This window comes from Musca autumnalis, unplaced genomic scaffold (genome assembly GCF_047663935.1).
Source record: "Musca autumnalis isolate F117 unplaced genomic scaffold, ASM4766393v1 scaffold_2, whole genome shotgun sequence".
NCBI classification, from domain to species: domain Eukaryota; kingdom Metazoa; phylum Arthropoda; class Insecta; order Diptera; family Muscidae; genus Musca; species Musca autumnalis.
The window spans coordinates 131,758,164-131,830,252 of NW_027411755.1; positions in this window are offsets into that span (position 1 = coordinate 131,758,164).

Sequence of the window (72,089 nt, forward strand, 5' to 3'; positions counted from 1 at the left end):
ACTACCTGCAGACAAAAATTCTACCACTTTATAAGGTGGAAATGACTCTTACGAAAGTATTTCCCAGACAATTCCCTCGTAAAGGACTCAAAGAAGTGGGGTAAAAACCAATTTATGGGTAAATAAGCGCCGATTATGGAACGACAATCACAGGGTATCGTTCAGAGAGTCCTCGAGGGAATGAGAGGAAGCCAAAACTGTCGCTTTAGATCCGAAAAATAAAATAAATTCGGCAAATTATGGGCAATTTTTGGAAAACGTTAGGTATGCCCTAATTATCAAACTTAGACTCAATAATATGTACCATTGAAGGACATTTGATACCAGAGATGGACCAAAGTAACCGATTTCTAAAATACATAACGATATATTCACATATTGTGCATGAAAATTACCTTTAGGCAACCTTTACTTATATCGTTCTTAATTATGTGGCCAGGTCGATTTATAACTATTTTAATAAATCGTGGTTTCTTTCGTATAAACGGGGGGGAATTAAAACATGTTTTGGCTTTATTTGAAAGTGCTTACCGTGTACTTTATTTACAAATTTTGTTCTATATAAATATTCAAATATTTGGAATATAGCAAGGCAAATATTATTCAATACGATGTCGTTCTTAATTATATGGCCGCCACTGTTTTTTCAGGTACCTCCTCCGTAACATTTGTGATCAATAATAAAATACATATTTTGTTAACAAGTTCATACGTCCGAAAATGGCTACACAATTCTGAAAATCGCGTTATACATAGCTTTGTGTTAAAGAATTTTGGTTGTGTAGCCGCTTTTCGATCCATGTCCATTGATGAAAGTTTCAGTTCACACAGGCTCAGGGTATATTCCTGTCCGCAAGTCGACTGATACTTGTTGAGATTTTGACGAATCCGTTTCCGATCAGTTTTTTTTTATTTCGTTTGTCGTCGCAAAGACCTTAGACGAAGAAGGAAAAAGGAACATTTCTAGAAATGTGCATCCATTTAAAGTACCTCCCAAATTACAAAGAGTAATCGACATAAAAATCCCTGAAGATAAAATTCAATGTAATTTCGAAATATTGGAAATAATAATCTTGATTTTATTAACATTCGAAAGGTCGAACAAAACATAAAAATACGACAGAAAAATCCTTTTTTGTACAATAGATATTTACTAATTTGTAGCAAACAAACAAATATTTCCCACTGTTTTACCACTTTATGGCATTTATAAAATGCAGGTACTAATGTATGTGTTTAAATGTATTCATAAAATAGGACATCATACAATAAACTTTTTCGTGAACCAAAACATGTTTAACACCAGAAATAACACAAACCTAAATGTTGCCCGGTGTAGATTTGAGCTTACCAAACAAAAGATTGTATACGTTGGAAGTTACGAATTTAATAATTTACCGCATGTGTTGAAGAATATTAGTAGAATTTCTGAATTTAAGAATAATCTGAAAATTTATATACATGATCACTTAGATCAAATATTAAGCTGATTATATAGTTTCTTTATATTATTTATTTTTTCTAAATAGAGAGGAATACTTAATGCACTATAGATACTAATGTTGATAGTTTTTTTGCCAACTTGCCTCTACAATGCCTTAAGGCGCTGAGGCATCAAAAAGTAATGTGTAATATATAGTATTACTTATTATATTCTTGATATATATTCCTATGTGTATATTTCAAAATGTATTACTTGAATTAAAATCCGAATAAAAAAAAATAATAATAATAATAATCTCAGCGGACGACACTGCGGTGGAACAGACATTATATCATAAAAAAGGGTTGATATAGTTTTTTTTGCAAATTTCAAACATAATAAAGAATTTTTAGCTGTTATGACGTTCAAAATAGTTTATGCAAAAACGTGTTAGAGACTATATACGAAAATTTAAAACCACAAAGATTAAACAACGATTTTATCTTTTATTGTGGAATTGATCTAATCAAAAATTTCAAAAACAAAAGATCGCAAGAATGTTTTTTCTAGATGTTGTTTATTATTGGAATTGGAATTGGAAAATTGCGCAAAAAGCCTAACGTGTTCATTATTTTTATACTTTCAAATATGTTGGACAATAAGTATACCAATGTAGTTAAATAATTCTATCTCTCCTCCAAATACTTTACTCAAAAATAAAAAAAAAATGTGTAAGATAAACAAATTTCCTATGGGAACGAAGAAAATCATTTCATGGTGATATTTCTAAAACTCGACGAGTTGCAGTTCATTCACTACGAGTTTTGACTCAAGCAGTTCTTTTAGTTTTTGTGTAATAATTTTTTTAATTTGGGAAGTCAAATTTCAATCACCAACTTAAAACGGGTTTTCTCGAAACTGGATTTTTTTAAAAAAGTCACTCTTTGGCTAAATGAGCGATATGAATCATCGTGTACACATAGATATGTGAGACGTATTTTTTGTTTCTTCGGGGATGCTGTGGGAACATATGCATGTATGTATAAAAACACTTGAAATGGGAGATACCGTTAAATGGGGGACATACCAAAAATTTTTCGACCACTGGGTTCGGTTGGAAATTTAAGCGAAAATCCTAAAAATCCCGAAAATCTGGAGGTTCCTTTATATGGGGGGGTTATACCAAAACATGTACCTATGTTGACAATTTTTAGTGAAGAAGTATAGAGACTGCTAGGATCCTTAAATGGCAAATTGCAACATGTTTGGTAAAAAAAATTTAGCTAAAATCCTCAAAATACCAAAAATCATGAAGTACTGTTTTGTCGGAGCTATACCAAAACATGGTCCTAGGTTGACAATTTGATGGAGAAATTTTGCTTACTAGGAACCAGGAGGCTATAAAAAGAGCAAAGTTAAATTGAAATTTAATTGAAACGATAACATCCAAAATGTGTAATAAGTGCACATAGCTTGCAAGACTGCAAATCTATGTTGACTCGCTCAGTTTTGCCTCACATTCCTCTATGTTGCCAAAATGGAAAATGTTATCTCATTTTTGCTTTATTTAAATGCCAACCTAAGTGTTATAGCGTCATTGGGCTTACAAAATACAGCTATTGAGCTCACCCACTCACTTCGCTCCCTTCTTGGGGATATTAATCCATTTAACATACTTCTTCTTGTAAACTGGTTTACGTTTAAATGGATTTCTACGGAGTGGTTACACCACTGGCTCAGCACAATCTCTAAGTTTCAATTACATTAATTTTGCAAAACACCAAGATCAGGGCCGTATTCTTGGGGGGGGGGGGGGCCTCAGAAAATGTCGCCAACATTATTGACGCTTTGAAAAATTTATGTTGCTGGCGAGGAAATGTTTGTGCAAAAATTATATATTTCATACATTTCTAATACATTTTCTAAAATTGAAAAAATGACATTCTTAAGCCCCTTCTGCTACATCATTAAATTTTCTTTAAATATAAGGTTCCTTCCTTTTTGGAAAACAAATATTTCCTGTTACAATGACACTCCTCTAATTTATTGAACACTACAAATGCTATACGATGGGCACTAAAAAACCTTCTGGCCTAGGCTACACGCAGTGTCCCCAAGCGTCATTTGACATTTTTTTTTGGAAAGTTTGACAGTTTTTAGCCTAAGCGTACTCAGGACAGTTTGACATACGAGAATGTGTTGGGTTCTTTACAGTGACTTAAAAAATCACTTTGCATCCTATATCACTATGAAAAACTGGTTTAATGAATTCCATCGTGGCCGGCACTCGCCAAAGAACGAAGGTCGTGAGGGTCGCCCAAAATCGACCGTTGTGCCAGAAAAAAATTAAGCCGTACGTGAACGGATAATGCAGGATCGCCATGTTATATATCGTGAGAAAGAGGCATCTTTGGGCATTTCTTCCACTAACTAACATTTGATATTACATGAACACCGGGCCGCAAAAATGGATTTTTCTCGCTAGATCCAGCAAAATTGACCAATCGCTCAAAAAAAGGCTCTTGTGGATCGGTGCAAGAAATCGCGGTGCTTCAAACGACATTTATAAGATCGTCACAGACGACGAATCTTGGATCTATGCTTAGGAGCTCGAAAAAAGACAGGAATCAACGGTTTGGGTTTTCGAAAGCGAGCCAAATCCAACGAAAGCTGTTCATGGAAGATGACCTTCGAAGCAAATGGTCGCCTGTTTCTTCGACAAAGCTGACCGTGTGGCGGCTATACGGCTTGGGAAATGTAGGACGGTTAATTCTGAGTGTTACACTACAATTTGTTTGCCTGAAGTCTCCTGAGGAATTCGAAAAACGAACAATAGCATACGAATCGTTCTACATCATGACAATGCGAGCTCTCACACATCGAATCAAACCATCGCCTGTTTGGCCTGACAAAACGAGGAATTGATGGGTCATGCGGCGTACAGCCCAGAATGGGTATCCAATGACTTCATCTGTCTCCAGCACATCAAGAAAAAAGGCGTGGTCGACGATTTTCGTCGCCAGTGGTCGTATATCAAACTGTCCTGAGTACGCTTAGGCTAAAGACTGTCAAACTTTCCAAAAAATGTCAAATGACTCCTGGCGACACTGCGTGTTGCCAGAAGGTTTTTAGTGCCCCTCGTATAAAAATTGTTAAAGGGAAAATTGTGAAACTATTGAAGATCTATCGTCCAAAAATTGTTGATATCATTGTGATATAATGAGTGAAAGACTAAAATAAAAACAAGTAAGAAAGTATCAGTCAGCAGAGCCGTCAGAGATATACCCTCAGCCATGTACCCGAAGAAAAAAAGTTAACACAATACTTCTGTAGGTTGTTTAGCTGTTGGGAAAATTGTCCAGGATGGAAAGGGCCGCAAAAAACTACATGTTGCAACAAAATTCAGAATGATCCAAGACGAGTGCATTTTTTCCAAACTTTGGGTAGGGTGTACCCGTAGGAGTGATCCGATGTAGTACATATTCGGACCAAATACAAATCTGTAGGAAATAATTTTTTTTCTTTATTAGTCTATGGATATTTCCTTACAGACTATATAATTAAAAATGTTGTACTTAATTTTCTGAATTTAAATATACACCAAGACCTCGCTTTGCGTCGTAGATACGTTCCAAAAACACGACTCAAAGCGAAACGACGCAAAGTGAAATAAGATATTGTATGGAAAGCCATGTAAAGTTCGCAGATAGGTTCCAGGGTAAAAATACTATTTTTTCTTATGCCCACTATTTTAGGTGGAGAAATTCGTGAATACTAGAAACCATAAATGCCAAGTTATAGCAATTTTAGTTTCATTCGTCCAGCAAATTTTGTTATAACAGTAAAAATATCTGAAGTAGTGGTGTACCGTTATATGAGGTCTATAAAAATACGTGGACCCATGTTCATAATTTTGGTGGGGATGTTTTTACATCACTGGGAATACTAAACGTCAAATTATTGCTAATACGGTCCGAAAATGTGGCTAAAAAGGTAAATATATCGTTATATGCGTCCTATACTAAAACGTGGATCGATGTAACCCATCTTCGAACATGATCTATGTTCATACCAAATACTCATGTCTACAAAACGTCAATCAATCAATCATTTTTTCTTTGAATACTCTTTTTTTAAGAGAAACTTCTGAATTACTTCTTTATGCCATGTCAGTGTTTTGGAATTCTGTAATGAATATAAAGGCCTTTAGGCTTTAAACTCATTCTGTATTTAAAAATATTACAAGTTCAGTATTGTGCGGATTAGAAGTACGTGAAAGGAAATGTCTATTGGACAAAATATATGACATATCAAAATTTTGTACTCCTATTTTATATCAAATTGTTGCTATATGATAAGAGAAAATAATGTAGAAAAATTTATTGTTGTGCATCTTAAAAAAGGCTATAAATAGCATACTAATCTGAATTTTTCCTTATCAGTAACAAATTTGTAGCTAAAAACATCCAAAAACGATCGGTCAACTCCTTTGCGCACTTCCCCCACAAGACTTCAAAATGTTTCCCTAAAATCATGCGCACAATATCTATCGAAACTCCAAATCGATTTTTCGAGACACAGATTAGGCTCGAATATTGATTATTTCAATTACCTGATTTGACCGGAACTTTGAATATCCTAAAATTACTTCCAGACGTACATATATCAAGTACCAAGAGGGTATATTTGGGCCAACATCTTCGGATACATCCCTCACAAATGTTCAACATAAGTTTTTAAGGACTGTTCCAGGAGCCATTGCACATATTGACCAATGGTACTCCTTGCAGTCTTGTTTACAGTGATATTCTATTTCTCGTGTGTAAGTCCACGGTTATGTCAGGAATGGTCCAAAAACTCTAAATCTTACGGTGACCGACTAAAATTATGGCTCGCCACCATAACTATAAAAAGTAATGTCTTCAAAAATGGACTATATCGGTCGCTTTTTTAAGGTATCTTCTGTACAAAGTGCAAAACTTTTGCGCATTTATCGAAGTCAAATTTATGAGCTCAACATAAGCATATTCGCCCATATACGCCCACAATCGTGAAGTTGTATACCCTAAACGTTTTAATATTTTGGTCGGAAAGTATATTCGTCCAAAAAGGACAACGCAATTCTGAAACTCCCTTACCACAATTTTTACGAAAAAGATTTTTTTATGTGCCCCGTATTCGTCTGATACTTTTTTACTTATTTTCCAGAAATCAGAAGTGATTGATCTTTGGGCATAGTCCTTGGAAAATGCTTAATGTCATCGAGCAAATAAATATATACTCGTACAATTAAGATAGAAATGAGGGGGAACAACAACGACAACAGGACTCAGCTACAATATTGCCGAGCTTTTTTAGAGATATTTTTCGACCATGTTTTTGCGTAGTCTCAAACAGTATTGCGATACAATACAAAATCTTTCGAAATCAATTCTCTGGGAGATTTAGAACACAAAATGCCAAATACGAGGGAAGTTCGGAAACTTTTTAGCCTAGCACAAAAAGCGCGGTATAAACAGAAAAAAGTTAAGTGTTTTGGAAACTTCCATCTCTGTTATGAACACATGTTATATTTTGTTTCGATCTGGCAACTCCTAGGCTAAGAAGTTTCCGAACCGCCCTCGTAAGAGCTACTGTGGTTGAAAATTCTAGGATATACCAAAACGTAAACCTATATTTGTAATATTCACTTGAAAGATTTTTAGTTATTGTTTTACTTCTGTTGGGGAATTTGGTTAACAAATTTTGTATGGGGACTATACCGAACGTGGTCTGATATGGTTCATTTTCAGTTCTAAACATTTAACTCTGTTCCAAATTTCAATCTGTATCAATATTGCATATACACAAAAATCAACTGAAAACATTTAAAATAGCTTTACGTAATGATACACAACGTTTTTAACTTTTATGATTTGTGGTCAAGTTGCCCCCCCCCCCCAAAAAATAAAATCCTGCGTACGTCCCTGATCGGAAGGAGTGTACCGATATGGCCTATCTTCGAACTTAAACTAAGTTTGGACAAAATATTGAAAGACCCAAAATTTGAACCAAATATGTTGATCCGTTCTAGAGCTATCGTGCGCTCCAACTACGACATATGGGTTGTTTGCAGTTTTTGTGCTGATTTCTGAGGAAGTATGGACTTGCTCCTGAAACAAAATTATATCGTCGTAATGGGGGTAGTGAATACAAGTGGCTGCAACAAAAACCAAAGCGATTCGAGAGCAGGCCTTAAACTGCACTTAAGCAAAATTTTGTGTGGGAGGTACCCGAAAGAGTGGACCAACCGTGGTCTGGTAGAAATGTCACGATGTGCAAAGTATGGACTAATTCGGTTACTCCCTTCAGGAGTTATCGTGTGGACAATTTTTCCGAACATTTTTGAACTTTTGTGGGGGAGGTACCTGAAGGAGTGGACCGATATGGCCCATCTTCGAACTTAAATCAAATCTGGACAAAATATTTCGATACCCAAAATTTGAACCGAATCGATTGATCCGTTCGAGAGTTATCGTGCGCACCAGCCAGCCAGACAGACAGTCGGACGGACATTGCTAGATCTACTCAAAATTGCCTGAAACGGATATCGTACAAACATACTCGTATATGTGTACTTTATAGGGTCGCAAATGATTATTTCAAAGCGTTACAAACGGAAAAACAAACTTAATATACCCTCCATACTATGGTGGTCCGGTTCGCGGGAGTGAGATACCCGTGAGAGCTGAGCTGCAAGCTACCGGACGGGTCACAGGTTGTGGATAGTGCACAGCCCCTAGTTGGGGCCAGTTGTGAATATATTGAATAAACAACCCCGAACAAGCAGCGGATGAGGAATAGGGTATGGAAGCTTCATAGCCCGAACACCTCATTGTCAGGACGAGTAGATGCCGTCCTTAAAATTAGCATCCAAACAACAATATCTCATCTGCCAATGAGCCAACTCGAAATAGTCGGGGAATAGGGTCAGGCAGATAATTGCATAATTATGGTCGGATTGTGTAAAAGGGATGGTAGCGGAAGAACAGATGACTGTCAACGGTAGCGCCCACAAGCTTCCAGGAAGCCTACACCCGTGCTTAGTCGTTCAAGAGTGTCGGGCTCAACTAAGCTCTTCTTTGTCCTTACAAGCATTGGAGAAACTCTGACAAAATGTCAAAGTAACATGAATACAACACGAAGGAATATCACACATCTCCCAGGGGGTCACAGGCAAATGTCAAATCCCCCCGTTTCGACGGCAAGCTCCACAGGTCTGGGAGGGAGCAATTCATGTTTAGACAGTATAAAAGAAACCTCTATAAAGACTAAATCAACATCAACATTCGCATTTAAAAGACGCACCAAAATTGCGTGCTGGAATGTTAGAACTCTCTACGAATGTGGAAAATTATCGCAACTGGCAAAGGAACGTGAAAAAATGGGTATTGACATCTTGGGTGTAAGTGAATGCAGATGGAACGGCTCGGGACTACATCGACTACAATCAGGTGAAACTCTAATCTATTCTGGCCGGGATGAAAAGGATATACATAGCGACGGTGTTGCATTACTCCTAAGCAGAAGCGCATCTACATCCCTTATCAACTGGAATCCAGTAAACGAACGCATATTGACAGCCAGATTCCACTCCAGAATACGTAATATCACCATTGTCCAAGTATATGCCCCGACAGAGACTTCAGTCTCAGACATTAAGACGAAATTCTATAGTGAATTAGATAAAGTACTCTCCAAAACACCTAAGGGAGATATACTGATATGTATGGGAGACTTTAATTCTAAAGTAGGAAAAGACAATACAACCTACAAACACTGTATGGGTAAGCACGGAATAGGAGTACGAAACGAGAACGGAGAACTTCTATTAGAAACGTGTAGCAGACATGGCCTCATAGTAGGTGGTACTTGTTTCAAGCACAAACGTAGTCACAAAACGACATGGATATCTCCAGATAGGAGAACTGAAAACCAGATTGACCACTTTTGCATTAGTCGTAAATGGAAACATAATCTTTGTGATGTACGGGTAAAACGTAGTGCTGACATTAGCTCTGACCACCACCTACTTCTCGCGATAGTGCAAATGAAAGTAAGCGCCATCAAAAATACACATCAAAAATTTACGTCATCGAAGTTTGACGTAGAAAAATTAAAATACCCTCGTTATCAGGAAGCCGTAGAAAACGATTTAAATATGATGTTAGAACAGGAGAATGTCCCAAACGAAGGCATAGAAGAACGCTGGGAACACATTAAAAATAATCTTTTACAAACGTGCGAAAATGTACTTGGACACTATGCCCCCGGAAAAAAGGAATGGATGAGCCCATCAACTTGGAGCTTAATAGAAGATAGAAGAAATCTTAAAAAATTTCAAAGAACAATGAAAAATCGTCGCATAAAAAAATTGAATTGGAAAAGTTATACACAACAAAAAACAAGGAAGTAAGAACTGCTTGTAGAAGAGACAAAAGAGCATACACTGATGAACTTGCGATGCAAGCAAACGAAGCGGCAAATAGGAACGACACTAAAGCGGTCTATGATATAACAAAACGGCTAGCAGGGAGACATAAACCACATGACCGCCCCATCAAATCAAAGGATGGGACTGTTCTAACAAACATTGATGAACAAATTTCTCGCTGCCGCACGCACTTTATGGAAACATTAGATAACACTCCGAACTCTCCTTCAAACTTTAATACCATGTCCGACGTACCCATACCTACGTCTAATCAACTTAGCACCGAACCACCATCCCTCATTGAAATAGAGAATGCTATTAAAAGGCTCAAAAACAACAAAGCTCCAGGATACGACCGTATTCCCCCAGAAATAATAAAATGCTGTCCTACAAAAATATCACGACTTTTTTACCCACTATTTCAAGATATTTGGAGAGAAGAAAAGCTACCCAACGACTGGTTACAAGGCATTCTACTAAAACTGCCGAAAAAGGGAGACCTTTCCCAATGTAAAAACTATAGAGGGATTTCTCTTCTTTCCATACCTTCCAAAATACTCACAAGAATTCTTCTTAATAGAATCAACTACACGGTAGAAACAAATCTTCGGAAAGAACAAGCTGGGTTCCGCGCAAATATGTCATGTGTAGACCATATAAATACGCTCCGAATAATCGCTGAGCAAACAATAGAAATGCAAAGTAATATATATATGACGTTCGTGGACTACACAACTGCTTTTGATAGCGTATTCCGGTCCAAAATATGGGAGCTACTACAAACAACAGGTATCCCATCGAAGCTCATAAGCCTTATTAAAGCTCAGTATGACGGATTCCATTGCCGGGTCCTACACAATGGCCGTTTATCGGAACCATTTCGTCCAAAATCAGGTGTGAGGCAGGGTTGCCTACTGTCGCCGCTACTATTTCTTCTGGTAATTGATAATGTGATGAAGGAAACAATCGCAGGTAGCCGTCGTGGTATCCAATGGACTATAAGCAGCCATCTTGAGGATCTAGACTACGCAGACGACATTTGCCTACTATCCACCAAGCACTCAGATATGCAGTCTAAACTCGATGACTTAGTTGCCCACTCAGCGAAAGTCGGATTAAGAATTAACACCGCAAAGACAAAGGCTTTAGCAATAAAAGCATCAAACAACAATCATTTTGTCATTGGACAGGAACAAATTGAGTTCGTAAACAAATTCTGCTATCTGGGAAGCATGATCTCAACCGAAAGCAGTGCACAGGCTGACATTGAATTCAGAATTGGTAAAGCCAACAGCGCCTTCTTTCAATTAAGAAACATCTGGAACTCAAGGGTTATACTAACGAAGTCAAAAATCAACATATTCAAATCAAACGTTCTGTCAGTACTATTGTATAGTTGCGAATCATGGTTAACAACAACAACCCTTAACAACAAATTGCAAAGCTTCACAAACAGATGCTTGCGATCTATTTTAAAAATCTGGTGGCCAAATGTAATAAGCAATGAAAATCTGTACAAAAAATGTGATATAGAACCTATTCCCGTTATAATAAAAAGAAGGAAGTGGCAATGGATTGGTCACACATTGCGAAAAGAACAAGATGAGATATGTCGCCAAGCCCTAGACTGGAACCCCCAAGGGCACAGAAGGAAGGGTCGGCCAAAGACCACTTGGAGAAGAAGCCTGATGAAGGAAGTGGAGAGCAGCGGCAGTAGCTGGAATGAAATTAAACGTATTGCGAATGATAGAATAGTTTGGAAAAACTTTGTAAAGGCCCTATGCTCCCCAAGGAGTTAAGTGGAAATAAAGATACTATGGTGGAGGGTATAAAAAAGTAAAGCGGAAGGGAATTTCCCGGTAATTTTTTGAAATTCCAGGGAATATGGGTATTTCTATTTTCATATATGACGGTGCGCCTTAACTAGATTTAAATGGAAGGTGCTTACACCTGGGAAGTTTTTGCAGATTCTGAAACTACAGTGCTCATAGATGAGAAATATCAAGAAACCAAAAAAATCGCCGGAGGGATTTTCAAATAAATCGCGATTTAAGTTCACATTTTTAGGGGTTCTTTAGGTTTTCACGATTTTGCTTGGAAACCGCGAGTCCTATGTAAATGGGACTAAAGAAAATGTTGTAGCTGTGAATTTTCCACAAGAGTGACCTTTATCATATTTTCGTAGGTTTTACTGTTTTTGAGATATAGAAGTTCAAATTGAGACAATGCACTGACTGTATCGCCTCCTTATAAAACAATGTCATTACTGCAATTTCCCAAATTAAACTTATATATCTTGAATATAGTACAACCTAGGAAAAAATAAACAACAACAAACTATCGTAACCGTGCTGTGTGTCTATTTTTAGATTCACTTAGGCAGTTTTGTTGAGATGTGTATTATTTTATTGTTGTAAAATAATTTCAGTTTAATCTCGGGTTTTGTTGTATTTAAATTTTAAAAATAACAAGTTTTATTTAACGTGGGATGTAGTTAAAATTGTTTTTAAAATTTAAAAACAAGTAAGCCAAGGATATAGTCGGACGGGGCCGACCATGTGATACCCTACACCTTAACCCCTGGGAATTAGCTTTTCATAAATCAAAATCGGCTATTTTGCCGATATATGTCCTCAAAGAATTATAATATCGACCAAAACAAAAATTTGTATATTTTTCATACAAAAGTAATGGTCCATTTCACCCGCTAAATAATATCAGATTATCATTCAAAATTGTAGGCATTTTCTTTGACCTAAACTCTTACCCGGTGAAAATTTCTGTGACTATTGGGGTAAAATTGCGACCTCTAACGAGTTTATGATTACACTATATACGAATAACTGAAAATATTGGGATGCAACTCTGTTATCTGATCATGCACACCAACACAACTGGCATCAATTGAAAGGTCAAGCGTTCCATTTCCAAGGGTAGCTTACTTGTCCGGAATGTATCTTCCAGAAATAAAGATATAAGTTGTATATTAAAAATTTTCACAATTTTCACACAAAAGTTGTGGTCCATTTAACCCTCTAAATATTACCTGATCGCCATCTCAAATTGCAAGCTTCTTCTCTGTCATATACTCTTACCTTATATACAATTTCGCGTTGATCGGACTATTATTGCAACCTACAGAGCCGCTAGAAAATTGAATAAATATTATGTTTTTGGTCCATTTCACCCGCTAAATATTTCTCGATCATCACCAATAAGAATAGGGATCTATTCTGGCCTGAACCCGACCTCCATACAACATTTCGTGACGATCGGCCCATAATTGCGGCCTGGAGCGTGCTTACAATTTATATTGGACAGACGGACGGACACACATCTCAAATTCGCTTTATCTCGTCGAGATATGCAGATTGAATATTTCGCGGTGTTACATGAACTTTTACCAAAACAAACTTATAATACCCTTTCCACATTGTGGTGTAGGGTATAACAACAAGATTAAGCTAAAATTATTTTACAACAATAAAATAATACACATCTCAACAAAACTGCCAAAGTGAATCTAAAAGTAACAGAATATTAATATGTCAAGATATAAAATAAAAGCTGTAATCGATTCGAATTGTTGTTTTCACTAAAATTATTGTATGTAGTATTAAAAACTGTATATGTAAGTGTCAAATCGCGTATATTAGGATTGGAAGTCAGCAATAATTATGTTATGTATGTTCATATAAATAAATCTCTATATTCTTTGTGTGATTTTGGCGGAAAATCGTTTAAGATATTCTAATATATGTACATATATTGCTATTTTAGTCATAATATGGTTCCGAAGATATAGCTAATAATACAACTATATATAGAAAAAGTAGGTTTTTTATTTTGATTTGCTCTTTGTCACGTCCATGTTCACGAATTTGATTTCTCATAGTCCCGGGCATTCCGGGGTTCCCGGGAATGAGAAATTTTCATTAATTCATATTTATAAAAAATCCAATTGGGCAATTAATACGCTATGGCTCCACGTAATAATGCAAAAACTGGACTTTCTCTGCCATGATAAGTACAATTTGTAGCATGGGAGGAATATGTGGTTCTCTACACAAAACCAATTATATATTAGGCAGCAGGCCCGTTATGTAGCAGACATATTATTGCAATTTGCATCAGGGAAAAGTCGGTAGTTCTTTTTCCATATGTAGGCTACATTGGCGGCATATGCCCTCCAAGAATTCAAATATAGACGAAAAATAAAATTTTATATTTTCATACGAAAGTAATGGTCCATTTCATCCGCTAAATAATATCATATCATCATCCAATATTGTAGGCATCTTCTTCGATTTAAACTCTTACATCGTGCAAAATTTCGTTACAATTGCGACCTCTACACCTTTTTCAGATGTAATTCGAAACATTTTAGTTGTAATTCGTAACATTTCATTTGTAATTCGAATTATTCTATTTGTAATTCGAATTATTCCATTTGTAATTCGAATTATTCCATGAAATGTTGCGAATTACAAATAAAATTCTCGAATTACAATTAAAATAATTCGAATTACATCTGAAAAAGGTGTAGCGTGTTTATGATTACACAACAAACATATAACTGGATACCCTGTAGGAAATGTCAATAGTGCATCTATACTGACTTACTACTGACATTGTCAACAGTACTACTGACAAACTGTAGACAACTCATGTAATTTCCTATAGACATTTTGTATGAACGTGTCATTCGAATATCAGTAGTTGCTTAGGGACCATTGTTGACATTGGAGGTAGTGAGTCAATAGGTTGTAAAGGGTCATATGGAGACATCTGTACCAGATTTTCACTACTAAGTTTTTTGGCCTATTTAGAACTTTTAATAGATTAAAAAGCGTACTATGTTTAATATGAGGACGAATATCGTCACCTGAAATGCCCAAAGACGTAACCCTCAACGCAACCCTTTGAGGGTTACGTCTTTGGGCATTTCAGACGACGATATACACTTTTGTTTAAATATTACATATATTTTATTAAAGAAAACAAAGATATAATATTGAAAATTTTAAAAAAAGTACAAATTCGATATTACAGTTTTTTGTTTTTATAAAGGCCTAAGCCCAAGAGGGCTGACTAAACATTTTAACATTTAAATACTAACAAAATAGTTTTCATTGTTAGAAACAACGTCGTCTTTTTTATTTTCTTGGCCAACAGACTTGGTGTGACTTGTTTGCTTAAAATATTTTTTCTTCGGCACTTAACGTTTTATCAGGCGATTCGTGGAATGTCGATGTAACATCTAGGAATAAAAAATAATAAACATGTAAAATATAAATGAATAAAAGAAATTAAATACAAATAAACAAAATGCCCTTAAATTTTCTTACCTATTGCATCTGTATAAACATTGGATTTTTGCCAAATAATCCTTCAACATTATAACTCATTATTATGTCATGTCCAAATAATGATGTAAGTTGCGTTCAGCATATGCAGCGAGACGGGACAATATATTCGTCAGGCTCCGCAATCTTCTCTAAAGGTTCCACAAAACGTCTAATTGTCAAAATTTCACCACAAATGTTGTCGGCCACATCAGAATTTGCATTACGATATAGAATTGTCTGTTTTTCACTTGTCTTTTATAATTTCTTTCGCTCATATAAAATGAATAAAAGAACTTAAATACAAATAAACAAAATGTCCTTAAATTTTCTTACCTATTGCAGCTGTATAAACATTGGATTTTTGCCAAATAATCCTTCAAGCATACGCAGCGAGACGGGACAATATATTCGTCAGGCTCCGCAATCTTCTCTAAAGGTTCCACAAAACGTCTAATTGTCAAAATTTCACCACAAATGTTGTCGGCCACATCGGAATTTGCATTACGATATAGAATTGCCTGTTTTTCACTTGTCGCTTAAAATTTCTTTTGCTCATATAAAATGAATAAAAGAATTTAAATACAAATAAACAAAATGTCCTTAAATTTTCTTACCTATTGCAGCTGTATAAACATTGGATTTTTGCCAACTAAACCTTCAAGCATATGCACCGAGACGGGACAATATATTCGTCAGGCTCCGCAATCTTCTCTAAAGGTTCCACAAAACGTCTAATTGTCAAAATTTCACCACAAATGTTGTCGGCCACATCAGAATTTGTATTACGATATAGAATTGTCTGTTTTTCACTTGTCTTTTATAATCCCTTTTGCTCATACTTCTTGTTATTAAAATTATGTACCTTAGGGTTAATCACTCGTTAAATTCAACATATTTAATTGATTTTTCAAGAACCGTCAAAATTATTTTACACCAAACAATTAAGAAAATCAAGGAAAAATAAGAAGATGCTTAGTTGGGCCATCAGCTGTAAATATAAACAATGCTTCTTCTTATTAAAGTAAAAGTATCAATTGTTGACAACATGTAGACAAAGTGTTGACTTTGTCACTATAATAGTAGATAAAGTGGTGACATGTCGACACATGACCCCTTGCTTCCTACAGGGTATATTAGGCTGTAACCCTGTTATCTGACCATGTACACCAACACAATTGACATCAATAGAAAGTCAAGAGTTTCTTTTCCCAGTATAGTTTACTTACCCGGAATGTGTCTTCCAGAAATAAAAATTGGATGAATATTTACTTAGGTTAAAAATGGTAATATTTCGCTGTTTAAATTATGTTTTTTAGGTATTGAATTCTTTCTTAAACTACAGATAAACGGGTCAGATGATATCAAAATTCGATGGACCAAGTCTTCGTTTGTGGCCTTTCTGGAAATCGTTTGCGTTAAGTTCTGGAGGTATTTCCGTGTATCCTTATGTCGTGACTTTTGTGCCTCCTCCAATAGTTACCCAATAGGAAGTATACATGCTTCTATTATATCTTTCCCATGAAATAACACCTTATGAACAGTGGCTGACATATTATACCAACTATAATTGTCTAAATAAATCTTACACGTTTCTTGTGCGTATTTATCAAATTTGTTTGAATGTATTGATTTACCAGACAGCAGACATCCCAAAATAACTCGAAATCTCGTTGTTAATTCCATTCTGTGTTTATTTTGTTAAATATTCCCAAATTATATTTGCTAATATTAAACAATATATAATTCGGTCGGAAAATGTATCTTTGAACTCCAAAATGCATAAAATTGGGGGTACCGTTATATGAAAGTTCTATCAAAAAGTGGACCTATGCCCACAATTTTTTGTGTGCAAGTTTTTTGACCGCTAGGAACCCTAAATGCAAAATTGTAGCAACTTCGTTCCGAAAATGTATTTAAAAATTCTAAAATACCTGAAATCGGCAGTACCGTTATGGAACCCTAAATGCAAAATTGTAGCAACTTCGTTCCGAAAATGTATTTAAAAACTCTGAAATACTTGAAATCGGCAGTACCGTTATACGGGGGCTACATCAAAACGTGGACCTATATATACAATTTTTGGTCAGGAGATAGTTTACTCGTAGTAAACGTTATATTTCAATTTTTAACTAGATAGGTTGATTATAATAATAATTATTATATTATATAATAATTATTGTAGGTAAAATCCTAAAAATACATAATATCGTGTGGTACCGTTAAAGGGGGCCTATTTCCCGGCTTCGCACTTGGTCGCAATTAATCTATTGAGAAATTGATAGTTCGAGAGCTCCTCTACATTTGAGTACCATTACAACAGTGGAACCCCGTGGAACTTTTTAGTTATATTCTATTAAAAAAGAACAAATTAAAAATATACACGTAAAAAAATGTTCAACACAAAACACGGTGTGCCTTAACCAAATTTAAATGGAAAGTGCTTACACCTGGGAAGTTTTTGCTGATTCTGAAACTACAATGCTCATAGATGAGAAATATCAAGAAACAAAAAATCGCCGGAGGGATTTTCAAAGTTCACATTTTTAGGGGCTCTTTAGGTTTTCACGATTTTGCTTGGAAACCGCGAGTCCTATCTAAATGAGATTAGAGAAAATATTGTAGCTGTGAAAATTCTCTACAAGATTAACCTTAATGATATTTTCGTAGGTTTTACCGTTTTTGAGATATATAAGTTCAAATTGAGACAATGCACTGACTGTATCCCCTCCTTATAAAAAAATATCATGCTCAGTGCGCCTAAACTAACTTTTGATGAAAACCGCTTACACAGGGGAAGATTTCGCGGATTCTGAAACAGCAATGTTCATAGATAAGAAAAATACAAAAAACAGAAAAAATCGTCGGAGGGATTTTTAATTAAATCGCGATCAAAATTCACAATTTTAGGGTTTTTTTAGGGTTTCACGATTTTGCTTTTAAACCGCAAGTCGTATCGAAATGAGTCTAAAGAAAATGTTGTAGCTGTGAAAATTCTTTACAAGACTAACCTTTAGGTTTTTTCGTAGGTTTTACCATTTTTGAGATATAAAGGTTCAGTTCAAATTTTTAGGTTTTTATCTAAACTCTTCAAGATTTTGCTTGGAAACCGCAAGGCATATCAAAATGGGACTAAAGAAAATGTTGAAGCTGTGAAAATTCTCTACAAGATTTGATGATTTTGTTTTTCCTAGGTTGTTCCATTTTCAAGATATATAAGTTTAATTTGGGAAATTGCAGTAATGACATTGTTTTTTAAGGGGCGATACAGTCAGTGCGTTGTCTCAATTTGAACTTCTATATCTCAATAACGGTAAAACCTACGAAAATATCATAAAGGTCAATCTTGTGAAGAATTTTTACAGCTACGACATTTTCTTTAGGCCCATTTACATAGGACTCGCGGTTTCCAAGCAAAATCGTGAAAACCTAAAGAACCTCTAGAAATGTGAACTTAAATCGCTATTTATTTGAATATCCCTCCGGCGATTTTTTTGTTTCTTGATATTTCTCATCTATGAGCATTGTAGTTTCAGAATCTGCAAAAACTTCCCAGGTGTAAGCACCTTCCATTTAAAATAAGTTAAGGCGCACCGTGAAAACAGGGTACGCAAATACATTTACTTCTAAGCACAGTTTAATACGTCCGGTTTTGTTTTATCGGATAGCAATTAAACAAGTAAAAAAGTATCAGTCGGCTTTGCCGACAGAGTTATACCCTCAGCCTGTGTATATTCAAACATTTTTTTCCGAAAAAACGCATGTATTTAGGGGGCTTTAAAAATTTTGGGCGTTTGAAGCGACAAAAATGTTGATTAGGATTAAAGATCAAAAGTTTTGCGCGTGGATATAGTAAAAAGAATGGATCTCCTGCCACAACATATGGTACCAAGGGGTTTTTACACCCTTCAGGCTGTTTGCTCAAGAAGTATGGACTTGCTGTGTAAAAACTTTTATCATCGCAATTGAGGCAGATAATGCAAGTTGCTTCAACAAAAATCAAAGTGATTCCATATCAGGTCTTAAAGTGAACTTATCCGAATGAACTATACCGGATGGAGTGGACAAATATATTCCATATTTGAACCTGATCTATATCTGGTAGATATTTTAGGATGTGTAAAGTATGGACCAATTCGGCCAATCGCTTCAAGAGTTACCGCGCGAACAATTTACCGAACAATTTTGAACTTTTGTCGGGAACGAGTGGGCCGATATGGCTTAGCTTCGAACTTAAACTATGTTTGGACTAAATATTACTAAGCCCAAATTTTGGACCGAATCGGCAGACCCGTTTGAGAGTTAACTTGCGCTCCAACCACCACACACGGTGTCATAGGGTTTTTTTTGCAACTTTCAGGCTATTTTCTCAGGAAGTATGGAATTGCCCCTGATGAAACTTATACCGTCGTATGGGGGGGCAGTGAATACACGTTGCTAAAGCAAAAATCAAAGTGATTCAAGCGATGGCCCTAAACTGAACTATTCCGAAATTTTGTGTGGGAGGTACCGGAAGGAGTGGACCGATATAGCCCATCTTCGAACTTTAACTAAGTTTGGGCAAAATATTACGAAAGCCAAAATTTGAACCGAATCGGTTCATCCGTTCGTGAGTTATCGTGCGCACCAGCCAGCACGCTCTCCACGGAACTTCTTTTCAATGATTGTGAAAATTTAATTATCAAATATTAGAGACGTAATGTATAATACTTATGACCAACACCAAAAAGTTATCTAGCATGACAAAGACATTTTTGTAGCAGGAAAGGAACATTTAGTTCACACAAACTAAAATGTAATGAAACCCACTTATGTAGTACTACTACTTCCGTTGTTTAACCGCTACGTTATTGAAATTTTTACCAATTTCACACAAAAGTTTCAGTCCATTTAACCCACTAGTATTCTCTGATCTTCACGTTGGTTTGTACGCTTCTTCTTCATCATAAACTCAAACTTTGTTTAAAATTTTGCGGTTTTTATTATGACCTACAGAGCCGTTACAAGTTGGTTAAAATTTTGTTTTTGGTCCATTTCATTCCCTGAACATTTCACGATCATCACAAAAAATTAATCATTTCTATTCCGGCCCGATTCCAACCTCCTTAAAAAATTCGTTACAATGGGTCCATAATTGCGGCCTTAAGCTTGTTTACAATTTCTAAATGACGGACACACATCGCTAAATCGCTTTATCTCGTCGAGGAATGAATTTTGGCATACCAAATAAGGGGTCTAGGATGAATATTTCGTGGTGTTACATAAACTTTTGGAGAGACAATATGTAGCATGGGATAAAAATGTGGTTCTCTACACAGAACCCATTATATATTAGGCAGTAGGCCCGTTATCTAGCAAACACTTGTTTGCAATTTACATCAGAGGAAATGTCAGTAGTTTTTATTACAGTGTTTTATTTAACTAGCTTTGGTGTGTGTTTAGTTCAAATCTGGTAACTCATTTTTAACACGGTTGCAGTTGACCAATCGAACTTAAAATTTGCACACATTTCAGATTTGGATGACAATACATGAATATGAAATCAAAAGCAGTATTGGTCCATTTTTACACTGTTTTACAGTTTTTTATCTAATTTGCTTTTCAAATCTGGTAACTCATTTTTCATACATGAGTTTGTCCGGAGGAGATTTTTCGGAAGTTTGGATGAGGTTGTTCGGAAGATCGGCGGAGGTTGTTCGAAGGGATGGTGTTATGAAGGTGGATGTTAGGAACTTCCACCTTCCTCCGAACTTCCAAACAACCTTCTCCGAACTTCCCCTTCTCAACTTGCCTTTTCCACATTCAGTCTAACCTGTTCACTACTACACACATCCACACACACACAAGCACACAAACGGTCAAAAAATAAATACTTTTTTTTAAATCTGAACCATGTACACAATTTTGGTGGGGAAGTTTCTGTACAACTGGGAACTCGAAATGCCAAGTTACTGCCACTTTGGACTAAAAATTAAGACAAAATCCTCAAAACAACTTATTTATTATTTATTTTTATTTTCGAAATATTTATTACAATTAAAAATCATAATAAAAAATTATAAAAAAGCACTAGCAACTAGGGCTATCGGCCTTATTTAGAACTAAATTACGATTAAGATAAATAAGAGTACATACATAAGTAAAATTATATTTTATGATGACGATTTAATATTTTGAGAAAATTAAATATATTTGTGATATTTTCATGAGAGGGACTTTGCATTAAATCCAATACATTGTTAGATGAAAAACATTTTGATCGCAGGTTTTGGAGTGATGGGCATTCGAGGATCAAATGATATGTCGATAAATTTGTTCTTCTACAGTAATCGCATACTGGTGCTGGTTCTCTTTTAAATAAATGTGTATGGGTTAACTTGCAGTGTGTTAGTCAAAACAACTTAAATCGTGTGGTACCGCTAAATGGGCACCATCATTAAATATCATTTATAATCTCAAGTATATACAAATAAAATTGAAAATCTTAAAAATGTATTTACAAAAAAATTAAAAATAATTATAAAATTAATAAGTTTCAGTGTTCTATTTTTAAATGCACTAAAAACTAGAAAATAAGTATATAATTAAAAAAATTAAGTAACAGTGTTTTATTTATAAATGCACTTAAAAGTAGAAATAAATTTTTCATGATGGAATCTCTCAAATAAAACGCCTGCCGTTCAATATTGTCACTATTTTTAATTCAAATGCAAGCGTTTTATTTGAGAGATTCCATCATGAAAAATTATTTTCTACTTTTAAGTGCATTTATAAATAAAACACTGTTACTTAATTTTTTTAATTATATACTTATTTTCCATATGTAGGCTACTTTGCGAAATATATATGTCCTCAAGGAATTAAAATATCGACAAAAAATAAAATTTTTATATTTTTCATACAAAAGTAATGGTCCATTTCACCCGCTAAAGAATATCAGATCATCATTCAAAATTTTAGGCATCTTTTTGCACCTATACTCTTATCCGGTGCAAAATTTCGTGACTATTGATGTATAGGGTGTTTTTTTAAGCCCGATAGAACTTGAAATTGTAAAAAATAACACAAAAAATTAAATTGTAATCAAAAATTTTTTTTATTCGAAAGATCAATACGTGACATTAACATTTGAAAATGATTTCGGGTATATGGGCACCGCGGCTGTTCTTGACGAAGTGCATTCTGGACGTACAATTTTTGGCCACTTTTTCGAGCACTGCTGGCCGTATGTCACGAATAACACGAACAATGCTGGCCTCCAAGGCATCAATTGTTGCTGGTTTATCAGCATAAAGCAGTGACTTCACGTAGCCCCACAGGAAATAATCGAGAGGTGTCAAATCGCACGACCTTGGAGGCCAATTGACAGGTCCACTTCTCGAAATCAACTTATCGCCAAATTTTGATTTCAATAAGTCGATGGTTGCGTTCGCCGTATGGCACGTAGCGCCATCCTGTTGAAACCACATCTCCTCCGGATCAATGTCATCCATATTTTCAAACAAAAAAACATTGATCATGGTGCGGTAACGATCTCCATTGACCGTAACGCCAGCTCCGGCCTCATTTTTGAAGAAATAAGGTCCGATGATGCCACCAGCGTGAAAACCGCACCATACGGTGCATTTTTCTGGAGGTAATGGAGTCTGTAGGGTCTCTTGTGGATTGGTCTCACTCCATATGCGGCAATTTTGCTTATTAACAAACCCGTTAAGCCAAAAATGCGCCTCATCGCTGAACACAATTTTGCGATAAAACAAATGACGAAGTCGTCTATAAGTTGCGCTAATCGACGGCTGATTTTCAAAGTAAATTTGGATAATTTCGTAGCGTTGTTCAAGCGTGAGTCTATTCATGATGATTTGTCAAAGTATACTGAAACAAATAAAAAAAAGTTTCATCAAAATTTAATTTTTTGTGTTACTTTTTACAATTTAAAGTTCTATCTAGCTTAAAAAACACCCTTTATAATTGCGACTTCTAGCGTGTTTATTCTTTCACTACAAACAAATAACGGAATATATTACGCTGTAACTCTGTTATCTGATCATGCACACTAACATAATTGGCATCAATTGAAAGGTCAAGCGTTCCACTTTCAAGTATATCTCACTTGTCCGGAATGTCACTTCCAGGAATTAAGATATAAGCTGTATATTAAAAATTTTCACACAAAAGTTTTGGTCCATTTAACCCTCTAAATATTATCCGATCGCCATCTCAAATTGCAAGCCTCTCTTTTGTGATATACTCTTACCTTATTTAAAATTACGCGTTGATCGGACTATTATTGAGACCTACAGAGCCGCTTGAAAATTGGATAAATATTATGGTTTTGGTCCATTTCACCCGCTAAATATTTCACGATCATCACCAATAAGAATAGGGATCTATTCTGATCTGAACCCGACCTCCATACAAAATTTCGTGACGATCGGTCCATAATTGCGGCCTGGAGCGTGTTTACAATTTATAATGGACAGACGGACGGACACACATCTCAAAATCGCTTTATCTCGTCGAGATATGAAGATTGGTATACCACATTGGGGGTCTCCGACGAATATTTCGCGGTGTTACATGAATTTTTACCAAAACAAACTTATAATTCCCTTTTCCACATTGTGATATAGGGTATAAAAATTGGGAAGGTCGGTCCACGTTTTGAGATAGTCCCCATGCAACGGTACTTCTTAATATTTCGGTATTTTGAATATTTTAGCTAAACTTATCAACGAAATTGGTTGAATTTTGAGATGCGGGGTTTTCACTTTACGAAAAACTTTTCCGGTAAAAATTTTGGACATAAGTCCACGTTTTGATATAGACCTCATATAACGGTACCTCCCAATTTTCGGAATTTTGAAGATTTTACATATGTTTCACGCCCAAATACGCCGAAATTTTGCATTGAGGGTTCGCAATGGACCAAAAAACTTTTCTGATAAAAATTATGTACATAGGTCCACGTTTTGATATAGCTCCAATAGAACGGTATCGCCCGATTTTCGGTATTTTCAAGGTTTTAGCCACATTAAACAACCAATGTAGCTGATATTTGGTATTTAGTCTTCGCCAGGTCTTGCGAAATATTTTTATAGAGAATTGTTGGTATTGGTTCACGTTTTGATATAACCCCCGTGGAACGGTACCGCCCACTTTTCGGGTTTTTATACCCTCAGCATTTATGCTGACGAGGGTATATACATTTTCATACGGGCAAAATGTGCCTCACGAAATAATGTTTTAGACCCCAAGTATGTTTGGACGAAATGTGCTTCAGACAATTTGGAGTCGATTGAGCTATGTCCGTCCGCCTGTCTGTCTGGCTGGCTGGCTGGAGCGCACGATAACTCTCGAACGGATAAACCGATTCGGGTCAAGTTTTGACTTTCGTAATATTTTATCCAAACTTAGTTTAAGTTCGAAAAGGGCTATATCAGTCCACTCCTTCCGGTACCTCCCCCACAAAAGTTCGATAATGTTCGGAAAATTTGTGCGTACGATAACTCTTGAAGAAAGTAACCGATTTGGTCCATACTTTGTCCATCGTGAAAGGTATACCAGACATAGATAAGGTTTCAATATGGACTCAATCGGCCCACTCCTTCGGGTACCTCCCACACCAAATTTCAGAAAAGTTCAGTTTAGGGCCATCTCTCGAATCGCTTTGATTTTTGTTTTAGCAACTTGAATTCACTGCCCTCCATACGAACGAAATATAGGTCACGAAAATAAGGTCATGTTATAGGTACCGTTACTTCAATTATAACGGTACAACCAAATATATTTTTGTTTTTCTGTCTTAGCTAGCATTTTTTCTACACCTTCATGTAAAATTATTGGGAATTTTCGGCAATTTGTTTTTTGCATTTTTGGCACAAAATTTTGAATTTGGACACACTGTGTGGTGGTGTAATAGAGTACCAGCACTTGAAAGGTCTGTAGTTCAAAACCTGACCAGAACATCAAACAATTCCGACGGTAACAAATCCCCTCAGCGTAATGTAAACTAAAAATTCTGAGAGAAGTCTCCCTTGTCCCTTCGGGGATGTTGCGGGAACATATGTACGTATCTTTAGTTTACAGCCGTGCCACTGCCACTGTATATTTTTAGTGTTCCCCATTATCTAAACCAGGGTTTCGGAGTCGAGCCATTTTTCCTTCGACTCCGACTCCGACTCCAGGCCAGTTTTTTTTCACGACTCCGACTCCGGAGTCGACTCCGAGGGTAATTTCCTATACCACTAAAAATTAATAAAATTTGCTAAATTTTTCAACTTTTCCTATACTAGGACCCTATATGCTTATCTGTTCTTTTCTCTAAGACAATTTGTAATGCAATGCGATGTAAAATTGATGTATCTTATATCAAAAAGAACAAAAACAACAGAAAGAATTTAGAAAGTTTCAGTAGATTTTTCCGAAATATATGTACGAGTATACCCTCAGATTATCAATTTAAAACAAAAACAAGTAGAACTGACGAGTTTGATTAAAATTTTTTTGTACGGACGGGTCACATATCTTTTTAGTTTTATTTTGTCGAAATATGAAGATGGGTATGCCAACAGTAATTTGTTACTTACAGATTTTACGAAAGCGATAATTTTTTGCTGACTCATTTTACATGTAGAATAGAATATGTCGAACGGATAAAAATTAGCTGAGATATGAGCGTTAGAAAGAGAAAATTCATTGTGATTTGTATGTAACATCCAAGTTTGAAACACGGTTTTCTTGAAATAGCATTTGGCATTATTATACGTATAAAAAGATTGTACTTAAGCAAGAGACTTTTTAAAAAAAAATTTTGACGGATTTATGGCGAAAAAACTCTCAACTATTTTAGGTAAAATTGAAATTTTTACTTCTACAGTTCACATTTTTTTTAAATGCATATTTTTTAATTCGTTTCGCTTAAGTACACGATTATTATGTTCTTAATGATCCCACAAAAACATATGCTGATCGGTTTATTCGTTTTCGAGCTACTGTGGTCACCGCAAACTGCTTTAGTAAAAACAGTGTTTCGTAGGTGGCCATTTGTCAGAAAACTGTGCAATATTTTTCAACAAAAAAAAAAAAATCTGAAAGTAGCTCAAGGTATTATAAATCAGATGAAAACAATATCTTTTGGAAAAAATTCGTAGATTACTTGTAAAAATTCATGAAAAATTTCATTTTTCGTGCACAATAAGTGACCATAACCCCTTAATTGTGGACAAAATAAACTTATACATAATACTTTTTCCACATTATATTTTGAAGTATAAATATGTGAGATCTAAAACTAGTATTCCAGAGTGTATATGAAGAAAAGACAAAATTTTTTAGTTTTCCATAAAAAAAAAAAATTAAAATTTTTTTTTAAACTACATGAAAGATTTTTGGTACATAGATTGGGAAAAAAATCCCATTCTTAAATCTGTTCGAGATACTAATTTTGGTTGTTGCCCGCAAAAGTTATGGCGGTTTCAATTCTGATAAAAAGAAAAAAATCTTTAAAGGACTCTAATCATTATATTGAGAAACTCTCTTAATTAGGGGCTCCCTACATACTATATGTTTACTGAGGTCCCATAACTTTAGTGAAAAAGTTGTAAATTTTCGCGGAAATTAGGAAAGCATTCAAAACAATTGGTAGTTTACAACTTGTTCTAATAAAATTCAAGCTGTTTATGCATCTGAAAAATATATAAAAAATATGTACGTAATCTAAACATCTCGAAGATTCAAATGAAACCAAAACTATACAAATCCGTTTAGCGGTTTGCATATTATAGCAAAAAACAAAAAATATATTGAGGAAATTTATAAAATTTTTGTAAGAGAAAATATTTATTAAAATTTATTTTGTGAGTTTGTTGAACAAAATGTAAGAAAAATAGGTCGGAGTTTTTCTTCTATTTTAGTTAAATTTCACGCAATAAATCACATTTTTTATTCTAATCACTTCTCGAAAACACGCTAACATCTTGCAGCAGATATGAATATATCTTTCAAATAAATGTTGGGTTCCTTTAAATGGGGTATAATCTTGAAATAAAACTGTATCGGGTAATGTTCATTTTGAAATGCGTGTAAATCGCGAAATCCTCAAAATCACTTGATGCGCATGCAGTTTACCAATACAGCGAATTCTTCTCTTTTAACATTTGCCAGGATTTACTTTGGCGGCTAAGATGTAGCATCGTCTGCAGTTTAGTGTGCAACAAACTGTATAACGCTTATATTTTGCACTAAGTGCATACACTTTTTATGCGCATCCGATTTCACTACCAACCGTGAAAAAATACATCGATCTAAACATATTTCAATAAAATCCATCAAGAACCGTGGATGTAGCATCACACAGTATTTTTTGGATAAATCGGATACAGCTCCCATGCCACTAATTTTTTAAAACCGCTGTTTTCGCACAAACGCGAGTGATGATTCACTTTCTTCATTGAAATGGAAACGATCCACATAAAGCGCGAATTAGTCAGCGATATTTTGAAAAACATTTTTCGCAAATTCTCAATTTTTACAGTAGCCATTTCCGCCGTTCTAGAAGATGGATTTTTACGATTTGTGATTCATATGATCCGGATCGTCGAAAAACTAAAATATCGCGGGGTACCAGCACACTCAAAACGATATTGTAAATACTGTACCCAAAAAATAGGTTTTTTAGAAAAAATATCGCACTAAATTTTGGCCTTTGGCAGTAGATTACTCTGCTGCTGTGTGGGCTACATACTCAATATACTCAATATAATCTGATATTATGCGAAATCGCGAGTTCTTTAATCCTATAATTGGTTTTTCGAAATATCCGAATGCGCGTCCCAGTTACATAAAAAATACAAAAAACACCTGAAATCCGGCTTCAAAATGTCAGCATCCATAAAAGGTGGATGCAGTGGAAATTTTGGAAAGTGATACATTAGAAGTGTAATCTTCATTTTGTATTCTCCTACTTTTGCTTTGGACGTAACTACCACGTAAATTAAATTTTTTTGCTAAATTTTTGAGCTTTGTACAAAAACATCTAAATTAATCCAGCAAAAGTCATAGTTACTGGTTAACTACAATAGTTCGCGTATTATAATAGTGCAAACCTTGGCTTCATGGAAACTAAAAAATTTTGACTTTTCCTCATATACGTTTTGTCATAAATGTGATGGTATATTAAGAAATCGATTCATATTGAAATATGCAATTATAATTCTATTGTCATGGAACATTACTAAATATAATAAATCCTTTACTTACAAGTTTACTCATAGATTTCCTATAAAATGAATAAACGATTTATCAAAATTTTAATAAAGTTAATCTCTCTATCATAAAAAAATAAAAACTCTTTTGATAAATGTAGAAAAAAACATGTTGCCCGGAGTCGGAGTCGAGCTTTTTTTCACGACTCCAGACTCCGACTCCGACTCCAGCAAAATTTGCTAGACTCCGACTCCAGACTCCGACTCCGACTCCGACTCCGAAGCCCTGATCTAAACACAAATCGAAATATTGATGATAATTTTTAGCCTCATCTGCAGCATGCACTTGCTGCTTACATGTCAGGAATCTGTGCCGCTCCATTACAGTAATCGGCCTTGGCCCCAACATTCGCTTTAAAATAATTAAAATTATTCTATTTAGTTATAGCGTGATGGCATTTAATAGTTGTAGGGAGTGTTGTTTTTACCGTAACACATATTCTTTTTCTGTTTGTGCCAAGGAAATTATATCCATTTAGTTCTTCTTGCGATATCTTTTCGTTTAATTGCCGTAAAAACCAATTTCTTCTTAATTGCCAATTAAATACCTTTAAATTTACACAAAGTTGCCAAACCAAATTTTCCTTATTATTGACATGACATGACACTTTGACAATTATTTTCATACAGATGCTTAATGTGGTTTCTTTGACACCAAAGAACATAAAATGTCAATTTAATTATTCTTAAGGTTGTTTAAATGACAAAACATACTAATGTAGCATCGTGTTTGTTAGTCATTTATAAATTCATTTCAATAGTGCGATAAAACTAAAACACATAAAAATTTTTGAAGAAGCCACATGAAATAAAGGTTAATTAAAAATGTATGTTCAAGAATAGCAAAGGGTTATAAAGCTTGTAGCTTTTGTTCTAATTTTAGTGATATGTCTTCTCACTTGTTCTTTATCGCGAACAAATATCCCTAACTTCCGAATTTTCTTCAGATTTGAACAATTTGTTATTAACGATCACCTGGTCCGTAAGCTAACATTTGTCAATTGTTTATGAATTTAAGCTTAAAATATTCTTAATGGAAAGTTCGTACCTTCTAGAATTTTGTTTATTATACCCTACACCACTATGTCGAATGTGTATTATAAGTTTGTTTTGGCAAAAGTTCATGTAACACCGCGAAATATCGGTCCAATCTTCATATTTCGATGAGATATAATGATTTTGAGATGTGTGTCTTCCGTCCATTATAAATTGTAATCAAATTCCAGGCCGCAATTATTGACCGATTTTGCCCGATTCTTATCCGATTTTAAAGCTGCTCTGTAGGTCGCAATAATAGTCCGATCGCCTCGAAAGAAAGAAGAAAGAAGAAGCTTGCAATTTGAGATAGTGATCAGATAATATTTAGAGGGTTAAATGGACCACAACTTTTGTGTGAAAATTTTTAATAAACAGCTTATATATGTATTCCAGGAAGATACATTCCGCCCACGTAAATAACATTTGGAAGGCTATTTCTTGACCTTTCCATTGATTCCAATTATGTTGATTTACGTGGTCAGATAACAGAGTTACAGCCTAATATATCAAGTTATTTGTTTGTAGTGTAATCAGAAGCACGCTAGAGGTCGATCAATAGTCACTAGATTTTGCACGATGTAAGAGTATAGGTGGAATTTTGGATGATGATCTCATATTATCTAGTGGGTTAAATGGACCATTACTTTTGTATGAAAAATATAAAATTTAAAATTTGGTCCATATTTTACTTCCTGCAGGGCATATACCAGCAAAGCAGCCTACATATGGAAAAAAACTACTGACCTTTCCCCTGATACAAATTGCAAAAATGTATCTCCTGGGTATCTAACGGGCCTACTGCCTAATATATAATAGGTTTTGTGTAGAATACAACATTTTCCTCCCATGCTACAATTTGTCTCTATCATGATAGAGAAATTCCCAGCATTATTGAAAATTACGTGAAGCCTTGGCATAATAATTGTCCAATTGAATTTTTATACCCTATACCACAATGTGGAAAAGGGTATTATAAGTTTGTTTTGGTAAAAATTCATGTAACACCGCGAAATATTCGTGGGAGACCCCCAATGTGGTATACCAATCTTCATATCTCGACGAGATAAAGCGATTTTGAGATGTGTGTCCGTCCTTCCGTCTGTCCATTATAAATTGTAAACACGCTCCAGGCCGCAATTATGGACCGATCGCCATGAAATTTTGTATGGAGGTCGGGTTCAGATGAGAATAGATCCCTATTGGTGATGATCGCGAAATATTTAGCTGGTGAAATGGACCAAAAACATAATATTTATCCAATTTTCTAGAGGCTCTGTAGGTCTCAATAATAGTCCGATCAACGCGTAATTTTAATTAAGGTAAGAGTATATTACAAAGGAGAAACTTGCAATTTGAGATGGCGATCGGATAATATTTAGAGGGTTAAATGGACCAAAACTTTTGTGTGAAAATTTTTAATATACAGCTTATATCTTAATTCCTGGAAGTGACATTCCGGACAAGTGATATATACTTGAAAGTGGAACGCTTGACCTTTCAATTGATGCCAAGTATGTTGGTGTGCATGATCAGATAACAGAGTTACAGCCTAATATATCCCGTTATTTGTTTGTAGTGTAATAATAAACTCGCTAGAAGTCGCAATTATACATCAATAGTCACGAAATTTTGCACCGGGTAAGAGTATAGGTCGAAAAAGATGCCTACAATTTTGAATGACGATCTGATATTCTTTAGCGGGTGAAATGGACCGTTACTTTTGTATGAAAAATATAAAATTTTATTTATGGTCGATATTTTAATTCCTTGAGGACATATATATTTCGCAAAGTAGCCTACATATAGGAAAAAACTACTGACCTTTCCTCTGATGTAAATTGCAATAAAGTGCTAGATAACGGGCCTACTGCCTAATATATAATGGGTTCCGTGTAGAGAACCACATTTTTATCCCATGCTACATATTGTCTCTCCAAAAGTTTGTGTAACACCACGAAATATTTGTCCTAGGCCTCTTATTTGGTATGCCAAAATTCATATCTCGACGAGATAAAGCGATTTAGCGATGTGTGTCCGTCCATTAAAAATTGTAAACAAGCTTAAGGCCGCAGGACCGATTGTAACGAATTTTGTAAGGAGGTTGGGTTCTGGCCAGAATAGAAATGATTAGGTTTGCTGATGATCGTGAAATGTTCAGGGAATGAAATGGACCAAAAACAAAATTTTAACCAATTTTGTAGCGGCTCTATAGGTCAAAATAATAACCCGCAAAATTTTAAACAAAGTTTGAGTTTATGATGAAGAAGAAGCGTACAAACCAACGTGAAGATCAGATAATACTTAGCGGGTTAAATGGACTGAAACTTTTTGTGAAATTGGTAAAAACTTCACTAACGTAGCGGTTAAACAACGGAAGTAGTAGTACTACATAAGTGGGTTTCATTACATTTTAGTTTGTGTGAACTAAATTTTCCTTTCCTGCTACAAAAATGTCTTTGTCATGCTAGATAACTTTTTGGTTTTGGTCATAAGTATTATACATTACATCTCTGATATTTGATAATTAAATTTTCACAATCATTGAAAAGACGTTCCGTGGAGAGCGATTGTCCAGGGATAGTGGTATAGGGTATCCCATGGTCGGCTCCGTCCGACTATAGACTTTTCTTACTTGTTTATACATATGTATGTATATTGCAGCATGGGGTCGCCTCGTCACCTTTTTTCAAAATGCACTCGGTGTCGCTACCGTTAAAGTTTTTTTGAAATATTAATTTTAGTGAAGTCACCCACCCCCTCCTGGCGTATTATTACATATGAATACTTTTGGGAGTCATAAATGTGTTTGCATGCAAATTCTTTGAATTTCTACTCATTATTACTTGTTTTTTTACCGGGTAAAATATATTTTTGATATCACAATATATATCCACAATGAACTATTTTCGAAATACCCTAAAAAGCACAAAATCGCGTGCATTTCCAAGCATATGTATGGTACAAGTGCACTTTTTTTGTACGATAGATCTTCACTAAGCTCACAATGTTCCCTTTGAAAATTTGTATATAACATTTGTAGTGTTCAATAAAATTGGAGCAGTGTCCGTCTGTCGAAATGTATAATGATATACAAAATTGTTCCAGAAACATCTCAGTAGGGACAAGGGAGGCTTCTCTCATATGAATGAGTGCACCCCGATTCATACTAGCTCAATGATAAGGGACCTACTGTTTATCGCCGAGTCCGAAAGACGTGTCCTAAGACACGGCATGTAGAGAAGTTTTTCATGGCTGAAATACTCAGAACATGTCACCATCATTACTGAGGGGTATTTTGCCACCGTTGACAATTTCATGTGACCTGGCCTAGGGACCGAACCCGGGCATTTGGCGTGAAAGGCGGGTGTACTTACCATTGCACCACGGTGGCACCCTATTAGATATGTCAAAATATGGAAATGTTACATTTTTTGAAGACATTCAATATGCTCTTCGTTTCTAATATTATTCCGTAGAGTGGAGCTATATTGCAACTTCACATTCACCTTGTACGTAGAATGTCGTGGGTTCGATTCCCCGGCGAAGTAACATTAAATTTTCAACGGTGGCAAAATACACCTCAGTAATTTTGGCGACATTTTATGATTATTTCAGCCACATAAAACTTCTGTAAAAGTGGTGTGTTAGGACACGCCGTTCGGGCTCGGCAATAAACTGTAGGTCCCAAGCTTAATGTGATAAGGTGGCAGAATTGACGAAGTTTTTCTTACAATAAACTTATTTGTTCCATAAAGGAATTTTGATTTGCTGAAAGCTAATTCCCTGGGGCAGTGGTGTAGGGTATGACATGGTAGACCCCATCCGACTATAACCTTTGCTTACTTGATGAGATCTAAGAAACTTTTTTGTAGTTAACTTTTTCTTTGAGTTTTGAACGAAGTTTTATGGGATGCATATTAATTTTGTTTTTCCGTTTGTAATGCATTGAAATAATTATTTGAGACCCTATAAAGTTTATATATTCTACTCGTAGATCTGGGTAAAATTATCGATCTAACCATGTCCGTCTGTTTGGGAGGTACCCGAAGGAGTGGACCAATAGGGTCCATATTGGAACCTCATCTACGTCTGGTAGAAATGTCACGATGTGCAAAGTATGGACTATTTCGGTTACTCCCTTCAAGAATTATAGTGCGGACAATTTATCCGAACATTTTTGAACTTTTTTGGGGGAGGTACCTGAAGGCGTAGACCGATATGGCCCATCTACGAACTTAAATTAAATCTGGAAAAAATATTTCGATACACAAAATTTGAACAGAATCGATTGATCCGTTCGAGAGTTATCGTGCGCACCAGCCAGCCAGACAGGCAGACAGACAGACGGACGGACATTGTTAGATCGACTCAAAATTGTCTGAAACGAATATCGTACAAACATACTTGGGGTCTAGCCTAAAGGCTGAGGGTATAAAATTTTTGTTTAGCGTTACGTAAAGATATTTTAAAGGTTTTTAGTTGATTTTATGTATATGCAATATTGCTACAAGATTGAAATTTGGAACAGAGTTTGATGTTTTGAATTGTAAATGAACCATATCAGATACACCAAAAATTGTCAATGTTTTTATAGCCCCCATATAAAGGTACCGCCCGATTGGAGACATTTTTGGATTCATCTTCTGACCCAATTTAGGCATTTGGGAACAGGAAAGAAAACCAATTATCAGGGTCGTACGCAGGATCTAATTTTGGAGGGGTGGGTGCCGCTGAAAGTTAAAAATATTGTTTAGCGTTACGTAAAGATATTTTGAAGGTTTATAGTTGATTTTATGTATATGCAATATTGCTACAAGATTGAAATTTGGAACAGAGTTGGATGTTTTGAATTGAAAATGAACCATATCAGACTACATTCGGTATAGTCCCCATACAACAGTTTTCAACCAAATTCTCCAACAGAATTGAAGCAATAACTAAAAAATCTTTCAAATGATTATTAGCCATATAGGTTAACGTTTTGGTCTATCCCACATTAGCTCTTATTTGGCATTTTGGGTTCTAAATCCCGCTTTCAAAAGATTTTCTAAAATTCGAGACTATTACAGTTGTTAAAAATATCGTCTGTATAACCTCAATGCAAAAAGTGGTGAAAATAGTTGCACGTTCGAATGCAGGGATTGCATTCACAAATATGTCGAATAGATATGTATATGCAGTGTTTGGATATATAAACAGTTCGGCCAGAACATAACGCCTTTTCTTCTTTAAAGGACATATCCAGATATCACACATTAACTTCAGTTCCATTAAAAAAGTTTTGTATTATTGTAAGAAAATAATATTATTTAATGTCATAAAAACACCAAAACTTTACTATTTTACCAGAAGTGATAGAATCTGTGACAACTAACTTTCAGAAAATTACATTAAGAAAAAAAGAAAACATTTTTATCAGGAGTCAGGTGATACAAACTACGACTCGCAAAAACATGGTCGAAAAACATCTCTAAAAAAAGCTCGGCAACATTTTAGCAGAGTCCTGAAAAAATGGGTTAAGTCGAAAAAACTCCATCTGACACCTCAGTGGTTACTGTTTCCACTTATTTCTATCTTAATTGTAGGAGTAAATGTTTATGGACTCGATGACATTAACAACTTTCCGAAGACTCTGCCCACAGACCAATCACTTCTGTCGGCATAGCAAAGGTAAACTTATAAAAAGACAAAACTTTTGTTTTCTAAAAAAAAAATAAAAAAATATTAGTCGAATTTGCCGACGGAGATATACATACCCTCATCCTCTGTGAGTCTTTAGAGAGATCGAATGCAGGATACATAACCAAAATCTTTTTCCTAAAAATTGTGTTGTCAGGGAGTTTCAGAATTTCGCGGTATTTTTTATGTATAAACTTTCCGACAAAAATATCGAAACATTTAGGGTATATAACTTATGTTGTGCTCATAAACTTCGACTTCGATAATAGCACAAAAATTTTGCAATTTTGTACAGAGGATATATGAAAGAATCGGCCGATATAGTTCATTATTTCGATGAGGTACATTTTTATCGTTAGCCTAACGTCGAGGGTACAATCCAAATTACAGCTGATTTTAATACCATATAACCAATGTTTTTAGTACAGAATATTTTATGGTGCAGGTTATAAAAAGTTCGAACTTTTCAATTTTATGGTTGCTTTAATTTTATTTTATCTTTTGCTATTTTGGCCCTTCTTAAAAAATTGGTATTTCCTATTAAGTTGTTTATTGAGATCATAGGTACTAAGCGCAAAACCCTAAAAAAATATAAAAGAGATTTGACCTTGACTCTGATATTAATCCAAATTCTTAATCGATTGGATTGGATATGAGCCTGCAAGAATGATCCTTTTTGACATCAAGGTCTCAAGTCTCGTGTCCACTTTGTATACCCTCCGTCATAATATGCAGGGTATAATTAAATTTGTCTTTCCGTTTGTAACACATCGAAATATTCGTCGCAGACCCTATAAAGTATGTATATTCTTGATCAGCATTAAATTCTAAGACGAATTAGCCATTTCCGTCTGTTCGTCCGTCCGTCTGTCTACTCATATGAAGTTAAATGTCGCAATTTTTAAAATAGAGCTTTATAATTTTTTTATATAGAACTTTATAAGTTTGGATATAGACGTTTCTACTATTCCTTGGATGTTTGGCATTGAAAATGGGCTATATCGGCCCACCTTTTGTACCTCCCGATTTTCAGAAGTATGAAGGTTTTTGCCTCCTTATAACCGAATAGCTGATATTTGGTATTAAGTATTCGGTGGGTGTATACAACTTTTCATCTGAAATTTGTCGGTAAAGGTCCACGTTTTCATATAGGATTCATAGTACTGTACCTCTTGGTTTTCGGTATTTTGAAAGTTGTGCCCAATATCTCACAGAAATAGCTGAAATTGTTTAGTTATTCTTCGTTGGGGGCATAATACTTTCCACCTGAAATTTGTCGGTATAGGTCCACGTCATTATATAGCCCCCATAGTTACCGATATTCGGTATTTTGAAAGTTGTGGCCTCACTATCCCACCAAAATGGCTGACATTTGGTATTTAGTCTTCGTTGGTGGTATAAAACTATCAACCTGGATTTTTTCGGTATAAGTCCAGATCTTCATATATAATCTCGATATTAGGTATTTTCAAGTTTTGGGCCTCAATATCCCATCAAAATGGCTGAGATTTGGTATTTAGTCCTCGTTGGGGGTATACAACTTTCCGTCTGAAATTGGTCTAGATAGGAAACTTCCATCTCTGTTATGAACACATGTTAAATTTTGTTTCGATCTGGCAACTCCTTTATATAGAAACAGGTGTTCAAGAAAGACGCATCCGCAATTTTTTTACAAAGGAAAAATTAGAAATGCGTGCTGTCATTAAATATTTACATAAAAAGGGTTTATCGGGACAAGAAATTCATAATGATATGGTGAATGTGTTAGGTGAAAGTGCTCCTTCATATGCAACAGTAAAAAATTGGGTTGCTGGATTTAAACGTGGTCGTACAAGCATTGAAGATGAACCACGTAGTGGACGTCCAAAAACAGCAACAACAACAGAAATTTTAGCCAAAGCGCTTGATATGGTATTAAATGATCGACGAATAAAAGTGCGTGAAATTGCTGATATCATGGGCATCTCAAATGATCGAGTCCATTTAATTTTGCATGAAGAACTACAGATGAAAAAGCTTTCTGCAAGATGGGTGCCGCATTTGTTAATAGTCGATCAAAAACGCATAAGAATGAACATTTCTTACGCTAGTTTTGGATCGGTTTAAGCGAAATAAAATGGATTTTAAGCGTCGTTTCATAACTGTTGATGAGACATGGATCCACCACTATACTCCAGAGACAAAAGAACAATCCAAACAATGGACTGAAGCTGGAGGAAGTGCCCCAAAGAAGGCAAAAACAATTCAATCGGCTGGTAAGGTTATGGCAACGGTTTTTTGGGACTTCAAAGGTATTTTATTGATTGGCTATCTGCAAAAGGGTAAAACAATAAATTCAGAGTACTATTGCAACCTTTTGGATCAATTAAATGTACAAATTCGAGAAAAACGTCCTGGCTTACAACACAAAAAAATAATTTTTCATCAAGACAACGCACCAGCACACAAGAATGTTTTAACAATGGCTAAAATCAACGAATTAAAGTACGAGTTCCTTGACCACCCACTTTATTCTCCTGATTTAGCTCCCAGTAACTTTTACTTGTTCCCAAATCTAAAAAAAATCCTTGCTGGTAAGCGTTTTACCTCAAATGAAGATGCAATTACAGTTGTAAACCACTATTTTGAAGACCTTGAGGAAAACTATTTTAATCAAGGGATAGAATTGCTAGATAAGCGTTGGACTAAGTGTATTGAAGTTTCAGGAGATTATATTGAAAAATAAAAATATTTTTGAAAAACTAACTATCCTCTTTCGTTGATAGGCTAAGAAGTTTCCGAACCGCCCTCGTATCATCAGTTAAAATATTATTCTCCTCCAAGGAATTCGACTTAACGTATTTGAAGAGCTTAGTAGTTACTAATTGTTTATATTTAGTTCCTGGTGGAGGGTATAAAATGTTTGGCCCGGCCGAACTTAATACCGTGCTTACTTCTTGCTCTTCTAACCGAAAATGTTTGACTCTAAATTCCTATTTTTCAATATTTAGGCCAAATTAAATTTAAAAATGTAACTTTAAACCATCATCATCATCATTGCGATACCAATAATCATGGTTTTTCTTCAATTGATTGTTCTTTTACTTCCACTTTCAACGGCAAATTGATATTATGTGTTATAAATAAAATTGGTTTATCCGAATGCTTTTAGCAAACAAACATTCCATTACAACATAGACTAAACGAATGAATTTTATACTAACATCCTGAGAGACACACACTTTCGACATAATTTACTTTAGTTATCTAAAACTCACCCATAATTCGTTAAAGTACTGAGATGGTAGATTTAATTTTCATTATTGGAACTAAGTGAAAAGTTTTTGGAAATCTTTTACTAACACAAAAATTAAACTGTATAATATCCATTCAAGAGCATATCCTGTAACGACAGAAGAAGCAGACAAAGAATGATGCCTGTATATTTATAGCACTTATACTTTACAAAGTAAATATTGAGTTTTAAAAATGTTCATGAATATTTTAAGGAAGCAAATGGATTATATAAATTAATTATATCTATTAAAGAATAGTTTCAATAGCATGAATATTATTATGTGAAGGTTATGATTTTACATTGTTTGCTAATATTGAGTTTCAAACTGTTAAGACGGTACATTTTTTTTGGGGGAAAATCCATTATTTCTTTAGAAAATGGTCCAAGAACTCAAAAAAAGCACGCCTATATTGTGTTTGTTTTAGGTTCGAGGCTGATCCTTTACTTCTGTTGCAGCACCTACAAAAGTTCAAAATGTTTTGGCTTAAATCAATAAATTTCAAGCAGTTTATTAACCAAACCAATACTTCCGGAAATTTTTTAAGACTCTTGCAGCCTTTGTTGGCTGATAAGTCCTTACATTTCGATGTATCGAAAATCCGAAAAAGTTGTACTGCTCTAATCCATATTTATACGAGAGTGTATACACTTTCATGCGGCAAAATGTGCCTCATCGAAATAATGGTTTTAGACCCCAAGTATGTTTGGACGAAATGTGTTTCAGACAATTTGGAGTCGATTTATCATTGTCCGTCTGTCTGTCTGTCTGATTTGATCCAAAATTTGGCCTTCCTAATATTTATTCCAAACTTAGTTTAAGTTCGAAGATAGGCCATATATCGTGAAATTTCTACCAGATATAGATGAGGTTCCAAAATGGACTCTATCGGTCGACTCCTTCGGGTAACTCCCACACATAATTTCGGATAAATTCTATTCAAGGACTGCTATCGAATCGCGTTGATCTTATTTTCGCCGTCATTATGACGGTACAAAATTTTTCAGGGGCAAGTCTATACTTCCTGAGAAAATAGCTCGAAAGCTGTAAAAATGCTTTCAGGCCAACTGAAATGACTGGTGGGTACAATATCTATCAAAAGTAATTACTCCCAAAATAAGATCAACTTCCATTAGGTCGGTCCATTAATTCATGTACATCCTCCGCAACACTTCTGAGCTTCAAACCAAATATATATTTTTGTCGGCAAATTCCAAAAAGTGCCACAAAATCCGTAGATTCCATATTGTCAATAGATGGACGTTTCAATTCACACAGGCTGAGGGTATGCTCTATCGGCAAAGCCGACTGATACGTTTTTACTTGTTATAACATTATTAGATGGGGGCTATACCAAAACATGGTCATATGTACATAATGTTTTCTTAACAAGTTCTGTGACCACTTTGAACCTTAACCCTTTCAGTGTCAAAAATAATTTTTATTTTTTTATCTACATTTTCGGTTCGAATTGGTTGTAATTTGGTATTTGGAATTCTTAGTGGTCAAAAAACGTCTCCGACTGGTATCGTGGACAGGAAAAGGAAACAAATTATTTGCAAATGTAAAAAATACACTCATAAGTAGATCCCAAAATAAAAATGTCTAAATATTTAAAGAAATAAGTATATAATTAAAAAAAAATTAAGTAACAGTGTTTTATTTATAAATGCACTTAAAAGTAGAAAATAATTTTTCATGATGGAATCTCTCAAATAAAATGCTTGCCGTTCAATATTGTCACAATTTTTAATTCAAATGCAAGCGTTTTATTTGAGAGATTCCATCATGAAAAATTATTTTCTACTTTTAAGTGCATTTATAAATAAAACACTGTTACTTAATTTTTTTAATTATATACTTATTTTCTAGTTTTTAGTGCATTTAAAAATATAACACTGAAACTTATTAATTTTATAATTATTTTTAATTTTTTTGTAAATACATTTTTAAGATTTTCAATTTTATTTGTATATACTTGAGATTATAAATGATATTTAATGATGGGCTTACATTTATTAATTGAATGTATAATGGTAGTAAAAATTTATTTAGGTTGGTAGTTTCTCATCTTATTGATTTCAGTTAACGCTTCGTTATTGCATGGATTCTTTCCTGTTAGTTTCAAACAATCGAGTTCTTCTATTCTTAATCCATCCAGCGATCTTACACGACTCAATGCCACATAACCAATTTAGGCCGAAAATGTAGATACAAACTTTAAAATGCCTGAAATTGGGTGGTACCATTTATAGGGGCTATATCAAAACCTGGACCTATGTCCATAATTTTTGGTGGAGAAGTTGGGAACTCGAAATCAAAGTTACAACCATTTCGGCCCAAAAATTAAAACAAAACACACTTGAAATCGGGTGGAGCCGTAATATGGGGGCTATACCAACACCTGGACCTATGTCATAATATTTGTTGGGAAATTTCTGTACCACCGGGATCGCCAAATGCCAAGTTACACGCAATTCGGTATAAAAATGAAGATAAAATCCTTAAAACACTTGAAATCGGGCGGTATCGCTATATGGGGGCTATACCAAAACCTGGACCTTTGTCCATAATTTTTAATGGGTACGTTTCTGTGCCACTGGAAACCCTAGTTGTCAAAAAACAGCCAATACGGGCTTAAAATGACAATAAAATACCTTAAATCGAGTGGTACCGCTGGATGGGAGCTACAGGAAAAAATGGATCCATATTGGTTTTGGTTTCATATTCATGTATTGTCAACCAAATCTGAAAAGTGTACAAAGTTTTAGTTCGATTGGTGAACTACCACGGTGCTCTTGAGACAATTTTAAATGGAAGGTGCTTACACCTCGGAAGTTTTTGCGGATTCTGAAACTACAATGTTTATAGATGAGAAAAATCAAAAAAACAAAAAAAAAAAAATCGCAGGAGCGCTTTTTAAATAACGAGCTTAGAAACCGCAACTCCTATCAAAATGGGATTAAAGAAAATGTTGTAGCTATAAAAATTCTCTACAAGATCGACATTATTGTATTTTCGTAGTTGTTACCATTTTTGAGATTTAGAAGTTCAAATTAGGACAATGCACTGACTGTATCGCCCCCTTATAAAACAATGTCATAAAGGGTGCGCCTTAACTAACTTTTGATGAAAACCGTTTACACAGGGAAAGTTTTTGTGAATTCTGAAACAGCAGTGTTCATAGATGAGAAAAATCCAAAAACAAGAACAAATCGCTGTAGGGATTTGTAAATAAATCGCGGGCAAAATCCACATTTTTAGGTGTTTTTTAGGTTTTCACGATTTTGCTTGGAAACCGCAAGTCCAATCGAAATAGGGCTAAAGAAAATCTTGTAGCTGTTCACGTTCGTGAAACGCCGTTAATTTCGGACGAGCGGGCGGCGGGACCGATCTGGTAACCCTGTGTCGAAGGATCTATTTTTATATGGCAACACCCTTTGAAGATGTCACTGGTAGCAGTTTTTTGTTGTAATAATTGAAGTTACAAGTATAGTTGATTTCGGTTTTCTAGCGCGAAGACGCTTTTGATTAAAATTATTAAGTTATCGTTGAATTTCGCTGTTCGAGCGCGTAATCGTATTTGGCGCCTTTGCTTGAAAAATTAGTTAAAAATATTTGGGCACTTTTATAAATAATAATAAATAATTTGAAATTGTTGAAACTTTATTATTTAATAAAAGGAAAGTGTTTTATTATTACACCCGATATTGTTCGGACATAAAAAAGTGTTTTTTTATTCCTTTTATTTATTTGCTGTTCGCTATTGTGCCTTTTTCCTCTCTTCGTTGGCTCCAGTTTGCTCCCCAGCTGCCGCTTTATTTTGTTGTTGGACTTTTTCCAAAAAAGTTTCGAGAAGAAACACTGTCCTTCGAGCCGGATCCGGAGCAAGAGGAGTAAATTTGCCTTATATTGGAAAAAGGTATTTATTTGCATTAATTTTAATATAAATTTCATTTGTTTTATTGAAATTTTATTAAAATTAATATTTAATACATTTGCAATAATATTGTATTGTTGGCCGACCACCTAATACTTCCGATACGTGGTTGGCAACGCGGCTCAACTGATCGTCGTTGTGAGAGAAAAGCACTAACAACTATCACTGTTGTGCTTCTTCTTTTTCTCGCTCTGTTGTTTTGTTTTGGTTTTTTCATTCCATCGGGAATATGAGTGCGGAATAAATATTCATAAATTTTTAAATAATAAATAATATAATTTACTTAGTGACAGTATAACTATATTTTTTCGCTGTGATTACTATTCAGTGCAAATTAATAAAGTGGATATTCATTTTTTGCAAGGTTTTGTTGTGTCCCTTTCTACTGCGAATATTGTTGTTGTAGTGGACAGACAAGTGTTTTTAAGAACATTTTGTGGAAAAAATCTTTACCGCTTATTGTTTAAATCGACTGTATTGGAAAAAATTAAATTTTTTACACAAATTAAATTGTTCTGGTGAAATATAGAAAACTCATTGCAAAAAAATTATTTGATAATCTTTTAGCTCCACATATGTTGATACATAACAAAAAAGAGACTTGCAATAAAAAGGTGGGTCGTGCAACTCCTTCTAATTTTGTATTTGTGAAACTTTGTTGGAAAAAAAATATTATTTTCCAAATAGAACATCAGTTGTGTCGCTTGTTCTTCTGAAAGTTAATTTTTATGAAAATACATAGACATTTGTTTGTGTTTTTCTTGTTGCTACCCATAGTCTTGCGTACGACAGGTGTACTATAAGTGGAAAAGAGACTTGTCATAGAGAGGTGACTCATCCTTTGCTTAAGGGTATTTTATATCTGGTTGTTCAAAATTCAAATTTCGGTTGTCTTTGCGGTTTTTTGACAATTTTGTCTTTTTGGCATTTTTGATATTTTGCGGCAAATAAACTTTATTTTGTTGAAATAGCTGGAAAAAGGTGCCTGTTCAAACTGCTTAAGAGAGCTCTTTGTGTTTCTGTTTGTGGAATTTGGAACTCAAAAAGACAAATAAAATTGTTTTCTTGCAATATCAAAACTACAGGTGTTTTGAATATTTTTATTTGCAGATATTTTCACTCATCCTACCTTGACAAGTCAAACAGGAGAAGATTTGTCATATTTCCTCCGCGGATTATAACTTTTTGGAGTGCAGTTCTCTCCTTTTATTGATTAGCGTGTCGCAAGCAAATATTAATTTAAATTGTCATTTTTTGATTTCCATTTTTGCGTTCGAGTTTTCTTTTTTGGTTAAAATCGCGTTTTGTTGTTACCAATTGGGTTTTTGCTGTTAACAGATAAACACTTACAACTAACATTGGTCTCCTTCTTGTTATTTGCTTGTGTGTTTTGTTCATCTTTTCGTTTTCCTCCTTATTATTATTTTTTGCAAATCATTTTTATTATTTTATTAAATTAAAATATTTTTTAAAAAGTGAGCAAGCAAAATTGAGGAAAACGCAAAATAAAAATACTTAACGAATATTTTGGATTGAAAACAGACGGACGTATATTTGTTTATTTTTTGGTCGCAATTTTCAACTCATTGGGGAAAAATGTCGCAGTCAAAGATCTACTTGAAATTCAAAAAGCTTGCCGCTCTTTTCTTAGATTTTGAAAAGGAGTATTTTGCCATTCCCTCTAGTGAACATACAATGTTCACTGTAGAACTTCGACAGGAAGAGTTTAAGGGGCTGTGGAGTAAAGTTAGAGCTGCTTATGAGCAGTTTTGTGTTGAGTGTGATGGGACTATTGAGGAAGCAGAGGCATCATCACTTTTTAAGCAATGTAGGGAAGCTTACATTGTTTGCGCAGCTCAAATGGTTGAGTTGTCTCAGACATTTTCCAACCAATCTGGTCTAACCTCGACAATGGTTACTACTAACCAAACATCTGGTTTATTTGAAAGCAGAATACCTGATCATAGTTTGCGTTTACCGCCTTGCACTACGGAAATATTCCACGGCGACTATCTCTCCTGGCCCTCATTTAGGGATATGTTCACTGCAGTGTACATTGACTGTAAGTCTATCACGGCTGTTGAAAAATTATTTTATTTACGCCAAAGTACTCAAGGAGAGGCTTTGGAAATTGTTAAAAAATCGCCTTTGACAAATGACGGATTTCAAAGTGCTTGGTCGAATTTGAGAGATAGATATGAGAATAAGAGGATTTTGGTAAATAGTCAATTGAAAATCCTCTTTAACCTTTCCATTGTTAAAAGTGAATCTGCTTCCGAGATCAAAAAGCTTCAAAGGGACGTAAATAATTGCATTACATCCCTAAAACTACACCAAATTGACATCGATGGTTGGGACCCTATATTTGTGTTTTTGTGCTCCACTAAACTTCCTGTTAAAACTTTGTCGTTGTGGGAGCAAACAGTCAGTAATAAGACTGAAGTGTCGAAATGGTCAGATATGGATAGTTTTTTAACTGCCAGGTTTCAATCGTTGGAAACCGTTTTTTATTTGACAAACACTGCACCCATAGAAATAGCTGAGTCTGAAGAAATGCCTTCTGCGAGCAAAAGATTAAAACATTATGGTTCAAAGTTAAACAGAAGGTCTTGTTTTATTTGTTCAGAGGACCACATATTGAAATATTGCCAAACCTTTTTGAAAATGAACCCAAATGAAAAGTTTCGAGCAATTAAAAGGAACAATCTTTGCATAAGGTGTTTTGGTAGTAACCATTTGCTAAAGGGATGTCTGAGTAGCTCTAGTTGTTCAATATGCCATGGAAAACATCATACGATGTTGCATAGGGAATCGCACCATTCGAATTTGGATTCCAATGCTAAAGTTGATGTTAGGCCTAGTACCAGCCAACAGGCGAATGTACAAAATTGTTTTGCTAGTACTCGCAATCAAATTTTATTGGGCACAGCTCTCGTTAACATCGATGTTAATGGAATTTTGTATACAGCAAGGGCATTAATTGACTCAGGCTCCCAGGCCACATTTATTACTGAAAAATTACAGCGTCGTCTCAATTTGCACATCAAAAAAGTCAATGGTAATGTTTCGGGACTAAATGATGCATCAATTGCATCATCAATGAGACAATGTAATTTTGTTTTGAAGTCTCCCCATAGTGAGGAATTCCATGTTGACGTTTCTGCTTATGTTTTGCCCAGATTAACGGGGAATTTGCCCAGTTATACAATAGATATGCCTGATTATATTTCGTTGGGAATCGCACCGTTGGCTGATCCCAAATTTGGAAGAAGCAGCCATGTGGATATTTTGATTGGAGGCGATATATATCCCCAAATTTTGTTGGATGGAGTTAAAAGAAATATTTTGGGGTCCCTGGTGGCCCAAGAAACCATTTTTGGTTGGGTCCTTACGGGACCAGTTTCTGAGACAACATCTCTGGTCTCATGTTGCACTTTTGTAGGTAGTGAATTACCTCAAGTCGGAAAATACAGTCCACAAATTAATCGTTGTGAAAAGAAACCTGATTTAGATTTTCGATCAGTTGATAAAATGCCGCATTTAGAGGGAATGGGACCTAGTTCGTCCGTATCCCAATCAATGAAAGGACCTAGTTCATCCTATTCATCAACTAGGCAAGGACCTCGTTCGTCCAAATCCATTGTAGATAGTGGATCTCGTTCGTCCAAAGCTAAATGGAATAATTATTCGAAAGTTGTTTCTCAAAATGGGCCTAGTTCGTCCAAGGAGAAAACCAAAAGTGGACCTAGTTCGTCCAATGATATTGCCAAAGCTGAAGCACATTCGTCCAGAGGAGTATATGGAATGGAACCTAGATATCCTGAGGTCGCAAATACCAGTATGCCAGCCATTTACAGAAAGAGGACTTCTACAAATGAAGACAAGACGAGTCTTATGATGTCAAATAATGGGTCCTGTGTCAAAAGCCAAATGGTTGATAGCAGTCCTAGAAGGTTGCATTGAGGTCCAATACGGAATCTTGCTGGTTGCTGAATGTATAAATTGATATTGGTAATCGTGGCGAAGAGCCACATCATTTATTTTAATTTCTTTGTTTTTTTCTTTTTGTTCGAGTCGTTTCAGAATTTGTGATTCCGAAAGACTGAACGGGGGCCGGGATGTTCACGTTCGTGAAACGCCGTTAATTTCGGACGAGCGGGCGGCGGGACCGATCTGGTAACCCTGTGTCGAAGGATCTATTTTTATATGGCAACACCCTTTGAAGATGTCACTGGTAGCAGTTTTTTGTTGTAATAATTGAAGTTACAAGTATAGTTGATTTCGGTTTTCTAGCGCGAAGACGCTTTTGATTAAAATTATTAAGTTATCGTTGAATTTCGCTGTTCGAGCGCGTAATCGTATTTGGCGCCTTTGCTTGAAAAATTAGTTAAAAATATTTGGGCACTTTTATAAATAATAATAAATAATTTGAAATTGTTGAAACTTTATTATTTAATAAAAGGAAAGTGTTTTATTATTACACCCGATATTGTTCGGACATAAAAAAGTGTTTTTTTATTCCTTTTATTTATTTGCTGTTCGCTATTGTGCCTTTTTCCTCTCTTCGTTGGCTCCAGTTTGCTCCCCAGCTGCCGCTTTATTTTGTTGTTGGACTTTTTCCAAAAAAGTTTCGAGAAGAAACAGTAGCTGTGAAAATTCTCTAGAGGATTGATGTTTATCATTTGTTCCCAGCCTGTACAATTTTTGAGATAAAGAAGCTTAGTTTACATTTTTATGTTTTTTTGTTAGGGTTTCGCGAGTTTGCTTGAATACGGTAAGTCTTATCGATATGAGACCTGAGAAAATCTTAAAGCTGTGAAAATTCTCTACAAGACCGGCTTAAGTAACTTATCCTAAGTTGTAACATTTTTTTAGATATATAAGTTTAAGTTGGGAATTTGCAGTCATGACATTGTTTTATAAGGGGGCGATACAGAATTGAATTGAATTTGAATTGTCCCAATTTGAACTTCTATATCTCAAAAACGGTAAAACCAACAAGAATACCATAAGGGTCGATCTTGTAGAGAATTTTCATAGCTACAACATTTTTTTAGTCCCCATTGATAGGTCCCATTTTGATAGGACTTGCGGTTTTTAAGCAAAATCGTGAACACCTAAACAACCCCTAAAAATGTAAACTTAAATCGCGATTTATTTAAAAAGCGCTCCGGCGATTTTTTTGTTTTTTGATTTTTCTCATCTATAAACATTGTAGTTTTAGAATCCGCAAAAACTTCCGAGGTGTAAGCACCTTCCATTTAAAATTGTTTCAAGAGCACCGTGCTACAACTGTGTGAAAAATGAGTTACCAAATTTGAAAAGCAAATTAGATAAAAATCTGTAAAACAGTGTAAAAATGGACCAATATTGGTTTTGATTTCATATTCATGTATTGTCATCCATATCCGAAGTGTGCAAAGTTTTAGTTCGCTTGGTCAATTACAACAATTAAAAATATTGAACTCCGTTTAACCTATCTAGAACAAATATCAAAACAACAATAAAAATGTCAAACTCATTAAAAATAATGCTATGGAATGCCAATGGGCTACAGAAGCATCAGAGAGAACTTGAAGTTGTCTTGAACAACGAAAAAATAGATGATTGTTTAATTGCCGAAACACATTTTACCAAACATTCACACATAAAATTCAACAACTATGAAACTTATCACACTATTCACCCATCGAACACCGCACGAGGTGGTAGCGCTGTTATTGTCAGGAAAGGTTTGAAACATTTTGAAGAAGACAAACTTCAAACCGAAGAATTTCAAGGAACAACTATAAAATTATATACAAAAACGGAAAATTTACTTATAACCTCACTGTATAGTCCACCGAGACATCAAATAAAATCCGATCAATACAAATGTCTGATACAAAAACATAATACAAGATTTTTACATCTTTGTGTTTATTTCAGCTTTAGTCCATATTTTGTTGTATTCAAGTATTTGAATAACAACAAAATGTTTTACAGTGGATATGAAATTGATTAGTTGCGGGCGGAGGGTCGGGAATACTATAGTTTCAGTTGTCACCAAACAACTTCATCAGTTCCCTTTTCCGCCGACTCTGTATCGCTAAACAGGTCAATAAGCCCATCCAGCAAATTAAACAAAATGAGAAATTTGCTATATGGCCCTAAAACTGATTACCCTACAATTTGAGTCGAACTAAAGAATTTTATATCCACCACTATTTTTATGTCGTCTTTGCATTGCAAAGAATACGAACATAGTGTGTTGCTTCAATAAGCGGGGGTAAAACAACGAGAAAGTTGTTGTTTTTGCATTACGCATTGATCAACAAGGCCGTGCTGATGCCTATTATTGTTGTTGGCGTTTTTTATTGTTGGACTGCAGAATTTTACATCTTTGTGTTTATTTCAGCTTTAGTCCATATTTTGTTGTATTCAAGTATTTGAATAACAACAAAATGTTTTACAGTGGATATGAAATTGATTAGTTGCGGGCGGAGGGTCGGGAATACTATAGTTTCAGTTGTCACCAAATAAAATTCTGCAGTCCAACAATAAAAAACGCCATAATACAAGATTTATAATTGGCGGCGACTTTAACGCAAAACACACTAATTGGGGATCACGAATAACAACCACCAAAGGCCGAGAGTTATTAAGCGCAGCAAAAGACTTAAATTGCAAAATTGTCAGTTCTGGTAGCCCAACTTATTGGCCAACCGATGTAAACAAAACTCCAGACTTAATAGACTTTTTTCGTGTTAAGAAAATACCAGTTTCTCGAATAAAAGTAGAAAGCGGCTATGATTTGAATTCAGACCATTCTCCCGTTTTCCTTACACTATTTGAAAACATCATGCCAAAAAACACCCCGCCATACCTAACGAATAACCTCACCGATTGGCAACAGTTTCAGTTTATCCTCTGGGATGCTGATTTTCATTACGAAGAACCATCTACCACAGATGAGTTAGAACACGAAGTTGAGAGACTTACAGATACAATTCAATATGCAGCTTGGCAGAGTACTCCCTGTAGAACTACATTCCACATGGAAAATAGATACCCGGCTTATATAAGAGAAAAAATTCTACAGAAACGGAAACTACGGAAAAAATGGCAACAAACACGTCATCCATCGTATAAAACGCTTCTTAACAAATTAACAAAAGAACTCAGCGCAGATATAAAACAGTTTAAGGATACTACGTTTCATCAACATCTTCAAACACTTACAAGCGATAAAAATACTGATTTTTCTCTATGGAAAGCAACTAAAAATATAACACGACCTGTTACAACAAAGACTCCATTAAGAATCAACGACACACAATGGGCCAAAACAAATGATCAAAAGGTTGATCTATTTTCAAATCATTTGCAAACTACATTTACAGAGAATTGCAATGCTGAACCACAATTCATTGAACAGAGGAATGACCATTGGGATGGAGAATTTGCATCAGTAACAATCGGTGAAGTTCCTAATGAAATAAACAAAAACATGAAGCTGAAAAAGTGTCCAGGCTTCGATCTGATAACAACAGAAATACTGAGAAAACTTACGTACAACTGTCTCACAAAAATTACCCAATTATTTAATGCCTGTTTCAAACTAAGTTATGTCCCGAAACTTTGGAAAGTAGCAGAAGTTTTAATGATCCCAAAACCTGGAAAACCCGCAACAGAAGTTACTTCTTATATGCCGATATCTCTTTTACCAATGATGTCAAAATTACAAGAGAAAGTGTTTTTAAACCGACTGAACCTCATAATTACAAATTATAACCTTATTCCTAATCACCAATTCGGATTTAGAAATTCCCACTCAACAATCGATCAAGTTCATCGTATAACAAATGTCATTGAACAATCCCTTGAAAATAAAAAAATATGTTCGGCAGTTTTTCTCGACGTATCTCAAGCATTTGATAAGGTGTGGCATGCGGGATTAATATGCAAACTAAGTGAATTCTTACCTGAGAACTATATTCAGTTTTTGAAATCATACCTAGAAGACAGATTTTTTCGAGTTAAACTGGAAGATTCATATTCCAAATTGAAAAAAATCAACACAGGAGTGCCTCAAGGGAGTATACTTGGGCCCATTTTATACCTTTTATATACCAAAGATATACCAGAGCCTCAAAATTCGATTGTAGCTACTTTCGCTGATGATACTGCAATCCTAACAATAGCAGATTCAGAAAGAGAAGCAAATTGCAACCTGCAGCAAGCGCTTAACAATATAAACTCATGGACAAGAGAATGGAGAATAAAACTAAACCATAACAAATCAGTACATACAAACTTCACAAACAAACGCGTGCAAAATATGCCGGTGTACATAGACGGATTGCAAATACCTTTCTCAAACAATGCAAAGTATCTAGGAATGACACTAGATGCAAAGTTAAAATGGAAGGAGCATGTAAAGAAGAAAACAGAGGAACTCAATATTAAGTGGTCAAAATTAAAAGGTCTACTAGGCAGAAAGTCTACTTTATCAATAGAAAATAAATTATTAATATACAACCAACAGTTAAAACCAATATGGCTCTATGGAATACAACTCTGGGGTTGCACCCAAAAGAATAATATAAATCAGATCCAAACATTCCAAAATAAAGTCCTAAGGAGTATGGTTAACGCCCCTTGGTACGTAAGGAACAGCGATCTACACAAAGACCTTCAGGTAAGAACAGTATCTGAAGAAATTAAACACGTTGCTAGAAAACATGACGCCAGAATCAGAGCTCATGTGAATCCAGAAGCAGTAAACCTCAATAATCAAGAAGGTGTACTACGAAGACTGAACCGGAAGAAGCCGTATGATCTCTTAGGATCCTAATTTGTACATATTGTTATTATTATTTACCATATGTATACTTATATACCATAACATGTAGAACACGATAAAAATTGCTTGTTAGTCTTAGTGAACTAGTTGCAGTCAATAAAATAAATAAGAAAAAAAAAAAAAAAAATTACAACTGTGTTAAAAATGAGTTAGCAGATTTAAAAAGCATGTAAAATTAAACACTGTACAACACTGTAAAAATTAACCAATACTGGTTTTTTTTTATTTGAAAATTTTTGCCTTTTTAGGCGAAGATCATTTTTTAAGATTAATTTTTTAATCGAGCTTTATGATCTATTATGCAAGTGAAAAAGGAAAGCCGACGATTCGAACCCACACACCCACCACTATGTGACATGCATGTTTCGTCTTCGGTAAAGACTCTTCAGACATATCGGATGTGGAGCGGCTTCGATATCCTCGAACTTTTCTTCTTTCAAATGCATTTTTGTTTTGTATTTTACAACAACAATGAGGATTTTCCCATTTAGTTGTGCTTTCATGACAAACGCTTAGCACTGCCTTTGAAAGTTATGAGTTTGGCTCTGAACGCTAACACGCCGTGACAACACTTTTTTCCTGTGTTTTTCAAGGACGTGGGTTCAAACCCCAGCCTGGCTCAGCTGATTTTATTTATTTGAAAATTTTTGCCTTTTTAGGCGAAGATCATTTTTTAAGATTAATTTTTTAATCGAGCTTTATGATCTATTATGCAAGTGAAAAAGGAAAGCCGACGATTCGAACCCACACACCCACCACTATGTGACATGCATGTTTCGTCTTCGGTAAAGACTCTTCAGACATATCGGATGTGGAGCGGCTTCGATATCCTCGAACTTTTCTTCTTTCAAATGCATTTTTGTTTTGTATTTTACAACAACAATGAGGATTTTCCCATTTAGTTGTGCTTTCATGACAAACGCTTAGCACTGCCTTTGAAAGTTATGAGTTTGGCTCTGAACGCTAACACGCCGTGACAACACTTTTTTCCTGTGTTTTTCAAGGACGTGGGTTCAAACCCCAGCCTGGTTTTGATTTCATATTCATGTATTGTCATCGAAATCTGAAAAGTTTGCAAAGCTTTAGTTCGATTGGTCAACTGCAACTGTGTGAAAAATGAGTTGCCAGATTTGAAAAGCAAAATACCGGAAATCGGGTGGTATCGTTATATGGGGGCTATAGGAAAAAATGGACCCATATTGATTTTGGTTTCATATTCACGTATTGTCATCTAAATCTGAAAAGTGTGCAAAGTTTTACTTCGATTGGTCAACTGCAACCGATTTAAAAATCTGTTACCAGATTTGAAAAGTGGGTAAAGTTAGACACCGTAAAAACACTGTAAGAATGGACCAATATTGGTTTTGATTTCATATTCATGTATTGTCATCCAAATCTGAAATGTGTGCAAATTTTATGTTCGATTGGTCAACTGCAACTGTGTGAAAAATTATTTACTAGATTTGAAAAGCAAATTAGATAAAACACTGTAAAACAGTGTAAAAATGGACCAATTTTGGTTTTGATTTTATATTCGTGTATTGTCATCCAAATCTGAAAAGCGTGCAAAGTTTTAGTTTGATTGGTCAACTGCAACCGTGTTAAAAATGAGTTACCAGATTTGAGCTAAACACACACCGAAGCAAGTCAAATAAAACACTGTAAAAACCAAAACAAAAAATTAAAACACAAAACAAAGAAGAAACTGAGAATACAGTAAGTAATACGGCATATTCACTGAAACGACCAGAGGCATCGTCAGTTTTTTCAATGTCGCACACGGAAATGCAAATATATGCAGCCGGAACCAAATTTTTTTGTAAACTTGACACTAATTCGAATATTCTTCAAAAAATTTGGAGTAGTAAAACTCAACTTAAATTTTTAGGACTTGGAAAAAAATCGCACATTTTATGCGAATAATGTTTAAAAATTTGTATGTAAAAGTAATTAGAAAACCTTGTACAAAAACTTCCATTAAGAAAGAAAAAAAATAATTTTACCCTTTCAATCTTGAGTTATTTGCCTTGTAAGAAGTCACAACCTTATGCTACGTTTACATTTACGAAATCCACTCGATTTCATCTGTCAATTCAATAGCTCAAACGTCAAATGAAATCTCATCTGAAATCCATTGGATTTCATTTGACGTTTAACCTATGGATTTGACAGATGAAATCGAGTGGATTTCGTAAATGTAAACATAGCATTACTGATGTTTTTAAAGTTTTTAAGAGATCATACGTAAATGTCAACTTCTTCTGTTTTGTTTTGTTTTGTTAAATACCGTTATAAATTACAAAAACAGTGCTGGATTATTAAAATATAAAATGTTTAGAAACAATTTGCTGAATTTTTATTTGCTGATATCGATTTTTCGATTTTTGTCGCAGGTTGGGACCAGTGTGAACTGGTAGTTCGGTCCCAGAATGTGTCTAAAATCCCCATAATACATAAAATCGTTATATGGGGGCTATACCAAAACAATGGACCTAAGTTGACAATTTTTAGTGGAGATGTTTTGTGACCACCATGAATATCAAATGTGAAATTACAGGTAGTTCGGACCATAAATGTATTTAAAATCTTAAAAATACAGAACATCGGGAAATATCGTTATATGGGGCTATACTGAAATATGGACCTTTGTTGACAATTTCTGGTGGAGATATTTTGTGACCACTGGAAACCTCAAGAGTTAAATTACAGGTAGATAGGTCCAAAAATTTATAAAATACTTACAAACCGAAAATCGGGAGGTACCGTTATATTGGGGCAATACCAAAACATAGACCTATGTTGAAAATTTTCGGTGGAGATGTTTTCTGACCACAGGGAACCGCATATGCGAAGTTACAGACAGTTCGGTCTAACAATGTAGCTAAATCCTCAAAATACCGAAAATCGACAGGTACCGTTATATTGGTGCTATACCAAAACATGGAACCGTGTTGACGATTTTTGGTGGAGATACTCTGTGACCACCGGTAACCTCAAATGTTAAACAAGTAAGAAAAGTCTATAGTCGGACGGAGCCGACCATGGGATACCCTATACCACTATCCACGGAACTTCTTTTCAATGATTGTGGAAATTTTATTATCAAATATCAGAGATGTAATGTATAATACTTATTACCAAAACCAAAAAGTTATCTAGCATGACAAAGACAAATTTAGTTCACACAAACTAAAATGTAATGAAACCCAATTATGTAGTACTACTTCCGTTGTTTAACCGCTACGTTATTGAAATTTTTACCAATTTCACACAAAAGTTTCAGTCCATTTAACCCGCTAAGTATTATCTGATCTTCACGTTGGTTTGTACGCTTCTCCTTCGTCTTAAACTCAAACTTTGTTTAAAATTTTGCGGGTTATTATTTTGACCTACAGAGCCGCTACAAAATTGGTTAAAATTTTGTTTTTGGTCCATTGGTCACCAAAAACTAATCATTTCTATAGTGGGCCGAGCCCAACCTCCTTAAAAAAATTCGTTACAATCGGTCCATAATTGCGGCCTTAAGCTTGTTTACAATTTTTAATGGACGGACACACATCGCTAAATCGCTTTATCTCGTCGAGATATGAATTTCGGCATACCAAATAAAGGGTCTAGGACGAATATTTCGTGGTGTTACATAAACTTTTTGAGAGACAATAAGTAGCATGGGATAAAAAGGTGGTTCTCTACACAGAATCCATTAAATATTAGGCAGTAGGCCCGTTATCTAGCAAACACTTTATTGCAATTTACATCAGAGGAAAGGTCAGTAGTTTTTTTTTTCATATGTAGGCTACTTTGCGAAATATATAGGTCCACAAGGAATTAAAATATCGACCTAAAATAAAATTTTTATATTTTTCATACCCGGTGCAAAATTTCGTGACTATTGATGTGTAATTGCGACTTCTAGCGAGTTTATTATTACACTACAAACAAATAACGGAATATATTAGGCTGTAACTCTGTTATCTGATCATGCACACCAACTTAATTGGCATTAATTGAAAGGTCAAGCGTTCCACTTTCAAGTATATCTCACTTGTCCGAAATGTCACTTCCAGGAATTAAGATATAAGCTGTATATTAAAAATTTTCACAATTTTCACACAAACGTTTTGGTCCATTTAACCCTCTAAATATTATCCGATCGCCATCTCAAATTGCAAGCTTCTCTTTTGTGATATACTCTTACCTTATTTAAAATTACGCGTTGATCGGACTATTATTGAGACCTACAGAGCCGATAGAAAATTGGATAAATATTATGTTTTTGGTCCATTTCACCCGCTAAATATTTCACGATCATCACCAATAAGAATAGGGATCTATTCTGGTCTGAACCCGACCTCCATACAAAATTTCGTGACGATCGGTCCATAATTGCGGCCTGGAGCGTGTTTACAATTTATAATGGACAGACGGACGGACGGACGGACGGACGGACGGACGGACTGACTGACGGACGGACACACATCTCAAAATCGCTTTATCTCGTCGAGATATCAAGTTTGGTATACCACATTGGGGGTCTCCGACGAATATTTCGCGGTGTTACATGAATTTTTACCAAAACAAACTTATAATACCCTTTTCCACATTGTGGTATAGGGTATAATTACAGGTAGTGCGGTCCAAAAGTGTAGCTAAAATCACAAAAATACCGAAAATCGGGAGTCAATTTATATCAGGGCTATACCAAAACATTGACCTATGTTGATAATACAATTTGGCAAACTTTTATTAGTGTGGTTGGTGAACCAAATACCTAAAATCGGGCGAAAATTTGCGACCTGTACTTTGATTACAAAAATACACGAACAGACGGACGGACATACATAAATCGACTTAGAAAGTGATTCTATGTACATAAACCCTGCCAGCATTTGGAAGTGACTCACTCACTCCCTCGCCTAGGAAGTCACTCCGGAGACACGCCAAGGAAGATCGTTGGTGAATTACACAAACAATTTCTATTGCCTCCTTGTGATTACCTTTTATCGCATGTAACGACACTTCGGAGTGACTTCCGAGTGACTTCCAAGACGATTGTTTACATTTATTTAATGATTCAACACATTGAACAAATATAGAACATTTTCCAAGTGATTATTATATGAGACGTTGGTGCAATGGTAAGCATACTCGCTTTGCACTCTGAAGGTCCGGGTTCGCTTCCCAAGTCAGGCAACAAAACTTCACATTTTTAAAATGACAAAATTAATGTAGGCGTAATTTCCAAAGAATAATTTCTCTACCAAAGCGTACTTAAAAATAGAAAAAAAAAATATAAATAAATCGAAAAAATAAAAAAGAATATTTTTCTTTTAATTCCAAGAACTATCGCGGAAACGATCTTCCAGAAGTGTCCCAGGAGTGACCTCCAAGACGACACGCCGGCGTGGTTCATTTCTTCACAACGGAGGGCACTCCAGTGTGCCTTCCGCGACTATCGCCGCGACTGTTTTCATCGCCCTGGGCGACACGCCTAAGTCACTTCCGCGATAGTTTTTGCTTGCAGGGAAATCCCAAAAAGGAACTAGGGGTATATCTATCTTCTTTTTGTAATTTACATAAAAATGCACAACCACATAATACCTCTTACCATAGTGTGCTGTATAAATACCTGCTCGAAGCCTCACTGCATTTTTAAGCTCCTTAAGATCCGGCTTAACAGAATCCCGTTAGATCCTGCAAAAGAAAAGGATTATTACCCCAATGGCTTAACCTCGTATTCCTCTCTATTAATGACACGGTGCGCCTGAAATAACTTTAAATGAAATGTGCCTACACCTGGGAAGTTTTTGCGGATTCTGAAACTACAATGTTCATAGATGAGAGGCTTTTTAAATAAATCGCGGTCGAAATTCAGGGTTTTTAGGGACTGAAGAAAATCTATATAAATAAAAATCAAATGTCGTTCGTTCGTAATGGCATCAGTTGAAAACGGCTGGACCGATTTGGATAATTCTTTCTTTGAAATGTTCCTCATAACCCAACTTAGGTTTTTATGCAAATTTGACCATGTCCACTTTTACGCCCAATTTTTTCAATTTTAAGTTTGAATCTTTTCTACAAAAGCTACCAAACTGATTTTCCTGAAATTGTCAGGGAATGTAGAGCGATGGCCCCTGGTGAAAATAGGCTACATATTTTGTTGAAATTCTATTTTTACAATAATTGCGAAATTAATTTGGGAAATAATGTGGTTGTACCTCCGACGTTACCTACTTTTTTAGGACCCAAAGACCTGACCACGCCCACTTTTATAAATATGTTACGTCTGAATAGGTACATATTTGGGGCCAAAATAGCGGACTCTGCCCATTTTTAAATATGTTTATCTTTTCCAAAACTTCGGAACCTAATTTCATGCAATTTTCAGAAAATGTTCAGGAATATCCCGTGGAATATATTTACTTGTACACGAATTTCGGGAGCCTACTGTTTTATAATCGCTATATTTGGATCGAAGAAATGAGGTAGAAAATACCTATTTTTGAATTGTCAAGCATAAAGTCCAAAAAAAAATTCAATAAAACGAATTACGTCGGGCCAGCAACGCGGACTGCGGTCTGCTAGTGTTGTAGATAATTTTCACTGCTACAACCTAAAAACCTGAAAATCCCTCCAGCGATTTTTCTTATCTATGAAGAATGGTGTAAGCGGCTTTCATTTAAAGTTAGTTAAGGGGCACCGTGCATGACATTGGTTTATAAGGAGGCGGTACGGCCAGTGCATTGTCCCATTGGAGCTATATCGACCTTTATGTAGAACATTAACTTATGTTGAAACTGAAGTCTGGGGTATTGTAACTCGCAAACAGTTGTACTATACATAACTTTTGAACTCATTTCGGTAAAATAAACTGTTTTAGCCCGATTCACCGATGGGTTTCTTAAAATAAAAATTTGAGCGGAAGCTGTGGTCGAATTAATGTAAAATATAGGAAAAAGCGTTGAAGGAAACGAGTTTTTTCGTGTTAATTTACGATTAGTGACTTTACAACACAATATAGAATTGAATGCTCACGGAAGAAGTTAAATAATACACTTAAGAGATGAGGTTTCTAATGTATGATTTTTAATATATGCACTGTATATACTTCAAGCGGATGCTGACATTTTGAAGACTAAAAAATTAATTTTTTTTTTTAATTTTTGCTCTAATCGGGATTAATATGTGATTGTAGTACTCGCAATTTCGCATTTTTTTAATGTATAACTTGGGCGTGTAACCTTCAAAGGATCACAGCAATCTATGCTCAAAGTCGAAATTTTTGTGCTGTTTTTTTAATATAAAATTTACAAATGCCATTCGATTTCAGTGGAAACCCGCGTAAATTTATTTTGTTTACGTTCTGAATCTATCCAATAGATCGGAAATCTAGATTCGAAAATCTGCAAAAAATGTTTTTGAAAATATCGCGTATTTAGACGCATTTCGGAGGTGTCAATTCTACTTAGAAACATATATATTTAAGAACGTTCGCGAATCCGGAGATATAACAGATCTTTTCTAAAAACTGAGGGCGATGGTACATCCACTGATATGGCATAGAATGATGTATGTTTAATGGTGATCATTGAAATCGCACTATAATTAAATTTTGTCATTCAGTTTGTAACACATCGAAATATACATCGGAGACCCTATAAGGTATATATTCTTGATCAGGATAAAACTCTAAGTCGTCATATAGTCCCCGTAGAACGGTACCTCCCGATTTTCCGTATTTTGAAGGTTGTGGCCACAGGAACCCACCAAAATGGTTGAAATTTGGAATTTAGTCTTTGTTGGGAGTAAAAGCCTTTCTGACTGAAATTCGTCGGTAAAGGTCCACGTTTTGTTATAGTCTCATAGAACGGTACCTCCCGATTTTCGTAATTCTGAAGGTTTTGTGGTCAATATCCGACCAAAAAATGAAATTTGTTATTTAGTCTTCCATGGGGTTATAAAATATTCCGGAAGAGAATTATCAGTATAGGTTCGTGGGTTCCTATATCCCCCATATAAGCGTACCTCTTGATTTTCGGTATTTTGACGGTTTTCCCAAATATCGGAAATTTGGTATTTAGTCTCCTTAAGTCTAAAAACTTTCCGCCAGAAATTTGTAGGTATAGATCGACGAAGGAAACTAATTGTTCCATTTTACTTCAATACAACTTATGGTGGAGGGTATTACAAGTTCGGCCTGGCCAAACTTACTTGTTCTTATTAGCATTTAATCCTTTAAATAAACTCCGGAGATTCGGAAATACCTTAAGAAATTCTTTTTAAATATTATCACTTTTAAAATTTGTTGGCTTTCATTACAAGCCTTTTCATTTTCTTCTTCGTTTTGCCTTAGATTTTGCATAACTTAATAAATGATAATTGTTCCAAAAGGCTGTTGGCAGCATTAAAAGTCCCTTAACTGCCTTGGGGGGAAAATGAGTTTTTTAATTTCCTGCTAACACAATTGTTGTAGGAAACAAAAAATAATAGAACCAACACAAGTACTGCGCAAAAATAAAAATGAAAAGAATTCAGGGAAATCGACAGAAAACAAAAGACGAAGAATTTATTAAGAATTTTTACTGCGGTGAGTCATAGTTAGCGCAACGACATTCGCGTCATATTACTGACATTACTTCCTACTCAAAACACAGTAGTGCTACACATGTAGATGCATCTGCAAGCATTTCCAATCGCACATTACTCGAAATGGTCACTGCATGACGAGAGAAGCACTCGTTCGCGAGCTCGCATTCTTATCGATGAAGGCTCACCGGGCGGGAAAAAATGAACCACGGCCTAGACACTACTTGTGAATGTCGATTTAGTGGCTCCTGAAAGATATATTATCGATACAAAATGGTAGTGACGAATTTTTTTTTTTTTTTCTTTGCTATTATTCTTTTATTTTTTTATTATTTTAATTATTTTTCCATCGTACATATGTTTTTAAAGAACTTTTCTTAGTTGAAATTGTCGCCTATTTCAATTATGTCATGTTAAAAATGTTATGTTGTCTGTCCTGGCCTGGGAATCAAACCCGGGACATTAAGAGTGCAAAGCGAACCACTGCGCCACCGTGTCATATAAGCATCGGGTAGACTAATGGCTTATATTAATTCAAGTTTGCACACTTCATAAGTGAATGTAAACAATCAGTAGTGTCTGCATAGGCGATAGAAAGTGTCTGCACACGCGATAGTCGTACGCCTTAAAGATTGTTTGTGTAAACAATCAATAATCTCATTTCCATATTTTTCGCTGACACTAGTAGTTATTCAAGACGATCAAACTGCACTGCAATAAGTTTGTTATTGTAAAATTCCAAAGTGTCGTTCTTTTACAGAAAATAAGAGTCGATTGCGATTACTTTTTGTAGATAGAGTGAGAAACTCACTTCCAAATGCTAGCAGGGTACAGATGTGTGCCTTACAACGTTCAATTGAAATTGCATTATTATCGCATGGCAAAAGAGAATTCCTTTCATTCACAAGTTTATGGTAATTTCATAATTTTTCATTTTTTAAAGGATTAAAAACAAAGCAGGGTCTTCCGGTTATGTTTTGTGTATATGTATGTAACATTTGAATGTGCAGAGAACCAACGAAGTTGGATGTCTTCTGATGAATGAGGTACATATTCACTAATTGAATGATGAAAGGATTTGTTTGAAATTGCATGGAATAAAGGGCAAATGCATAAGCAAGAAGAAAGAAAAATATGTAAGTTCGTAGCAGAAATTATAAGTATGACAAATTTAATTACCTACATTTAAATTATAACAAATATAGCTGGATAATCGGATAATCGGAGCATGTGCCCGCCACTTCGTTAGCGAAAACTTCACATTTATAGAAAAGATATTAACAGTATTCTTACGTATCTCTTTCGTGTTTAAACATTTGGAATTCATAAAATAACATTTGAAAAAAAAGTAAGCAAAGGCTACACTCAGACGGGCCGACCATGTGATACGCTACACCACAACCTCTAGGAATTAGCTACGTTCAACCGCCTTGGACGCTGAATGTCCGGGTTCGATTCCCAGGCCTGGCCACACTAAATTTTCAACGGTGGCAAAATACCCCTTTGTAATGTTGGCGATATTTCCTGAGTATTTCAGCCATGAAAAACGTCCTACAAGTGGCAACTTAGGACACGCCGTTCGGACTAGGCGATAAAAACTAGGTCACATATCAATAACTTAATATGAATCCATTGATATAAGAGAAGCCTCCCTTGTCCCTCTCTTGGACCATTATTTCAGGGAGAATGGATTTACCCCGGAAAAATTGTATCGTTGCAATAGCGACCGCGAAAAGAACGTAATTCAAATAGATGAAACAATACGATGTGCAAAGTAATTATTTGCGGTTTTGCCATTTTATTATACCCTCCACCATAGTATGGAGGGTATATTAAGTTTGTTTTTCCGTTTGTAACGCATTGAAATACTCATTTGCGACCCTATAAAGTATATATATTCCGTCCGTCCGTCTGTGGTAATCACTCTAGCATCCACAAAAATGCAGATAGGACGCTCAAGGCAGGTCAAGTTCGATGATGGGCTATATCGGTCCACGTTTTGGTATAACCCCCATATAACGGTACCCCCCGATTTACGGTATTTTGACGTTTTTAGCTACATTTTCAGACCGATTTAGCTATAATTTGACATTTAGGGTTCTTAAGTGTCAAAAAACTTATATAACAAATCTTGTGGACATAGGTCCACGTTTTGGTATAGCCCCCATATAAAGGTACCCCCCGATTTACGGCATTTTGACGTTTTTAGTTACATTTTCAGACCGACTAAGCTATAATTTGACATTTAGGGTTCTTAAGTGTCAATAAACTTATATAACAAAATGTGGACATATGTCCACGTTTTGGTATAGCCCCCGTATAACGGTACCCCCGATTTACGGTATTTTGACGTTTTTGGCTACATTTTCAGACCGATTTAGCTATAATTTGACATTGAGGGTTCGTAAGTGTCCATAAACTTATATAACAAAACTTTTGGACATAGGACCACGTTTTGGTATAGCCCCCATATAACGGTACCGCCCGATTTCAGGTATTATGACGTTTTAAGTCACATTTCTAGACCGAATTAGCTTTAATTTGATATTTAGGGTTCTAAGTGACCAAAAAACTTATATTCGAAAAAATATGAACATAGGTCCATGTTTCGGTATAGCCCTATACAACGGTACCTCCCGATTTTCAGTAATTTGGCAATTTTAGCTAAAATTTTTAACCGAACTAACTGTAATTTGACATTTGAAGGTTGTAGTGGTCACCACAAATCTGCATCAACAATTTTCAACATAGCCTCAGTATAACGATACCTCCCGATTTTCGGTACTTTGAGCATTTTACTTAAAATGTTTAACCGAACGTAGGTCCTTCTTTTGGTATAGATCCAAAACAAACCTCCCGATTTCCGTACCCTAGCTTTATTTTTTAGACGAACTAACTGTAATTTGAAATTTAAGAGCCAACAAAAATTATGCAACAAAAGCGTAGGTCCATCTTTTGGTATAGATCCAAAACAAACCTCCCGATTTCCGTACCCTAGCTTTATTTTTTAGACGAACTTTCTGTAATTTGAAATTTAAGAGCCAACAAAAATTATGCAACAAAAATTGTTCATTTTATTTCATATTTTCGTATAGCCCACATATAGGGGTACCTCCGAACTAGCTGTTAATGACATTTGAAGTTCTCACGTTATGTAATGATTTTCGGTATTTTGAGGATTTTAGCTACAATTTTTAACCGAATTACGAGTTATTTGACATTAAAGGCTCCCATCAAAAACTGTCACCCCTATATAACGGTACCTCCCAATTTCTATCCCACCAAAAATTGCCAACATACATAATTAAATATAGGCACCATAAAAAAGGGCCTCCCGAATAAAGCATTTTATTTACATTATCTGACATTTTAACGTATGAAATGAAATCTAATTATTCCAGTTTAGTTCAGAATATTTTATGGTGGAGGGTATGAAAAGTTCTGCCCGGCCGAACTTAACGCTTTTTTACTTGTTTAGGTTTCTTGTTTGTTTTTCAGGGTTTCTTGGAGCTTTTCGGCCATAATCCCATCATCGTAAAGGGGACCGCAAGGGCAATCTGCTGAAAAAAATTCAAAATGATTCGAGAGGACTCTTAAATTTCACTATTCCGAATTTTGTGTTGGATTTATCGTTCACATAATTTTTCGAAAAAAATACACTGAGGGAAATTTTAGCTCATTTTCAAATTGAACACACCCTTTGGACTTTGAATTTTATATGTGTTCTTATTTCGGTGTCCGCGACTGTTCTCAACAGTGTTATGCTCCAATATAAATGGACCAGGTTATGCTCTCCATACCGGATTTTACGAATTAGTACTTTTTTTAACTGAACTCGCAAATGTAAAAGACCCGTTTTCGCGGAAAAACACAGTCCTGGAAATTGAGGTTTTAGGTTTCGTATGTTGTTTTAAAAAGTACTAAAATTTCTCTCAATGTATGAAAATAACGGTTGTTTTCGTATCAGATTATCTTCCTTCAAATCTGGAGCCTATTTCCAAACCGTTGAACGGCAGACTTGTTCGCGGAAAACCGTTTTATTGAACAAATCGTCATGGTTCTTATGAGAAATTTTGACGCTTTTCATAATTATTTTAAAAATGTTCCATCTTATCAGCATCCGAAGCACTCGATTGTATCCGCCAAGCTTGTCTGTGTCATATTCTATCTTATTGTGAAGAAATATGACATAACTACGCGACTCCTATTGATATTCCGAGATGTTTCAAATATCTGTCAAATTAAACCCTTTAACGCTGTTATTTCGGTGTCCGCGGAATAGTTTTAAGGTTTTCTTTGGTGGAAAATGATTAGAAAGCCTTGTTTTATCGACTGAAAGAAATTTCGACGTTAATATCTCAAAAATTCGCGAAAATAAAGTGACTGTTCTATCCTGATAACCAAAAATAAATATCTATTTTTCAGAAAATCATTTCGCGAAAAGCTAGAAACATAATTTTTTCTGTGTTTGATACGGAACAACATAGACTTTAAATCCCCACAAAATTAAAAACAAAGATTCATTCATTTTGGGATAAATAAGCGAACATTAACAAAAATGTAGGTGTTCTATTCTACTGACGTGGAGTGTATGAACTTGGTAGACCCCAAGTTCAATTTTTTTTCGAAAAACCATTATTTCGATGAGACACATCTTTGGTCGTATTTTGTATGTATCTCCTTTACTGTAAATCCTGAGGTATAAAATAGGTGGCGAGGGGACCCCATGCGCAATATTTGTACAAAACATTCAATTGGACAACTGAACTGAAAATTGCTCTGTCATGATAGAGACAATTTGTAGCATGGGAGGAAATTGTGGTTCTCTACACAAAACCCATTATATATTAGACAGTAGGCCCGTAATCTAACAGACACATTATTGCAATTTGCATCAGGGGAAAGGTCATCAGTTATTTTCCCATATGTAGGCTACTTTGCCGGTATATGCCCTCCAGGAATTAAAATATAGACCAAAAATAAAACTTGTGTATTTTTCATATGAAAGTAATGGTCTATGTCACCCGTTAAATAATATCAGATCATCATGCAAAATTATAGGCATTTTCTTCAACCTAAACTCTCACCTCCAGCAAAATTTCACGAATATTGAGCTGTAATTGCGGCCTCTAGCGTGTTTATGATAACACTACAAACAAAAAACTGGATATATTAGACTGTAACTCTGTTATCTGATCACGTACATCAACATAATTGACATCAATGGAAAGGTCAAGAGATCATCTTCCAAATATAACTCACACAAAAGTTGTGGTCCATTTAAACCTCTAAATATTATCTGATCGGCATCTCAAATTGCAAGCATCTGTATAAATAATATATTTTTGGTCCTTTTCACCCACTAAATATTTCACGATCATCACCAATAAAAATAGGGTCTGAACCCGACCTCCATACAAAATTTCGTGACGATCCGTCCATAATTGCGGCCTGGAGTTTGATTACAATTTATAATGGACAGACGGACACACATCTCAAAATCGAGATCATCACAGCGATTTTTTTCTTTTTTATATTTTTCTCATCTGTTTAAGAATCCACAAAAACTTTCCAGGTGTAAGCGGTTTTTATTTAAAGTTAGTTAAGGTGCAGCATACATGGCATTGTTTTATAAGGAGGCGATACAGTATGTGTATTGTGCCAATTTGAATTTCCATATCTCAAAAATGGTTAAACCTACGAAAATATCATAATGGTCGATCTTGTAAAAAAATTTTAACAGCTACAATATTTTTCTAATCCAATTTCGATAGGATTTGCGGTTTCCAAGCAAAATCGTGAAACCCTAAAAATGTGAACTTTGATCGCGATTTATTTAAAAAGCGCTCCGGCGATTTTTATACCCTACACCACTATGTGGGGAGGGTATTATAAGTTGGTTTTGGCCAAAAAGTTTGTAACGCATCGAAATAATGGTCGACGAGCTGACTCGATCTGACTATGTGTGTCCGTCCGTCCGTCTGTCCGTCTGTCCATCTAAACCTTGTAATCACGCTACAGGTCGCAATTCTGATCGGATCGTCACCAAATTTTGGGCGTTGATGAGGGTCCCGGAGGGGAAGAAGCCTATTGATTTTGGTGATGGTCGGATAATATTCAGGGGTCGGAATGGGCAAAAAACTTATTTGGGGAAAAAGTCAACGTTTTATTTCAAAGCGAATATCTCCGCATCGATAATGGGTATATCAAAAGCAAAACCTGCTAATGAAAGTAAAAAACATCACCTTTACAACGATGTATAGTAGGTTGTAGCAGTTGGTCAAACAAGGAAGAAATCGCAATAGTCGGTAATACATCCCATTTTTCAATTTTTTTTTTCAAATGAAAATGACTATGAAAGAAGAATATCCCACATTTACAATGATTCAAAGCGGGTTGGCGTAGTTGGCCAAATAACGGAGATATAGCAATAGTCCCATTTTTCAATTTTTTTTTCAAAATCGCGCTACAGGTCGCAATTTCGATCGGATCGTCACGAAATTTTGGCAGTTAATGGGAGTCCCACAGAGGAAGAAGCCTATTGATTTTGATGATGGTCGGATAATATTCAGGGGTCGAAATTGGCAATAACTTATTTAGAGAAAAGGTCAATGTTTTATTTCAAAGCCAATAGCTCTGTTTCTTTAAGAGGTATATCAAAAGCAAAACCTGGCAAGGAGAGTAGAAAATATCACCTTTACAACGATGTACAGTAGGGTGTCGTAGGTGGTCAAATAACAGAAATATCGCAATAGTCGGTAATGCATCCCATTTTCCGATTTTTTTGTAATCACACTACAGGTCGCAATTTTGATCGGATGGTCACGAATTTTTTGGGAGTTGATGCGAGTCCCACAGAGGGAGAAGCCTATTAAGTTTGGTGATGGTCGGATAATATTCAGGAGTCGGAATAAGCAAAAAGCTTATGTGGAGAAAAGTCTACGTTTTTTTCTTATGAGAATATCTCCGCTTCTGGTAAGAGTATTCCAAAAAGAAAGCCCGCCAATGGTAGAAGAAAAGATCTCCTTTATATTGATGCAATGTATGTTGGCGTAGGTGAGCAAACAACCGAGATATCGCAAAAGTAAGTAATATATCCATTTTTTTTAATTTTTTGTAATCACGCTACCGGTTGGAATTTTGATCGGATAGTCACTAGATTTTGGGGGTAGATGCGGGCCACACAGAGGAAGAAGCCTTTTGATTGTAGTGATAGTCGGATAATATTTAGGGGTCAGAATGGGGAAAAACTCATGTGGAGACAAATTCAAAGTTTTATTTTTTGTGAATATAGGATTCCAACGGCAAAGCCTGTCAATAGAAGAAGAAAATATTACCTATAAATTGGTGTAAAGTAGGTTGGCGAAGGTGGCCAAACAAGGGAGATACCACAATGCATCCAATTCTTCCATTTTTTGCAATCACGCAACAGGTCGCAATTTTGATCGGATGGTCACGAATTTTGGTTGCTTATGGAGGTCCCGAGAGAAAAAGGCATTTTATGTTTGATGGTATTCGGATTATATTCCCTAAAAGAAATGTTTACCAGTGAAAAGCTTATGCACAGGGGTTTTAGTGTAGTGTAACACATGGTCGGCCCCGTCCCGACTATAGCCTTTGCTCACTTGTTTTTTTTTTTTTTTTTGATTTTCCTCATTTATGTACATTGCAGTTTCAGAATCCGCAACAACTTCCCAGGTATAAGCTCCTTTCATTTAAAGTTGCTTCAAGAGAGTAGTAGGGTGACAGTGCTGCATTAACAAGCAAACGGAAGCATAACTCAAAAGGTATTGCAAGACGCTTTGTTATACGCTCAATGCTGTCGTGCCACAAAGCAGCAACCCGCTTTTCGCTAAGGGCATTGAAAATCCTAACTAATGTCCGTCAGGAAACCACAAGGCTATCAACACGGAAGTGGTTCGCGTGATGGAGTATTGGTAAGCACGCTTTATCTGGAGAAGTGGAGCATACACGTTGACAACAAACACCCTGAGAACTTTGAATATCAGAAATATTAATTTTGGTGAAGGCTCCCACCCCACCTCGCGTATAATTAAATATGAATACTTTTGGAAGTCATACATTTGTTTGCATGCTAATTATTTGAATTTCTACTCATTATAAGTAGTTTTTTCCCGGTTAAAATATATTTTTGATATCACAATATATATCGACAATGAACTATTTCTTTTTTATCGATCCTAATAATATGGCTACACTTGGTATTTGCTTTCAGACAATTTTCGAAGATCAAGAGAGATCTAACGAAATCAAAAAGTCATTTAAAGCAAGTTTATAAAACGTTTTTGTTTGAATATATCTTGGTTTAATCTGAAAGTTCTTGGTAACTTTTCCATGTTGAGAATTGAACCCACATTCCAAATAAAGCGTGTCAAATTTGTTGTAGGATTTATCAGAATGTTCAATTTTACTAAACTAAACCAAAAAACTGCGCAATATTTGCTTGGGTAGTACAATTTTTCAATTTTATGTGATTCAAACCTATTCTGATGACCGCAAAAATTGGACTCTTTTTGTACATTTTTTATTATAATTGGGATATTTTCTGAAAATATAACAACACCGTCAAGTTTTTTCTTGGGAATGTTGGCATAGTATAGGACTCTCAAAAACTAAATAGTATGGGTCTGTAATACAAACACATCAGAAGATACCTTAACATATAAAAAGAAAAAAATCAAACCTATTCAGTTGATCGCTAGTGTATATTATAGGTGTATTAAAAAAAGGAACCTGATATTCAAATAAAAGTAATAGATGTATCAGAAGGGGCTACCAATGTCAATTTTCCAATTTTTGAACTTTTATTAGAAATGTATAATGATATATGTACATAATAGTTCCACAAATATCCCAGAAGGAACAAGGGAGGCTTCTCTCATATGAATAAGTGCACCCCGATTCATGCTAGCTCAACGATAACGGACCTACTGTTTATCGCCGAGTCTAAACGACACCGCATGTTGAGAAGTTTTTCATGGCTAAAGTACTCTGAAAATGTCTCCATAATTATTGAGTTGAAAATTTCTTGTGGCCTGGCCTAGGAACCGAACCCGGGCATTCAGCGTGAGAGGCGGGTGTGCATACCATTGCACCACGTGGGCACCCTATTATACATGTCAAAACATGGAGCTTTTACATTATTTGATTTTTGAAGAATAGACTTCGGAGACATTTAATATGCTCAAAGCAAAAATATCATTACGTATCTTCGTTTCTAATATTATTCCATAGAGTGGAGCTTCATAGCCGTCTTGTACACAGAATGTCGTGGGTTCGATTACCCGGCGAGGTAACATCAAACTTTCAACTGTGGCAAAATACACCTCAGTAATGTTGGCGACATTTTCTGATTATTTCAGCCATATAAAACATCTCTAAAAGTGGTGTCTTATGACACGCCGTTCGTACTCGGCGATAAACTGTAGGCCCCAAGCTTAATGTGATAAGGTGGCAGAATCGACAAAGTTATTTCTAACAATAAGCTTATTTGTTCCATAAAGGAATTTTGATTTGCTGAAAGCTAATTCCCAGGGGCAGTGGTGTAGGGTATTATATGGTCGGCCCCGTCCTGCTATAACCTTTGCTTACTTGTTTTTATATATTTTTGGTGTAACTGCCATAGAACGATACCTCCCGATTTTGGAAATTTTCATGATTTTAGCTGCATTATCCAACTGAAATTTGCTGAAATTGGGCATTTAGTCTTTGTTGGGGATATAACATATTCCGACAGAGAATGGTCGGTACAGATCCACTTTTTAATACTGCCCCCATAGGGCAGTACCACCCGATTTTCGGTATTTTAAAGATTATGGCTTTAATATCCCACCGACATGGAAATTTTGTATTTAGTCATCGTTGGGGTTATACAACTTTTCACCTGAAATTTATCAGTATATGCCCACGTCTTCATATAGCCCCCATAGATCGGTACCTCCCGATTTTCGGTATTTTGATGGTGTGACCTCACTATCGCACCGAAATGGCTGAAATCTAATTCGAATATACATAATTTATGGTGGAGGGTATAATAAGAGTTCAAAATCGCACCATTCTGCACATTTTAGTAATATCAAGTTAAAAAGTATCAGTCGGCTTTGCCGACAGAGATATACCCTCAACCTGTGAATATTGAAACAATTTTTATTTCCAAAAAACATATGTATTTAGGTGGTTTAAAAAATTTTGGGCGTATGAACCGACAAAAATGTTGATTAGGATTAAAGATCAAACGTTTTGCGGAGGAGATACTTAAAGGAATGGATTGACCATTAAGGAAGTGTGTCTCCAGCCACTACATGTGGTGCCATAGGTGGTTTTTACAACCTTCGGGCTGTTTGCTCAAGAAGTATGGACTTGTCCCTGAAAAAACTTTTACCATCGTAATTGAGGCAGCGAATGCAAGTTGCTTCAAAAAAAAACCAAAGTGATTCGGTAGCAGGTCTTAAAGTGAACTTATCCGAAATTTTGTGTGGGTGGTGCCAGATGAGTGGACAAATATAGTCCATATTTTAACCTGATCTATATCTGGTAGATATATTAGGATGTGTGAAGTATGGACCAGTTCGGCCACTCCCTTCAAGAGTTACCGTACGAACAATTTTTTCGAACATTTTTGAACTTTTGTGGGGGAGGTACCTGAAGGAGTAGACCGATATGGCTTATCTTCGAACTTAAACTATGTTTGGACAAAATATTACTAAGGCCAAATTTTGGACGGAATCGGCAGATCCGTTCGAGAGTTATCTTGCGCTCCAATCACTACACACGGTGTCATAGGGGTTTTTTGCAACTTTCAGGCTATTTTCTCAAGAAGTATGGACTTGCCCCTGATGAAACTTTTACCGTCGTGTATGGGGCGGTGAATATAAGTTGCTAAAACAAAAATCAAAAAATCGATTCGAGAGCAGGTCCTAAACTGAACTTATCCGAAATTATGTGTGGGAGGTACCAGAAGCAGTAACCAAATCGGTTACTCCCTTCAAGAGTTATCGTACGTACACGTTTTCCGAACATTTTCGAACTTTTGTGGGGGATGTACCGGAAGGAGTGGACCGATATAACGAAGCAGAACTCGATGGATTCCCACACTAACACCTAGTTTTAATTGCAGAAATTTAAAATATTGACCTCACATTAATTTAGCACGAAACATGTAAATATAAATAACTTAGTGGTTATAAAACTATTTTATTTATTTAAATACCATTACGGTATATCAAAAATTTAAAAGTGTCCACAAAAATATATTCACAGAATTCACGCGTCTATCGCAATTTTACAGTTAAAAAAGGTCAAAAATATATTTTTAATGTACCGTTATTCCGTTCTGACTAACTATATTTATTATATATGCCATTAAGTACAGTGAACACTCTAGTTCTATACTGTACTAACGTTTTTTAGTTTCTTTCAAGTCCATTTTTTATTTTCCGCACTCTAGATCGTTACTTTTTCCCACTGTGCGTCCGTCCAATAAAAATTGTAATCAAATTACAGGCCGCAATTATAGACCAATCTTTACGAAATTTGGAATTAATTAGGGCGTGAAATTGACCAAAAACAATATTTTTATCCAATTTTGAAGCGACTCTGCAGATCGCAATGGTAGTCTGATCACCCCGAAATTTTATGTAAAGAAGTAGCTTGCAATTTATCGTGATGATCAGATAATATTTAGCGGGTTAACCAGAACTCCTGGAAGATATGTCCCACACACGTAATATAAATTCAGAAGAGGGACTCTTGACCTTTCCATTGAAGGCAATTATATTGACATTCATGGTCAGATAACAGAGTTGCAGCCTAATATATATACATATGTCTAGATGTCGCAGTTATAGTTCAATACTGACAACTATTTGCACGATGTAAGAGGTTTGGTCAATTAAAATGCCAATAATGATATTGACTATAATTTGTTTTCGGAAAATATCAATATATAATTTTTGTTACATATTTTAAATATATTTACCTTCCATGCAAAAAAATGTCGCAATCATGACAGAAAAGTTTTACAATCATGGTAGAGAAATTCTTTTTTTTAAATTGTGCAAATTACAAACCTCGTACCTCGTACAAACCTCGCTTTGGTAAAAAGTGATGTAATACCTCGAAATATTGTTTTTTATGATCGATTCGCACTGTTCGCCTGAGCTATCTTTAAATGAAAGGTGTTTACACCTAAGAATGAAAG